Genomic DNA, 51877 nt, shown 5'->3' on the forward strand with positions numbered 1-51877 from the left:
GCAACAAACAACTATATATTTAGCGAGAAACAAATTCCTCACTAAAGTTTTCTTTTCGTAGCCCTTGATTTTCAATGAGGAAAGTAACTTCTTCGCTAGGTCGTCATAATACGCCCCTCGTGAAAGGTATACAACAAGAAATTTTAGTTTATCCGTTGAAATGATACAACGAGAACGAAGCTTCTTCTTGCGCTTTTGCATTAGTGGTTGAAATGGTAGGAATGAAGTCGCCAAATCCTTTTGGCATTGAAAGGTGTAACTTATTATTTATTGATAAAGATCACATATTGCAAGAACAAATTTTTTGGCTGCAAACTTACCATCAACGAGGCACTCGTTTCCTCACTCCAAATAGCACTGATTTTCTATTATTTTTATTTTTTGTGTCGCCATTAAGTGACCTGTAAAATTTCCCACAGTAGAGGAAATACTCTTCATATTCTCATAAGCAACCTATTGCCAATTCAATTTCTTACTGTAACTAGTTTATTTTTATTTTAATGTTTTATGGAATTCATTGCTACTACAAGAATGAAAGGAAGTACTATAAGTTCACTAAAATAAAAAGAATAAATATGGAATGGTTTCTGCATTAGCATAATTTTGTGCAAGAGTTCCTTAATCCTTTTGCTTCTCCTTCAACTCTTGGATAATTTGTGCACCAAGCTCTTCTTTTTGAGTCTCAACAATCAACTTTATAATGTTCTTCTAATTGTTTGTTCAACTGGGGCACAAATTCGCCGAAGAGTTAGATTTTAATGATTGGGAACCATAACCACATCCCTTGATGCGCCCTAACTTGTGCCAAGAACTTCTGAACAAAATTTTATCATATATATGTCATTCTCCTAGTCCTATTTAGAAGCGTTGTTTCATTCCTTATAGCTATCACCTCATCTCTTCCGACAAATTTATGGCGTGTTCATAACCAATTTATTTCCCTCACCCTTTTGTGTAAAGATATCGATGAATTAAAAAAAGTAGCCATCGTTGGAGTATCCAAAGTAGTATTCTTCTTCTCCAAAGGCAGATGGTCTAATTCTTATCCACCATATGGTTCATATCTGTCATGCTGGTAGGTGATCTTCTTTCTTATCCTTCTTCATCTCTATCAAATCTATATGGAGGCCAACGTTCTGAACTGAAGTAAACGAGCGACACTGTAACACTAGTAATACTAGTCTGAACAGCAGGCCTCAAGAAACCTCGAAATTTTACAAGTGAAATATAACACTGAAGCACAATATAATGCTTTCAAATTCAACCGAGCCAAAATAGAATGTGAAGCCAAAAAGTATATCAACTAGATAAAGGAATTCCAAGCCAATTCATACATAAATGCATGCATATATACATGATACATACATGCTCAAACATTTATAAACATACATGTGTATAAGAATGAAGAAATTAAGAGAGAAATGTTGTTTGGAAGCAAACCAATGACATCAAACCAAAGCAAACTAATTACGCAGTCCAGTGGGCGGCAGCTCCGACGGCCCTTGCAGCCCTCCCCTCAGCAACCATGAATATCTCTCCCTTCACGTAATGATCCGTCACATAATCCACCATGAGTAGCTTCCCTTGGTAGGAAAGTGCCGAGAGGCAACAAAACATCTTCAAGTCATCGAGCTCGAAGAGGCTTTGCTCGCAGACATGAACATCTGCTTGTGCGGCAACTCTTGTTGGTATTTGACAGTTTACTAACTCAATACCAAAATATGTGGGTGATAAGTTTACAAACTCTATCACACCTCTTTCACTTTGCACTCTCAAATAAAATTGGACAAAGAAAGAAATAGAGAAAGGAGGGAAGCAACAAGCTTTGGCAAAACACTTGGACTTTGATATATGAAAAGGTTTACAAACTGTTGGAATAAGAAAGCTTACAAGCTTCTTCACAATTGGAAGTGGGATTCGGATGGGATGATTTACAATGCTTGAGAACTTGGGTATTTATAGCAAACCAAATGATTAAACTAAGATTATTTATTACCACACAAAACACATTAATTGCACCTAATAATTTTTATTCAACCATACCTAACATTGCCTAACTTTCCATGCCTAACTTTGACATTGATTTTCAACAATAGCAACCTGTTTTGATTTGAATTTCCAACACACCTCCTCAAATCAAAACGCCTTCATTCCTAGCATTTCACGCAGTAGCCGGAATGTTTCAATTGGCAATGGCTTTATGAAGATGTCTGCCACTTGTTCCTTGGTGTGACAGTAGACAAGTTCAATTGTCTTTTGCTTCACATGATCCCTTAGAAAATGGAACCTGGTATCAATGTGCTTGCTCCTTCCATGTTGAACAGGATTCTTTGCAAGTTTGATTGCAGACACGTTATCTACGTGAATCACAGTCGATTCCACTTGTGGATGACACACTGACTTCAACAGATTTCTTAACCAAATTGCCTCACACACGGTTGAGGCTACAGCAACATACTCGGCTTCACATGATGACAAAGCAACAATTGATTGCTTCTTTGAAGTCCATGAGAAAGCTGTTGATCCTAGAAAAAACACATAGCCAGTTGTGCTTTTCCTTTCATCTTGGTCACCTCCCCAATCACTATCTGAATAACCAAATAATTTTGCATCTTCACCAAAATTATAAAATAGACCATAGTTTAGAGTACCTCTTATGTACCTCAAAATTCTCTTGGCGGCCAGCCAATGAGACTCCCTTGGTGTTTTCATGTATCGACTCACGAGTCCAACACCATAAACTATATCAGGTCTTGTGATTGTAAGGTACCTTAGGCTTCCAACGAGGCTTTTGTACACTGTTGAGTTTACAAACTCACCCTCTCCTCCTTTGGACAGCTTCAATCCAGTTGCGACTGGGGTATTGACAGTGTTGCACTTGTCCATATTGAACTTCTTCAATATGTCTCTCATGTACCTTTGTTGAGAGATGTAGATACCATCACTTTCTTGCTTCACTTCTATGCCAAGAAAGTATGACATTAATCCATTGTCAGTCATCTCGAATTCACTGAACATGGATTGCTTGAACTCATGGAACATTGCCTCATTGTTTCCTGTAAACAATAAATCATCTACATAGAGACAAATAATTAAGAACTCCCCTTTTTCACCATTCTTCATGTAAACTGAATGCTCGTATGGACATTTCTGAAATCCATTTTGGTGAAGGTAGTTGTCGATCCTTGAGTTCCAAGCTCGTGGTGCTTGCTTGAGGCCGTACAAAGCCTTCTTCAAACGATACACCTTATCTTCTTCTCCTTGTACTTGGAAGCCTTCCGGTTGTTCCACGTACACTTCTTCCTCAAGTACTCCATTAAGGAAGGCTGACTTGACATCTAGTTGATAAATTTTCCATTTATGATGTGCGGCAAGAGAGATTAGCAATCTTACCATGTCAAGTCTCGCAACTGGAGCATAGACTTCATCATAGTCCACTCCATACTTCTGTTTGTAGCCCTTTGCTACAAGCCTTGATTTGTATCGATCCACACTCCCATCTGCAGTGCGTTTGATCTTGTAAACCCACTTGACACCAATAGCCTTCTGATTTGGTGGGAGCTTTGTCAGCTCCCAAGTGTCATTCTTCTCGATGGCATGGATCTCTTCTTCCATGGCTTTCTTCCAACAATCTTCTTCCACAGCTTCATTGAATGAGAAAGGCTCGTGGTCTGCATACAAGCAGAAAAAGTTGGTTTCTTCTTCTTCTTCTTGTCCATAAATCTCTGTGAGACTCCTTAACCTCACTGGAGTTGAGGAGCTGCTTTCCTCACTAGATGTAGGACCACTCCTTGCAATTCTGTGCACTGGAGTTGTTGTGATTGTTTGAGCAGGCTGTTGCTCAATCGGTGGTACAACTTATGGTTCTTCAAAATCAGTGGAGACTATCTTCTCTTTACTGACTTCTTTGTTGTTCCACGTCCATGTCTCTTCCTCACTGAAGATGACATCTCTACTAACCACTAGTTTGCCAGTTAGTGGGTTGTAGAGCTTGTATGCCTTGGACTCTTCACTATAGCCCACAAACACACACTTCTCACCTCTATCATCAAGTTTCCTCCTCTTGGCTTATGGAACTTGAGCATATGCAACACACCCAAAAATTCTTAGGTGTGTAACATTCGACTTGTATCCACTCCAAGCCTCTTGTGGTGTCATCCTCTTGACACTCTTTGTTGGACATCGATTCAACAAATAAATCGAACAAGCTATAGCTTCTGCCCATAACTCTTTTGGCAAATTCTTCTCCTTAAGCATGGACCTTGTCATGTCAAGGATGGTTCGATTCTTTCTTTCGGCTATCCCATTTTGCTGTGGGGTATAGGCAGCAGTAAGTTGATGCCTAATTCCTTGCTCCTTGCAGTATGCTTGGAAAGCATTGGAGGTGTACTCTCCACCTCTATCTGATCTCACAGCCACAAGCTTGTGGTTACTTTCTGCCTTTGTGAGTGCCTTGAACTCCTTGAAAATTTTTAGGGCAGCTGACTTCTCCTTGAGAAAATAGACCCAAGTCTTTCTACTGAAATCATCAATGAAGGTAATAAAATACCTATTACCTCCATAAGACATGGGATCCAATGGACCACATATATATGTGTGCACCAACTGCAGTGGTGCCTTTGCTCTCCATGTATCACCAACAGGGAACGATAGTCGTGCTTGCTTGCCAAGCACACAACCTTCACATACTTGGCGTGTGGCTTCAATCTGGGGTAGACCACGAACCATTCCTTCACTTGACAGCAACTTTAGGCCATTGAAATTAAGATGGCCAAATCGAAGATGCCATTTCCATGACTCATCTTCCATTACACCGATGTTGCAGCTTCCAATCTTTGTGTTCAAATTCAACGGAAACATCCGGTTCTTTGACATTCGAACACGTGCAATAAGCTTTCTCCTTGCATTCCTGAGAGTGAGAAGCATGTTCTCCATATATATAATGTACCCTTTCTGGAGCAGTTGACCAATGCTCAGAATGTTGCTCTTCATACCTGGTATGTAGTAGGTATCGGAGATGTATTCTTCTCTTCCATCCTTCTGGATGATCTTGATCTTCCCTTTGCCTTCAACTGGCAACTTTGAGGAGTCACCAAGACTTACAGATCCATAGGCCCCTTTTTTGAGTTCGGCAAAAAACTCCTTCTTTCCACACATGTGATTACTTGCACCAGAGTCCAAATACCAAACATCTTGTTGGCTACTGGAATCATGGTGTGCTAGTAAGACTGTAAGTTCTTCATCAGTATTTCCACTTGATTTTGCCATGTTGACATGCTCACCATTTTTATGTGAACATTCATTGGCATAATGTCCATATTGCTTACAGTTGTGACACTGGATATGCGCCTTTCCTCGAGTAGATCTCCACTCCTGAGACTGACCTTGATTTTGTGCATAGCCTCGACCTCTTCCTCGGGCTCGTCCTCGGCTACGGTTGGATGAGCTCCCACGACGTGAGTTCCACTGCCCACGACCTTTATTTGGTTTGTCAATATTCAACTTTGACTCCAAAGCTTGCTCTAGCGTTGTGGGGCTTGCATTCTTCTGAATGCGTTGCTCGTGAACTAGGAGGGATCCTAGTAGCTCTTCTGCGCTCATCACCTCCAAATCCTTGGATTCCTCAATGGCAGTCACCACATGCTCAAACTTAGATGTGAGTGACCGGAGTATCTTCTCCACAACTCGTACTTCATCGAGTCTCTCGCCATTTCTCCTCATCTGATTTACTATCACAATGAGCCTTGAGTGATAGTCGGAGATGCTCTCCCCTTCATTCATATGAGCAGTTTCAAAATCTGCTCGAAGTGATTGTAACCTCACTTTCTTGACTCGATCTACTCCTTTGTAGATTGTACTGAGTGTATCCCATACTTGCTTGCTCGTTGTTGCTTCTGCAACCTTCTCGAACGTTGAATCTTCCAAACCCTGGTATAGAAGATACAGCGCCTTTTGGTCCTTCTTTCGTAAGTCCTTGAGAGTGTTCCTTTGATCCGCAGTATATACGGCTTCTTGCTCGGCAGTGGGTACAACATACCCACTACTGACAACTTCCCATAGCTCCTGTGATCCAAACAATGCTTTGAATTGGATGCACCATCTTTCATAATTTTCTTTCTTCAATGTGGGAACTTGGAGTTGCACTAAGTTGGACGCCATAACTGCTGCACCTGCCAGAATGGTATTCTGGCTCTGATACCAATTGTTGGTATTTGACAGTTTACTAACTCAATACCAAAATATGTGGGTGATAAGTTTACAAACTCTATCACACCTCTTTCACTTTGCACTCTCAAATAAAATTGGACAAAGAAAGAAATAGAGAAATGAGGGAAGCAACAAGCTTTGGCAAAACACTTGGACTTTGATATATGAAAAGGTTTACAAACTGTTGGAATAAGAAAGCTTACAAGCTTCTTCACAATTGGAAGTGGGATTCGGATGGGATGATTTACAATGCTTGAGAACTTGGGTATTTATAGCAAACCAAATGATTAAACTAAGATTATTTATTACCACACAAAACACATTAATTGCACCTAATAATTTTTATTCAACCATACCTAACATTGCCTAACTTTCCATGCCTAACTTTGACATTGATTTTCAACAATAGCAACCTGTTTTGATTTGAATTTCCAACAACTCTTTCCTCCCGGGTACCTGCATTTACTAGCATTTGAAGTTTGTCTTAGGACCTCTTGAGCAGTCAAAGAGCGGTTGGGAGCTTCCTTTTTTCCATCTGCAAGTGAGAAAATTAATCAAACATTCAAAGCCTACTTCAATTTTGAAACATGCTAGCGGGACATTTTGGCAAACAGATGACAAACATACGGTCACATACATCACATTCAAACAAATATAAACACGCTGTTTGCATCGATGAAAAAGCTACGGAATGAGCACCACAAAGTGTCCCTCAAATAAAATTATTTGAAGGATACCTCAACGGAAGGGGAATGTGTGTATATAGACCATGTTTGACAGTTTCAAATTCGTTATGCAAGGCGAGAGTGAGGGATCTTTGGGAAAAAAAGATAATAATTTTCTGTAAAAAACTATATCTTATAGAGGAGTCTGTAGGAGTTTGAGACCCTCTTGTCTCACATTGGTCAACAATATTTTTTCATTAGCTTTTATATAGGTTTATTCTTTTTTCTCAGTAATTAGAACTTGGACCATTTGAAAATGGATTGAAAACTTGGACCTTATGGTTGTGTGGATAAGGCTTAATTATTATACTATAATAATTAATATTAATTAATCAAGACAAAGGCCTTGGGCCTTGGGGCCAAGGAATTAAAATTAATCCGATCAATTAGTTTTAATTTCGAATTAAGTTTTTAATTAAATTAATTAAAAACGTTTTGATTAATAGACACAACTCTTTAGAAAGAGTTGTATAGCTTCAGATACATCCAAAATGTGTTTGAAGAGGTATGAAAGAGCATATATAACTAGAGTCCTCAGTTCCATCAAAAAACTTTTTTTTCTTCTCCCTTGTCTTCCGTATAATCCAGTGCGGGTTGTAGAATTAGGTAGTTGTATCCTGGTCGAGCAGACGTTGTAGAACCATAAGCACACGAGTGGGACGGAAATACTGTTCGAATGACATAACGTTTGCGCTAGCCTCTACCTTCAATTCATTTAAGTTAATATCATTTTAATTTTTTGTTACTATAACATAAGTGCATTCTGTATTACAAGTATTTTTGAATAATAAAGTATAAGTATTTCAATTATGTATTTATGTTATTTTATTGTTTCTAAATTGTTCTCCAACAGAGACAACGTAAATAACTAACTTACCCACTGTACTTTTGCATCTGCATCCCAGCAATCTTTTATGTTTTCGCGCACAACCTCAAACCGATCAATAGCAGTTGGTTGCTCTTCAGTTTTGGCAGCCAAATACTGTAGGTTTAGATACAGTTGGCTCAATCCTCATATCACGCGCACATACACAAACTTACATTTGTATAATATAGGCCGAAGATCTTCGAAGATCTTTTATGCCTCGAGCTATCAAGCAGGGCGGGCCCAGGCCCAGTAGGGGCAGGACAACCATCCAGGATTCAAAAAAATTTGGAGCATCAAAATTATTAGGATGATGTATTTATATATGTTTTTATAAGAGTATAAATTTATAAAATTTGGTTTGATGACAAAGAAATTTAACTAGAAGTGTTGATTTTGTCATTTGAAAATAATGAAGAGGTTTAGGGTTTAAAACACCACCTGTGCTTATTTACTTTCAATTTTTAGAAATTTCTTTTCATAAGAGTATAAATTTATAAAATTTGGTTAAATGATCAAGAAGTTTAATTAGAAGTAATGGTTTTTATTGTTTAAAATTAACGAGATTTCCTAAGTTCGAAATGCTATATGCGTGTTTATTTTTTTCAATTTTTACGAATATTTGTTTGGTTGTTAATTTATTTTTAGTTACTAGCTAGTAGCAAGTGGGTTGCTATTTTTAAATATTTGTTTGAATTCAAGTCTAATCTTCTATAAAGATTAGTGCCCATTCAAATTTGCAAATCATATGACGTGTCATCAAAAGGTTTAATTTAGTGCCCATTCATTACTTATACATATTAATTAAAGACCCGAAAATATAATTATTTTTTTAGTCTCATTTTGACAAGGTTAGTAAATAAGAAAAAACACCTCACAATTTATACTTAAACACTTTAAAAGTTCAGATGGAAAACAAAACTCATCGTCTATCTACATGTAAGCCTGAAGTTTTTTGGTTTTCTTCTCTGGATACAAAATAAATTAGTCTTTCTGTGTTTCTAAATTATTGAGTTTGAACTGCTTTTCTAAGTATAATTTGATCAATGTCTTATGTGTGAAAATAAATAATTTTCTTATATGAATTTAGGGTACATTTTTTAACTTCGCACCAGACCTCAAAATTTTCCAAATCGACCCTGCTATCAAGTCTATTGCAAGGTCAAGTCTTGGTTATTGAAAAGATAAATTTCATTTCATTAGCATGTGAATTTCACATGTCATTAATTTAGTCTTGCATTAGGACAAATGGTTATTAATGGTTGTTACTAGAGACTTCTACATAAAGGACATGTACTCCTTTTTAGTAGCTGCATGGTGGTAATTGAGGTTTGCTATCAATGTCAGTGCCCACTTTTTGTAATAAACACCAATGAAAATGATGTTCTCTAGCCAAAATTATAATGACACAAATTCGTGAGAATGGGAAGATTTAAAGACTTGTTAGAATTCAATCTTGATATTACCCTAATGACACTTTCTTGGAGGCCAATATGGAAAGATGATTGTCTAACAATGCAGGCACACAATGTTGCTTTTATATAAACGATAGAATAATATACACTACTTCACTTAAACTACGAAAGAAGATTCAAAGATAAGATATCGTGCATAAGAATTAAGACCCTTAATTAATTGAACTACAAATTACTTACTTCAAATGATCTAAGATCCTTAATGTAGATAATATCGATTGTTAAAAAAAAAAAGAAAAAAAAAAAAAAAAGAAAGAAGAGGTAGTGGATACAATCCAACAACATTTCTTTGTAAATTTGTAACCTCTAAATAGCAGATGACGACCAAATAGCAAAACAAAAAGCACTGGAAAGAAAAAGAAAGGGAAAAGAAATGGCTCTGAATCTCATCTTCACCTCACACTCCTCCTCCCCTGTCCTCTCCAAAAACCTCCTCAATTCCCCATCCTCATTTCCAACCCCAAAGTTCCAATCTTTCTCTCTCTTCTCCCCAAACCCTAATCCCAAACTCCCCCCCCTCCGCCTACGCGCCTCTCCCTCCGGCGACACCCCCACCGATGACGACCGCCCCACGAAGATTACTGACGAATGGGGCGAGAAGGCCGACCCTGAGCCGGAGCCCCGGTCCAAACTCTCCGAATCGGACCCTCCGCAGAACGAGGACGAATGGGGAGGCGGAGGAGATGGGGTTGTAGAAGTTGGGAATGGAAATGCGGCCAAAACTGAGGTTGCCATTGAGGAGAAGGTGGATGGTAAGCTCAGTGAGCTCAAGAGGGGTTTGGTGGACACGGTTTATGGGACCGAATTCGGGTTCCGGGCCGGGTCCGAGGTGAGAGCGGAGGCTTTAGAGTTCGTTAGCCAGTTGGAGGCGGCGAATCCCAACCCGGCTCCGACGGAGAATCCGGGCCTTCTTGATGGCAACTGGGTTTTGCTGTAAGTTCAATTTGTGTCTGTATTTATTTATTTATTTTGCTTAGCCAGTGTTATACGATGAGTACACGCACAAAACTAAAATTACAGAGACACAGACGGATTTTAATTTTCAAATGAAAATTTTGAACCCAATAAACATAATCATCTAGAAATGAGATTTCCATTTGACTCATCTAGAGTTCTGCTGTACAAATTCCAAGTCGTTTTAAAAAGATTAGTGAAATATGTTTCACAAAGAAAAGCATTTCCTATGACACAGTGTAGTTTTGCTTACCACTCCTAGGGGTGGTGGTATTAATGGCCGTTAGATGAGTTTAAATTTCGAGATTTGTGTAGTAGACGTAGACCGATTAAATCACCCTCATCTAACGGAAATCAATGTGGTGGTGGTGCTCACCACCAATTTAGGGCGGCGACCAAAAATATTCTATGTTGTCTAACGCAATAGCATAATTCTTTAAACGTGAGATGAAATGTGCATTTTGGAAAAAGTGGCATGATCATGCTCCAAAATTCTTTTTATAAATAACTGTCATTGCTCCTGTGAGGCTTTGGGTTTAAGTAATTTTCTCTTGAAGAAGGCTTTTGATTTTTGCCAATCTCTTCCACTAATTGAGCATTTTAAAATGATGAGATGATGCAACATCTGAAGAGTCCCTTTTATGGTTTGCAAACTGAATTCCAGTTTAACGTTTATCATGTGAGACGTATATATGACATTTGTGTTCAATTCGGTAATTAATTTCTTCTGTATTATGTTAGGTGTTGTGTGGCCATGCACGGGCTTTATCTTTCTGTTCTTGTAAATAATAATTGAAGTTGCATCTTCAGGATTTCGTAACTACCCTTTGAACTTCTATTTTTGTTGTTATGGTTGGCTTTAGTAGCCTTGCATAGCGTAACACATGTGGTAACGACCACATGTATCTCAGACGATATGCTACCATTGACGGAAACCTTTCTTTTTCTGGTTGCTTTTGACCTGGATGCCTTGAAACAAGTTGACGATTGTCCTTGTGAAATGTTTAATAGTTTCTGTTTCTCTTTTAGCCCTCTAGTTATAGAGCAAGTATTTTAGTATACACCAGAGGCTTTCTCTTTCCTTGATCTTGTTTATTTGTTTTCATCTCTATAAATCAGGTACACTGCATCCTCTGAGCTGTTGCCACTACTCGCAGCAGGTGGCACACCATTGTTGAAGGTAAATAAAATAACCCAAGCGATCAACAGCAGCAGCCTGACTATTTTGAACTCCACCACGCTGTCCAGCCCTTTTGCTAGTTTCTCGTTCAGTGCATCTGCTAGCTTTGAAGTTAGAAGTCCATCAAGAATCCAGGTATCACTTGCACTCGAATCAGACTGAATAACATGAAGTTATTACATGGGTAGATGTGCACCAGAACCTTACTAGTTTACTTCTGTACATATTTAGGTGGAATTCAAGGAAGGCAGCTTTCAGCCTCCGGAGATTAAGTCAAGCGTTGATCTCCCTCAAGAAGTGGAAGTCTTTGGGCAGAAAATCAATTTATCGTCCGTCCAGCAAACTCTCAATCCTTTGCAGGATGCTGTTGCAGGTATCTCTAGGACCATTTCTGGTCAGCCACCGCTTAAGGTTCCCGTTCCAGGTGAACGGACCAAGTCTTGGCTTCTTATTACATACCTTGATGAGGATCTTCGGATCTCAAGGGGGGATGGTGGTCTTTTTGTGCTTGCTAGAGAAGGGAGCCCGCTTTTATACCAGTAACGTGTTACGTTCAGTTCGGTTGTGTCATGGATACGAGGTCATATACATATAGTCGAATTCGTATAAGGAAAATGATGGTATATTTATGTTGTGTTCTTGAATATTTTTCAGATATGAAAATGTATCCCTATTTTGTAGCTTCCGCTTCCAGTCTGCATTGCTGAGAGGCCAATGATTAAAATGCAGATTAAGGAATAGGGTTGGTTGAATTGCTATTTTGTAGCTTCCGCTTCCAGTTTGCATTACTGAGAGGCCGTTTGATAACTATTTTATATCTTGTTTTTATCGTGTTAGTTATAGAGGAGAAACGCACTGGAGAGACGAGCGAAACGGAAGAGCGGAGGAATGATGGTGGCAGATATGTAGAACAAATATAGCAGGAAAGACACGTAACATGAAAACTTAAAATAAAAACCAATTGAATTTGTTTTCAATTTCCAAGGTTTTGTTTCAAATATTTCTCCTTTTCCTCTCACATCCATCAGTCGCTCGTCCTCCCCTTATATACTTTTCTTGTGATTCTTAATCATAACATTTAAAAATTAAAACTTAAAAACGAAATGATTATTAAACGAGACATGAAGCCTTCCGTAAGTCTATGAGAACATTCCCCATGTCCTCTCCCTCCCTCCATCCACTCACAATATCATATTAAAATATAATAATCCCTAAAACTAAGAATTAACCTGTACCCTGCCAAATCCAATTATCCAAACCAACCTCCCACCAAAACCAAACAGAAGTGATTGTCCCTCTCTTCATTTCTGGTGCCTTTAAATTCAATATTCAAATTAGAATTAAGAATATATACAACATGAATATGTATTGAAGGAAGAAAAAAAAAGTGCGGAAATCATTTTTCATCAACGATTGCAGCATATTTTGAAGGAGAACCCCAAAACATGATGACTTACATAAAACATATTTATCGCTATTGTGTTATATTTCGATTTAATAATACAATGTTAATGTAAATTTTATTCCACACAACCTTATATTAATGAACAAAAACGTGAAACGTGGAGATGACAGTTAACCCTTCCTCCCAAGTCCCAATCTCAAAGCACACCAACCCAATTCCCAACTTGTTTAAAAAGCGGTTGACAGCAAAGACCGACGTGCGTGGGTGTCGAGTCACACTTTTCGTCACGTAATTTCCGCCTCACTCACCGCATTTTACAAACGCAAAAAGACTTTCTTCATATATTTCTTTATATTTTGATCATATTATTCTGATCTCTGTGTGTTGTGGATGATCATACATCGGAACCGGATCCGATATTTGGGTCAAAGACTCTGAATCGAGATCAGCAATTGATTCCACCCAAAAAGGAGGAGAAAAGGTCCGACATTCAAGGAGATATTGACCCCAATCACATTCGGATCCGGCTTCTTTCTTTTACGAGCGATATTGTACACTAAATTCATCTCAACTAAGGGGGAGGGAGATTCGAACTCGAGCATTTGGTCATGAGCAACAAGCAGCCAGTGAAGCTGGACGACGACCAAATCGCGGACCTGCGGGAAATATTCCGGTCGTTTGATCGAAACAACGACGGAAGCCTAACGCAGCTGGAGCTGGGGTCGCTTCTCCGCTCACTGGGGTTGAAGCCGGGGCCGGAGCAGCTCGATGCCTTGATCCAGAAGGCAGACACAAACAGCAATGGCCTCGTGGAGTTTTCCGAGTTCGTAGGGCTGGTAGCGCCGGAGCTTCTCTCGGCCAAGTCTCCTTACACGGAGGACCAGCTGAGGCAGTTGTTTCGGATGTTCGATAGGGACGGCAATGGATTCATCACGGCAGCTGAGCTGGCGCACTCCATGGCGAAGCTGGGGCACGCCCTTACGGCGGAGGAATTGACAGGGATGATCAAGGAGGCGGATACGGATGGCGATGGAAGAATCAATTTCCAGGAGTTTGCTCACGCCATTACTTCCGCTGCTTTCGATAATTCTTGGTCTTAGACTCTTGGACGTGATCATCATCCTTCATCCATCCATCGATTTTCTTTATTTTCAGGTATATAGTTAATTTGTCTCTTCAGTTTTCGTGTTTTATTATGTTTCGTTTGATTGTTTGCATGCAATGTGATGTGATTTTTGGGGTGTTGTGGATCAGAGAGAGTTGCCTCCATCGATATCGGTTGAACTTCTTGCGTTCTTATTGCTTAATAAGGAAAACTAATGAAAATAGTTTGAAAATTTTGAGTTTTAACGAAAATGATAAAATAAATGATAAATTGAATAGTACTATGATTGATTTTTTTAGTATAAGAGTATGATTTTTCGTTAAAGTGAACAGTACTGAGAGCTTTTCGTTAAACTTCCCTTATTCTTATTGCTTAATTATAATTTTGTAATTAGGTTAGGAGCAGCGAGGGAGCAAGCACGATTTGTAATTGGAAATTTTTAAAAATGTCATATCAACTTCTACAATTTTTTTAAATTTGTCATATGAATTAACATTTTAAGCGATTTGTCATACCAAATTTTCTAAATGATTAACTTCTCATCTTAAAATAACGCTGTTAAGTTTTCTTGCACTTGACTTGTGTATAGAGTCATTTCGAAGATTTCAACATCTCTAGGGTTGCGGTGCTCAGCAGCCTTCAACATTTACAGCTCATATAGAAATGTGTAATCCTTGAGTTGTTTTCTTAATAGAAACAAAAACGACGAAAAGATAAACAGAGATATCAAAGCACTAAATTTCAAAAACCATAACATTATTGAGCCTAAAAATCCTTCTAGTAAGGTAAGTAAAGCTTTCTGAACGGATTGTGGAAAGTACGCAACTGTAGCTCATAAACGTTACATACGATGTGTGGAACATGAGTATTGTACCAAATACATTAGGTGCGATATGATATTTGTGCTAAAACGGGTTTATTATAAAAAAAAATGCTCATTTACTTACTCTACTTTACTTCAACAATTCTTTGCTTCTTAACAAATTTATTCTCTTATGTCACATTTTCATTTTGTTATGAAATGAATATTAATACTCGAAAAATACGTTTGTCTATTTATTACCAAAGAATTAAGACTAGTTGCTTTCTTTATTCAACTTGTCATCTATTCTTTCACTCAATGATATCTAAATGTTTATAATATTCAGGACTACGATGTGCAAGTCCAATTTATGATTTTCGCAATTCTATTGCAATAAATTAGTCAATCAATTAATTTGCAAAAAAAAAAAAAAAAAGTAATAGTTGTGAGAAATAACAACTAGTTATGTGATCGTTGAGATCCAATTTACGTTTTTTGCAATTCTATTGCAATAAATTTGTCAATCAATTAATTTGCAAAAAATAAAAAATAAAAAAAATAATTGTGGGAAATAATAAATAGTTGTGTGATCGTTGAGATTTAAACAATTTATTACAATTTGTTGGTTGCTTTTATTGACACACCCCGACCGAGATCAGGACGTGCTGGCCGTCACACGAAGGTGACGTAACCATGTGCGCGTGCGGAAGCTAATGAGAAGGTAATATAAAAGTACTAATAATTAAAAACCTAATAACATACAAAGTACTAGTGTATGTGAGACACGGTTCAGAGCAAGTCTACAACAGTCCAAAAGGAAAGATACGACATATGTACACCCGAAGGTGACCCTACAATGGTGAATGTCTGTCAGAAATGCCGGGACGCCCTCTGGGATAAACCACCGAACTCGCTAGACCACTAGAACCTGGAGGGGCGCAAAAACAAAAGCGTGAGTGGGCAAAAACAAAGTTCTTTGAAAACTCTTTAGCAAAATACATTCTAACCCCTCGCCGTAAAACCTGTATACTTCCCAGAAAATGAACATATATACGTATGTATAGGTATGCCATTCATGCTCACAATATGCCATTCATGCTCACAATATGCCATTCATGCTTGAGAATATGCCACAACAGAATCTCGTAATCAAATGTAAATGCTCAAGCGTAATTCACATCAATAACATATAAACTGGCAGCCGGGAGTCACCTAACGTGACATGTACCGCTGCCTATAGAGCTCCAATCTCAACTCAACATCTGAATCTGCACACAAGTCGGAGCCACCTAACGTGGTCTGTACGACAAGACTGGGTGTAATATATATACGCTCTAGTGCTACGATCACGTGAAGACTATGCGAATAATCGCAGGTCACCTACGAGTCGGAACCACCTAACGTGGTATGCACGACAAGGCTTGCACCTAACTTGGATCCAAGGCGAGCGTGTGGTGCTGGTAAACATACACGTGAAGGACTCTGCCCCTCTCTGGGCGGGAGCACTAACACCGGGGGTGCAGATTATGAGCTCTCTAAGCATTTCAAACTACTATTGCATAATAAACAGGAATGCATAACCACATGAATACCGCTTACCTGGCACTTACCTGTGCGTCCACAGCACCAAATACACACATATATATATATATGTATATGCCACTACTAATACATGCGATGATGAGTAAACAACATTCATATGATGCATGGCATAAAACAATTAACCTTTTCTATTTAATTTCTGGGAATTAATATGTATATAGGTATATACGGAAAACAAAAGCCCACTCACTGGTAATTGGAAGGGTCGTAGCCCCCCTGCCTCGAGTGTGAACGCTCGTCCTCGGAAAACGAATCACCTAAACGCGACAAAGTTACGAAAACGTTAATTTAAAAGCACCTAAGCAACTTCTCGTAAAAACTTCTCATACATTGCTCAAATTGGACAATTGAATATACCAACGTGACCTACACAACCTCAGGATCACACCCATATTTTTAGAATAATTTTTGGACCACGCACGCGCCCCCACGCACCGGCCAAGGCACGGACCTACGCGCCCCCCACGCGCGGCCACGTGCCAGGCACACTGACGGTGTCAACAGACGCCGTCAGGGATATTCCGTTAACTGACGGAATATTCCGTCAAATCTAACCGGATTCCGTCACTGCCGTTAGGAATATTCCGTTAGACTTAACGGAATATTCCCCTTTCTTCTCCGGCGCCGGAAAACTGGGTAATTTTCAAACTAAGTTTTCTCCTTCGTTTTTCAACCATTTTTCACGATCTTTATACCAAAATGAAGCTTAGGACTAGTAGAATCACGTTAGACTAGTTTTAAGGCCTAAAAATTGCTAGATCATACCTGTCCACAACTTCAAAGTTCGGCCAACTTCGAACCTAGCCTTCCCAACGTCCAAATTCACCCAACGAACCACTCCGAGGCTCCTTGGGACCTCACAAACACATCTACAAGCTTAGAAATTCCAAAAACACACTAGTTTAGGTTTGCATGAACAGTGCAATAATTCGGCCATTGTTGAAACGACGTGAAAACGTTCGAATTCTTACCTGGAATTGGTATGGTTGTGCTCCTCACAACCTCACGAGTTCAATGGTGTAATTGGTTCCTTGATTGGTGCAGGTTTGAGTTGGTTTGTATGTGTGTCCGTGTGTAGAAGGAGAAGAAGAAGATGAACTCGGGGAGGAAGAGAGAGAGAGAGAGAGAGAGAGAAGACAGAGAAGACAGAGTGAGGGAATGAGGGAGGGAATCCCGGGGAAAGTGAGGGTGATGTGTGAGTGTGTGTGTGGTCCTACAACACCACACTACACAACACTTAATGTACACAAACAAATTAGGGTAAAATTGTAATTTCAATGTACGTTTTAAAAATCCCGGGACGGGATGTTACATTTATCATCCCAAATAAAGACTAAATTTAGGAATTCTCATATTTGGTACCTCACATCTGTTAAATACGTTGCTCAAGTAGTTTTAAAGGATAATTCGATTTTCATTTACGATTGACTCGCATCTTCGGCTCTTCCTCATAAGTGTAAAACTCCTTGCATTAAAATTCAACTGCATCCAAGGGATCATTCTCTGAGAAAATAAAAAGTTACTCGTTCTTTCCACCATTATGGCCGAACTGAACATGTTTTTAATTATGGTCATTTTGCTTTTGGCGAGTTACGCACTTCTAACGTTGACACATTTGGATAACTCGTCACGATCGAGTGCCAAAAACATTTCAGCATAAAGTATACATTTGACGTGTACAACTATATTTTCTTAGGGTGGAAGATTGGTGATAACAGTTACCGGGCTCTCGTGGCATTAGGAAGACCGTGCCATAAGATTTTTGCGAGCAATACATTTACATATGGACACTATGGCAACATAATTGCCATTCAAGCGGAGTTGACCAAGTATGTAATAATTGTATTATTGCAACTTCCGTCCCACCTCCTTCTCTCTCTTAAACAGAAATTAAACTTCCCTAGAGCTAATAAATTTGTTAGACATTTAATGAATTAAAATAAATTTGCATAAATTTGCTTTATTACCTTATTGCGACTTCATTTTGTTGCCTTAAGTTAAAAACCATTTATTTTATGCTTAAGGAATGGATAATATTAATTAAACAACTACCATGCCAATTCAAAAAATTTCGTGAAAAAAAAAAAATTATATTTCGTGAAAAAAATTATATTTCACTCATGTCTTACATTTAGTTAAACGATAACGCATATTGATGTGTTATGCTTATTTTTGTAAAAAATTCTATTGCTCGTCTAAATTCAGGCATTTACAGAACCATTGTCGAGTATACGACTACTCGTATGATTGCAATATTCCTTGTAACAGTCATACATGTCTTCTTTGTCGTTTCTAGATCTAAGTTGAGAAAGATGAAAACTTCACTAACTTGCCCAACAGCAACGGAACATTCAACACCGAAACAATTGAGATCTCACTGCCCATTACAGCTAGTTTCATGACATAATATGATTTGAAACATTCCGAAATCACTACCCCCTTCAACATTCATGAAACATTGTGGGTTACCAATTCCACTCCGATCCAAGACACCAAACGAGGCCTTAATGTAAAACGAGCACTTAAATCACCGATAAAAGGGGATAGAAAAGTGAATTAGATATGATGCAGAAAAACAAAACAAGTAAGGTAATCAGTACCTGATCGTTTCAGAAACACTTGGATTTTGCTCCAAAGAAATGAAAAGAAACTAAAAGTGGGGGAAATACTGTCATCAAGCTTTCTTCTTTTTGGATTTTAACATGACATAGCCAATGAAAATGCATAAAAAGCAGAGAAGCACCATGCCAGCAAACACAGGTATTAGTATGGCGTACTCTTGTGGGAGGAAATACCGGTGGATGAAGTGATCGTTGTTTACAAACGGCTGAAACACAAACGACGGTAAATATATCAACAACAGACAACATCAGGTTAATTAAGTGTGGAAAGCAACAAAGCATTTGATTTGAGAAAGAAGTACAACTGACCAGGATTATCACCCAAAATGTGTAATAAGTGAATATCGACAAACTGATGTAGGATAACAGAAATCCAACAGCCTTGTCTGCCAATTCCATTGTGACGATGTTTGTGGCTTCTGTTACCTACAATTCAAAAGACAATGAGGATCGGGTTCTTCCTATGAAGTAGAAAAAACTTTTAACAAACAATTACATCATATTTATATCCGTCAAGGATCAGCACATTCCTTTGAAGTAGAAAACACTTTCAACAAACAATTACGAGTTTGTTTGGAACAACTTTCAAAATGACTGAAAGCGCTCTTAGAGAAAATGTTTTTGGGTTCCAAAAGCTTAAAGTGCTTCCTGCAAAGCACCTACTATGTGCTTCTAGCATGAAGAAATAAAGTGCATGTTTAGGATTCACTTGCCATTTTATTTACAACGGGTTCCAAACCGCTTTCAGCCAATTTAAAAGCACTTCCAAACGAGTCCTACATAATATTTATATCTGTAAAAATTATACAATCTCCATAAGCACTAGTATTTCAGATTAACAAGAGATTAATAATTCCAATTCTAAGAATCCTTGGACCTGATTTTGGTATAACATGTCAGGAAGCTTGCTTAAAATTCTCAGAAAAATTAAGGGGAAAAAAAAGAGTCTGAGAAGTATATCAATTAACAAAAAATTAAAAAATCATATTAAGAAGACAACCAAGGTTCAATCATTCCTGGGGCATACACTCAATTTTAGAATCATCCAAAATTGATTCATGGGATTCTTCAATCCTAAATCCCTAAATTATAGATCAATTGAATCCCTAAATTATAGATTAATTGAATCCTCAATCCCTATATTATACATGAATCAAAAAATACCTTAATTCTTAAATCCCTACATCAGAAGTTCGAAACAGCCCTACAAATTATATTAAATTAGAAAAAATGGAAGATGAAGAAGGAAAAACCAAACCTGTAAATGGGGAGAGGGAGGATATGGCTACTGAGTCGGTCTGAAAGTCTGGAAAAATGGACGACGACTACACCCTCGAGACGCCTGGGAGGCTCTTCACACGTGTGGAATAAGAAGCAGGCCTTTACTAGGCTCACCTAGTTTTTCTTTGGGCCCAAAACTTTGGATCTTCTAACCCAAAATCACAGGATAATGTTATTCATACCATGTTTTTATACCATATTTCTATATCATCTTAGGTGTCATCTGATGTGGACAGCCACACCATTTAAAAAATTTGCAAAACCCAAGGAAATGAAGGAAAAAGACTCATCATATACCACAATCATCATTTAATTTACAAGTTTTTCTTAATTATTAGTTTATTAAATAATGAACTAAATTTAAAAATCTGATTAATTCAAATGATGTGACTGTCCACATCAAATGCCACCTAATGTGACAGCCTATCCCGAAGGTGTATATTATTTTATCCTCGAGAGTAAGGAAATGACTTAATTGCCCTTGGACGTTGAGATGTGTGGTATGTGATATGTTTTTGGTTGTGGTCCAATTCCTAACTTTCCTATACTTTTGGAACTACTTAGGACTTTTTTTTTATTTTCTTTTCTTTTGTTAACTTCTGTTAAGGATTTAACGAAATATTCCTAACTGTCGTTCACTGTTCCGTTAGGGTTGGCCTCGCGTGGGGGCGCATCTGGCCGTGCCTTGGCCAGCGCGTGGGTGGTCGGAAAATTTTTCTATAGATCACGTTGGTATATTCAAACACCTTATTTGAGCAATGTATGAGAAGTTATTAGCTAGTTTCGTTTATGTGCTTTAAATTAACGTTTATATAGTTGTTTTGCATATAGGTGAGACCTATCCTCAGGACGAGCGCAGTCAATCGAGGCTTGGGAGCTACGACCCTTCCACATACCAATGAGTGGGCTTTTGGTTTTCCGTATATACCTATATACTTGAGATTTTTCCCAGAAAATCGATTTAAATGAAATTATATTTAGAAATGCCATGCATATTGATTTATACGTAGATCATTGAATTAATATGGTATGCATAAATGTGATTTGACGCTATGGACGCTCAGATAAGTACCAGGTGAGTTGTAGATTATTTATGTAAATTGATGATTATGTGAGATGTGTTGAGAGCTCATAAACCTGCACCCCGGTGTTAGTGCTCCCGCCCATGGTTAGGGCACAATCATTCATGTGATGTTCACCTCCCGCACCATACGCTCACCTTGGATCCAAGTTAGGTGCACATCCCTGTTGTACAGACCGTTATAAGTGGTTCCGACTTGTAGGTGACCCGTGATCATTCGCATAGTCTTCACGTGATCGTAGCACTTGAGCTTATTTATTTACACCCAGTCCTGTCGTACAGACCATTTTAGGTGGTTCTGACTCGTGTGCAGGTATATTTGTTGAGATGTGGATTTGAACCGTACAGGTCAAGTTAGGTGACTCCGGCTAGATGGATGAGCTCTAGATTCAGCCGTACATGTCACATTAGGTGACTCCGGCTGACATATTATTTGCATTGATTTATATCACCTAGCTTATATATTTTTATGCTGAGATATTCAACATGGCATATTTGTGAATTTTGCTATTCTGAGCATGGTTGTGGTATAGATATGTATTCTATTTTCTGGGAAATTATACAGGTTTTACGGCGAGGGGTTACTACCTTATTGAAATGGTTTTGAAAAGTTTTGTTTTTGCCCACTCACACTTTCTGTTTTGCGCCCCTCCATGTTCTAGTTAGGAGTGCTTTTTGGTGGCTTGCGAAGAATCCACGGCAGCTCTAACAGATTATCACCATTGTAGGATTACCTTTGGTGTTGTGTAATTAGTATTCGTCCAGCTGGACTGCACTTAGGCTACTTATGCTTTGGTTGTGAATTCACACTTATTTCGTCTTGCACCTTATCTTATCTAGTGCTCTAGTTAGTTGGGTTTTTATTTATTCGCATTTCTTATATTAATATTGCTTCCGCACTGTGCACATGGCTATGTCACATTCACGTGATGGCCAACACGCCTTGATTTTAGTCGGGGTGTGTCACCTAAGGTGGTATGAAAATGTGGTACAAAAACATGGTATGAATAGCATTATTCAAAATCACACACACCAACGCAATTTTTTATTATTATTTTAGTTTAATGCCCTACTTAGTTACAAGTCTGCTCTACTAACTTCGTTTAAACCAGTGCAAAGTTGTGGCCCGGAACCGAAAACCCAATCCTAAATCCTGATCCCGAAATTGTCAACTAGTATTTTATGTCTTGATCCTGAACCAAAACTTTTTGGATCCCAAAATTCAAGAATACTAAAATGTGTTTTAGTTTCGGGGCTCAATTTGTTTTGGGTTCTTTCGGGGTGGGGGGAATAGGGTTGGGGTCGAGATTAGGGGTCAGGATTTCAGGACGAAAAAACTCATCCCTAAAATTTGAGATGATGCAACACCATCATTCTAAAAAAATAAATAGTTTTTGTTGAGCTCATATTGTATGAACATCACTAAAATTGATGCACAATAAATAAATATGAGTTCATACCTCACGTGAAGCCTCCAAACAATCAACTTCATGTCTTATTTGTCAAGGTGTGTGATTATTTGCGCCTTTAGTATAAAGTTATCTCACATTGAACATGAGTGTGAACTCAAACAATACTTGTGAGACCTAAAGTCGTTTCATATCAAGACATTCAATGCTAAAATATTGTGGCACACTTGTTCAATAAATTGTGAAGTGTCAATAAAAACAACTCAACAACTAATAAAAATCATCGTGCTTTTTAGTTCTTACCTACAAATCCTAGTCGGTGTTAATTCATTGTTTAGAGCACTTTGTTATGTCAAACGTTAACTTCGCGTGGCATTTGGACATATCGGTTAAAGATGATCGTTGAACGTGAAAAAGTTCAATCTTGTCCATGCCAATCGGATACTAAAAAGGTCAAATCGAGCCATGTCCTGTGTACCAAACTCTACCACTCAATACTAACAAGGGCCAAAAGTAGCATCAAACAACAAACTCCTCCCGGGGAAAGCAAAAATAGCACCAGCTCGGAAGCAATGGAACATTCAACACCGAAACAATTGAGATCTCATTGCTCATTTTCACAGCTAGTTTCATGACATAATATGATATATGAAACATTCCGAAATTACTACCCCCTTCAACATACATGAAACATTGTGGGTTACCGATTCCACTCCGATCCAAGACACCAAACGAGGCCTTAATGTAAAACGAGCACTTAAATCACCAATAAAAGGGGATAGAAAGGTGAATTAGAAATGATCCAGAAAAACGAAACAAGTAAGGTAATCAGTATCTGATCATTTCAGAAACACTTGGATTCGGCTCCAAAGAAATGAAAAGAAACTAAAAGTGGGGGGAAATACTGTCATCAAGCTTTCTTCTTTTTGGATTTTAACATGACATAGCCAATGAAAATGCATAAAAAGCAGAGAAGCACCATGCCAGCAAACACAGGTATTAGTATGGCGTACTCTTGTGGGAGGAAATACCGGTGGATGAAGTGGTCGTTGTTTACAAACGGCTGAAACACAAACGACGGTAAATATATCAACAACAGACGACATCAGGTTAATTAAGTGTGGAAAGCAACAAAGCATTTGATTTGAGAAAGAAGTACAACTGACCAGGATAATCACCCAAAATGTGTAGTAAGTGAATATCGACAAACTGATGTAGGATAAAAGAAATCCGACGGCCTTGTCTGCCAATTCCATTGTGACAATGTTTGTGGCTTCTGTTACCTACAATTCAAAAGACGATGAGGATCGGGTTCTTCCTATGAAGTAGAAAAAACTTACAATTACATCATATTTATATCCGTCAAGGATCAGCACATTCTTGTGAAGTAGAAAACACTTTCAACAAACAATTACGAGTTTGTTTGGAACAACTTTCAAAATGACTGAAAGCGCTTTTAGAGAAAATGTTTTTGGGTTCCAAAAGCTTAAAGTGCTTCTTGCAAAGCACCTACTGCGTGCTTCTAGCATGAAGAAATAAAGTGCATGTTTAGGATTCACTTGCCATTTTATTGACAACAGGTTCCAAACCGCTTTCAGCCAATTTAAAAGTACTTCCAAACAAGCCGCACATAATATTTATATCCGTAAAAATTATACAATCTCCATAAGCACTAGTATTTCAGATTAACAAGAGATTAATAATTCCAATTCCAAGAATCCTTGGACCTGATTTCGGTATAACATGACAGGAAGCTTGCTTAAAATTCTACGAAAAATTAAGAGAAAAAAAAGAAAGTCTGAGAAGCATATCAATTAACAAAAAATAAAAAAATCATATTAAGAAGACAGCCACGGTTCAATCATTCCTGCGGCATACACTCAATTTTAGAATCATCCAACATTGATTCTTGAATCCTAAATCCCTAAATTATAGATCAATTGAATCCCTAAATTATAGATGAATTGAATCCTAAATCCCTATATTATACATGAAACAAAAAATACCTTAATTCTAAAATCCCTACATCAGAAGTTCGAAACGGCCTTACAAATTAAATTAAATTAAATTAGAATAAATGGAAGATGAAGAAGGAAAAACCAAACCTGTACATGGGTAGAGGGAGGATATGGCTACTGAGTCGGTCTGAAAGTCTGGAGAAATGGACGACTACGCCCCCGAGACGCCTGGGAGACTCTTTACACGTGTCGACTAAGAAGCAGGCGTTTACGGCTCACCTAGTTTTTCTTTGGGCCCAAAACTTTGGATCTTCTATCCCAAAATCACGCAATTTTTTGTTATTATTCTAGTTTAATGCCCTGCTTAGTTACAAGTCTGCTTTACTGAAAACTTGCAAAGTTTGGGTTGATAACTACTAACTTCTTCTAAATCAGGGAAAAGTTGTGGGCAGGAACCGAAAACCCAATCCTGAATCCTGATCCCAAAATTGTCAACTGGTATTTTATGTCTCGATCCCAAACCAAAACTTTTTGGATCTCAAAATTCAAGAATACCGAAATGTGTTTTAGTTTCGGGGCGGGGGGAATCGGGTTGGGGTCGAGATTCGAGGTCGAGATTTCAGGACGAAAAACTCAGCCCTAAAATTTGAGATGATGCAACACCGTTATGAAAAAATTACATAGTTTTTGTAGAGCTCATATCGTATGAAAATCACTAAAATTGATGCACAATAAATAAGTATGAGTTCATACCTCATGTGAAGCCTCCAAACAATCGACTTCATGTCTTATTTGTCAAGGTGTGTGATTACTTGCTCTTTTAGTATAAAGTTATCTCACATTGGACATGAGTGTAAACTCAGAAAATTTTCAAAAAAGACTCGTGGGACATAAAGTCGTTTCATATCAAGACATTCAATACTAAAATTTTGTGGCAGACTTGTTCAATAAATTGTGAAGTGTCAATAAAACCACTCAACAACTTACAAAAATCGTCGTGTTTTTTAGTTCTTACCTACAGATCCTAGTAAGTGTTAATTCGTTGTTTGGAGCACTTTGTTATGTCAAACGTTAACTTCGCATGGCATTTGGACATAACGATTAAAGATGCTCGTTAAATGTGAAAAAGTTCAATCTTGTCCATGTCAATCGGATACAAAAAGAGGTCAAATCGAGCCATGTCCTGTGTACCAAACGTACCCTTTTGGAGTTTGGGATTAGGCTTCAGGATTTCAATCCTAAAGCTTAGAGAATAAACTCTAACAAACTCTACCACTCAATACTAACAAGTAACAAGGCCCAAAAGTAGCATTAAACAACAAACTCCTCCCGCGTAAAGCAAAAATAGCATCAGCTCGGAAGCAAAGCAACGCAAATCAACCTCGTTAAACTTCACGGGTTATACTGAAATTCGAACTGGTTAGAAATGCAGCTCCAAAGTTAATCTCCAACCAGCCTCCTTCAATCACCGTCGCCCGTCGGGCCAAATGAAAGAGTGGCGACCGGGGAGGTATTCACTATTTCAGTACACATGAACATGAGAACTTTGCTGACTATGGTCTGAACCAACAATTATGAATTAAAATCTCCTTAATTTAATTACAAAATCATCGTGATCGTGTCCTGTGCTACTATAGCTTCCCAACAATAAACAAAAAGAACAAAGAACAACAACCAAACAATTGTGCTTGTAGTTTGTTCCTGAAAATGAAAAGACAAAACTTATCTGAAAGCAGATTTTGAGAAACAACAGTCAGCTCAACTTCAGAGGAACCGTATCACATCCTCAAAACCTATCACTCCTTAATCCGATCTCAAGATTGTTTGGCTCCTACGAAAACACTAAGGGCAAGTACCTCTGTCCCATCATTTTTGCAGCATCCACTGCATTATATCCTTTCGTATAACTCCCCCAAACCCACCTGTACTGTAGCTCGATCTTAATGGTTGAGGCACGTTCATGCATAAGTGGCGGTAGTGGGTCACATTCCCAGAAGGTTTTCGTGATCTCATCATCATTGTAATTGGAGGCAACGGTTTAGACCACATATTTGTCATTGTTGAAAACAGATGTCTGTCAGAGTCCTGATTTCTGGTTATCTGAGTGCTTCCAGGAGTTTTGAGCTGGGAGGAGTTTACCTGCTTTGTAATTCTCATGCTAGAGTTAGAACCAGTGGGAGGTTTGTCCAGGGGACGCCGAATCTCAGCTTCAGGTTTCATCCGATCAAGCCAGCGCAGGATCCGGTTACCAAGATTTCTACCAACTTCTATGTCTCGTTGCTGAACATTCTTGTGAACCTTGACAGCTACATCAAACACAGCACGTGTTCGCCTTTGAATGAAAGAAAAACACAATGGCTGTAGCAGTTATAAACTAATAGCAAAAATGATAAACAGTCATTGTTTAACGGACAACTATTGCAATATCATAGTGAGCGAGAAAAGAAACGGGACGGTAGCAACAAATAAACATCACTGACCAATGCCCTCAAATCCTACAGCTAATTAAACACCTCATTAATCAAGGCTCTAATGTTATATATCTACTGGTAAGCAGTGTATTCGTGCTAAATATTCAAATTAACCGTCCAGGATACTAAATGCTTATCAAATCTTTTTGTTTTTTGGGTCGAAAAATGATGATCATATCCCGCCAGGCCAAACTACATGAAGTTTAAACAACCAAGAATTATCCCATTAAGAAAGGGTCAGCTGTATGAATCCTAGAATGCCACTGCACTCGGTTTTGCGCCAAGTCTTCCTTTAGCTCCAAGTACTCCATGTCTTTTCTAAGTTTTCTTAAAGTCTTTTTCCAGGTCTTCCTAGGCCTTCTTCTACCCCTTTTGCCCTAAGTCTCTATCTAATAATTGCATTTTCTAACCGGAGCATTAAAGATGTTAGCAACCTTAAAGTGTTCAATGCAACGAAACTAATGTGGATGGCGGAATGCCCCCATATCCTATTATTCGGTTTATAAACTAATTCGGCGTAATCTAGGCAATGCTTCACTAACTTGCCCAACAGCAATGGAACATTCAACAATGAAACAATAGAGAGATAAATCACTGCACATTCACAGCTAATTTCATGACGTAATAAGATCTACGACACATTCCGAAATCATATAACACAATCAAAACAATTCCGAAGCTTAAAACAAACACAAATCTGCCTACATTTCGGTGAGAAACTAACGAAATCACATACAACTTTTTTAAATCAAATAATACACAAATTACATGGAATACAAGGTTTTCTTATCAGTTCTAATGGTTTGATTAATTCACGCATCAAACTCTAGAGAAATCAAAATATTTCAAATAAAATCCTAAAAAAAGAGAGAAAAAGAAAAAGAAATACCTGTGAGCAAATTCCCGAATCTTTGGGTGGTTAGGGCCGATGAGGCGGCGCTGAATCTTGAGGGCTAGTCTGTACGTGCGGCGGAGCCCCAAGAAATAGGCGGTGCCTAATGCGATCTCCCAAAACACCATTCTTTTGAATGTTTGATCGATTTTTTGTCGCAGTCTCTGAGTTTTTCTCTGGTTTTATTTCTAGGTTTTCGTTTCTCTCAAGTTTTCCCTCTGCCTCGCGTCACCGAATAAAGCGTCATCGCGTACGTGGGGATGCTCAATATCTCATTTGATCTCAACCGTTCGTTTCATCGAATCGGTTTGGTTCGGTTGATGGGCTTTTTTTATGCGTAAAGCCCCAAAAGAGTGATTAAAATTTCAGGCCCACATTCAGCCCTCCAACTACTTATTTCTTGAGTGAGTGATTCTATTGACACCCAATGAGAGTCTTAGGCCACCCATGTTATACTCAATTTGAGAGTAAAATTGCATGTACGGGTGGGGAAAAAACCGGGAAACCGAAAAATCAAGTGAAAAGAATTGGTTCACCCAAACTTCTCAAGCAAGGACTAGAAATCGAACCTAACCAGTTCAAGTCGGTTTGGTTCTCGATTTTTTTTTTCCTCAAATAACACGTAATCTACCATCCTATGATAGGTATGACAACGAAAGGCTTTAAACCATTTGCTAAACAAAGTGAATGCTTTTCAAGATCACTAACCTAGTGCGTTGATGTACCCATATTGTGGATGCAAATTTCCGTTAGAAAGCTTGGCGAATTATTTAGGCCTTGGGCCTGATAGTTGTGGACTTTAGGCTGGTCTGCTCAACCCATTAGGGTTGAGATGAAGGAATAATTTTGTTTATTTGAAGATCATTTGAGTAACACGTGCATGAAATTTAACTTTAATGGTAGAAACTAGATTAAATTGACTAAAAAAATCCAATCATCCAATCATTGCCCATTATTATTATTATTATTTTTTAAAGGATAACTGCCCACCCCTTTCGGGGGCCGAGAAGACTTACAGAGGCATTTCAACCTCCTCATAGCCACAAGTCTGACTTTCCTACCAATAACAGGTTTCTAACCCAAGACCTCCAGTTTGAAGGAAGCCTCGTAATCCGTCATTTACCACTGAGTCACAAGCTCGTGGTTCATTGCCCATGATATTCAAGGCCTGATGTGTGGTTGTGTTCAATATAATCACCGAGTTCGAAAAGAATCAAACTTCTGAATCTCCAAATCAAGGAGAGATGTGCTTGTTTAGGTTCTGTTAAGCCTTTTGGACCCAATAACTCTACTCAGTTAGACTCTATAATTTATTTTGACAAATGATAAGCGATGTATTCGAACTCAAGTAAAAATGATGAAACACACTGCTTTAAGGCTGTCTCCAAACTGCCCGAGGGGTGGGGGTGGGAAAAAATCCCCAAATGAGCCGAGACCCTCCCAAGCTGCAGCAGCATGTGATAGGAGGAAGGGGGGGTGGGGTGGGGGAGGGGTAGGCCTGTACGAGTGGAGGGGCTGAGCTGACAACTAAGGCTGAGATGCGGACATTGTTGTCATCCATGATCCATCGGCTATCACACCTTTAAGCTTATGATTGAGTGAGGCGCGCCCAACTACATTCATTTCCAAGTACTGCGTTGTGCGGTTCAGATTTATTGACAGTAGCAATCTAATAGTCATTTTTGAAAAGAAAAAAAAATCAACGGTTACTTTTTAAATTCAACGGTTCAAATCTAATTTGATCAATTTTAAAGATAATGAAAATGACCCAACGACTTCAACTTGAATCAAAAGTTCAAAAATAATATTATTAGTTCATCCAAATCAGTTCCAACATTGAAACACCAAAAAATTTAAAGGATTAAGCATGTAGGACATCTAAACAGATAGTTCTCAATATGTCAGAAATAATTATGATATCTATTGGTATCCAACTCAAAAATATCTCAACAACTTCTTTTTTGAAATTTGATTTTTTTTTCCACTTAAAAAGTTTGTAAAAATAAAACAAGATAAATTATACAAAAAATATTTCTAAATTGTTAGCAAAAAAATTCAAAAGAGTACAAAAATTAAACAAAATTATAAATTTGTGGTGAGAATTATATGTCTCTTATTCTTAGGAAAAATTTACTTACCTCATACATATAATAAGTATTTAAAAATATGAAGCTATTAGTTAAAATATGAAGCTATCAGTTAGTACTCGATGCAGTGATATTCTTCTTTACTTGTAAGTGAGAAATCTTAAATTTAATTTTTGACAAAGACGAATTTAAGACACATTCTTATAGAGAACAAAATTTTATCCATAATTCTCTTTTTATTTTGTTTTTTAAAAAGCGACGAATCGAAACAAAAAGAAAAAGAAAGTTCTTATTTAAAAATCCCGCATTAGAGCATCGGACACACAACAGCTCACTAATAATTTCTTATCTTTCGCTTTCTCTTCTCTCTCTCTGTCTTTCTCTCTGTCCGTGAGTCTGTGACCATGCAAAGACAGTCACTGGGCGGTTCGCCGTCGAAGCTCCACCAGGCCCACGGCGGACCCAAGGACCAGACTCTCACCGTCGATGACTCCCCCAACCGCATTAAGGATGTTTTAGCCTTTTCCACCACCGCCTCCTCCTCCTCCTCTTCAATCTCTGCAGCCTACGAAGACGACGAGGACCACAAAGCATCGAAGCCTCACCGTCTTTCATCACCGCCGTCCATTGCACCGCACAAATCCATCCACGTCATCCCCGTCCTCACCCTCCTCTGCTTCCTCATCCTTTTCCTCTTCTCCCACGTCCCCTCCCAATCAGGTACACTTTTAATTAATCAAAGGCTCTTCGCTCATCTCTTCCTCATTTGAATCCCAATCCTGACCGTCCCTTTTGTTCCGTTTCAGATTTGGCTCAGTTCAATGGCTTCACTAAACTGCCTGGATCGGCGAAGCGCGTAGGTACGCAATGCGGATGAAATCATTCACAATCTCTCAATCCTGACCGTCGGTTTTTCATTTCTTAATTTTGTTTTTTTGCTTTTTTATTGTTTTTGTTTTGTAGTTTCTGCCGACAGCGAAATCGACGGCATCGGGCGATTTATTGACATCCGGAAGAGCGATGTTTTGGCGATCCGCAGCCTGAGGAATTTGCAGGACACCCAAACCCAAAAACTCGTCCCCAGATCTCGCTCTCACCGAAAAATCGCCGATTTTTAATCCGCATTCCCTGGTACTCTTCTCTGCTGTAATCTCCACGCCACTACTGTGCTCCACTAGCTAGCTCTTCGTCGGTGTTTACCTCGGATGAACTCGCACGCGCGTCACCGTCAGCCTCTGTTCGCACGTGCGTCTTGCAGAACAGAGGCTTTCTTTTTCTTTTATTTCTTTTTTTTTTAATTTGTTTTTTTAATTATTTTGGTGTAAAAATATAACATAAGCGCTTGAGTCGCTTAATTAATTTATAGAAAGATTTCGAATAGAAGAATGACGTAATTTTTTTACTTTTGTGAATTACCCAAGTCTGTGTTGTACGGAAGAGAGGCGTAAATTAGATAAAAGAACATAAACGTGCGCCTGGTGGGATACAGCTGGATGTTCGTAGTCGACCGTTGCTGCACCTCGGGTTTTGGTGACCCCAGCTGGACACTTGTACTAATGTGTTGGGTGGTGGGGTGAGAATCAGGTGCGTACAGTTACAGGGACAACAAATAGTTAAATGCGTTTATCTTGTGGGACCCACCCCCCGGGTGAAAAGATAGATTTACCGTGACATTGGCATAATCTTTAAATGCCGCAACTATTAAACTATTATTTTCTGAATAATTCTTGCACGAGCAAATGTATAAATTTCATGATTTGTAAATGTATACATATTCCATGATTTGTTAATAACGTATCTTCGTAACATAAACTTTATAAGCGCCATTTGAAGTCATTCATTCCTGTATATAAATAAAAAAAAAACATTCGGATCAAATGTCATGCATTTATATGTATAGAACAAATTGATGGTAAAAGAGATCAGTAACATATTCATACTAAATTATATATTTATTTGATACATTTGAATAATTAAACATTACTCTTTGATTTGAATGAATTTTTTTTATGAATGATCTTCAAATGAAACTTAAGAAATTAAATAATTCGAATTATAAAATTTATATAACAAAAATACATTATTTGCAAATAGTAAAATATAAGAAGAATGCGAGTGTTATTTTTATTTAATTATCCAAACTAGTTTTGTCGGACAAAGGCTCCGGTGGTTACCAAGTTAAACTGGTTGATTATTCCACACCGTTGGATACTTTCCACCATTATCTAACCGTTCATTTTTTCCAGTGTAAAGTCAATTTGGGATGGAGTATACTTTTCATGCTTTGTAATTATAAAACTAGTCTTGAATAGAAAACGGTCGGATAATCAAGAAAACAAATGTTGTGCATGAGAGTTACCCAAAGTGGATTGTCTCGGTGGATATGTTCAAGTGACTCACTCATTCGGGTCAGTAATCTCTACTAATTAATAAAATATTCGTTGTCAATTAAAATTTTATAAAATTATCAGTTTAACTCTCTAATTAAAACATAAAATGAGTAATAAATATGAGACATAAATGTAATTTTACATAACCAAATTTTTTTTTTCCTTCAAAGCCTCGTCTACATGTAATTCTAACCTATCTCTAATTAAAAATAATAAAAAAATTCCCACTCCCATGTTCTCTATCATTCCCTTCCTCTCTCCTTCTATTTCAAAAACAAAAATAAAAAAATTTCTCACACACTTTGTATGTGCCCATATGCTAATATATTATTAACGATATTGTTTCATTTTAATCACTTGCATAGTCTAAGAGACATTGAGTTTTATCACAAAAAACTACTGGGTTATTCTTGTAAAACTACTCATTCTATACATAGTATTATAATCTATCAGGTTTTCTCTATGAGATTGCGTTCTCCAACATTATTGTGCACGTGTTTTTCCAACACCCATTCAAATTACGTTGCAGAGTTCAAATCAACAATTTAATTGAATGCAGAAAGATTATATCGTACCACACTCATCTTTTTATTAATATCATTATTTTCATCTACACAAAGAAAGAGATGAAATTGTTTAAACTCGGAACGTAGCGAATTGAACACAAAGACAATCTACCTCTAATGATTTATCTTAGACAACTGTAAGCCTTTTATTTTCCTTTATTTGTGATTATGTGAAGATAAAATGCTTTATAACAAGACACTTGAAGGGTTACCTATATGGAAGGGAGAATGATTCTTTCCCCTCCTAATCCCTCTTATCTTCATTCTCCTCCTATTTGAACGGTTACGGTTTAGTAACGTTAACATCTTATATATTTTTTTTATAAAGATAATAAGACAAAAAATAATATGTGAGAGGAGAAGAGGGAAGGGGATAAGAATAGGAGAGGAGATAATCCTACTCCATATAAAAGCATGAAGTCTTGTGCGAGAAAATCATATAATATATAATATTGTGTGTGTGTGTGTATAGAGGAACCCTTTAAAGGAAGGGATCTCCATTTTTTTTTATAAAAATGAGGATTAGTTGTAGGATTTACACCACATCGAACTTTAACGATCCAAACCGTCTATTTTTCAAGTTACACCTTATAGATCATCGTTGCAAAATATTAGCCAAATCACAAATGTTTAAGACATTTAATTAAGTTCAAAGAAATTAACGAATACTTTGTTGTATAAGAAACAATGAAATTTTATCTTAATAATTAAATAGGCAAATGGATTCGGATTGAATTGAATTTTTACAAAGATAATTTATGAATCGAGACTTACAAAATAAACTGTATCGTTAAAGTTCGATACGATTAGATTCCCACACCTAATCTTTATTTATTTATTTTTTAAATGGAGATTCTTTCGCATAAAAGGCCTGTATATATAATATATGCGTATGTGTGTGTACATCCAATGGCGGAATATATCTTATGCATTTGAGTGCCGTATGGTCTAACTGTTCCTCATACTAGCAGTTTTTTTATATTATATTTGTTGTTGTTACTTTTTAAATAATAGATCAGGGATGCAGCAGAATGAGGTGTCCTCGACAATAAATAGTATGTGACAAACATTATTTGGAACGGTAAAGCGTCGCCTTCAAATTAGTTTGGATTTTTTCTTTTGGCCAGTAGCTCTTGTTATTGTTGATTACAATTCTACCGATAATTAGTGGATTGTCTTGATGGATATTACATTTTCGATGAAATGCATCTTTGATAAAATTTGGCAAGTTTTGGTTAAACGCTTTGACAAGTTTTTACACTAGAATCCTAAGAGGTAGAATCATGCATCCGTCATTGGTCTCCCTCCTCTTACTCGAGCTTAGAATATTGATATCACATATAATACATTAATAAATAAATAAATAAATAAATAAAATGTCAATTTATGAGAATGATTGATCATTTTTGTGGGTTCCATTAATCGCATATATTAGGGGATGCATAAAGGGTCTAAACCCTAAGGAAAAAAAGATGTGTGGTAGGTTTATGATATGTACAAGTTTGTCCTTGGCGGTACTCTCCTTCTATGAGTTAGACTCGGACTCAATATATAGCGTGTTTGAAACTTAACTATTACCGGTTCAAAAGAAATCAATTTTGTTTAAAAAATATAGTGCACCGTCCAACTTGAGTGTATCTGAATTACCTAACGCTGAGTAAATTTGAAGTGTTTTTATTTTGAATAGTATGTTAAGTTGGTCTTTGTAGAATTGTAGGTGCTCTACCTACCAAGTGGATATGTTAAGCTAGTCAGCATAAATTGTAGTCGGAGAAGAGTGAGGTCGGCTACAAAAATATAAGTTAATCACCATAATTGGTTTTGATATTTGTTAATTAATATTGGTCACCATTTACTTACGAAAAAAATAAAGTAAAATATGGTCCCAAATATTGAATAAAAATGGTGGTCCCTGCGATAAGGAGTGGGGCTGAAAGATATAATGGTTACAGGCTGTTGTTTTATTTGGTGGAGCCTCCTCTTCTATTATAGGTTTTTTTTTTTTTTTTTTTTTAAACAAACGATATTATCTATACTGAGGAAAAATAAGTGGTCTTAGACTCATAATGGGTTAGCAATAATGTGGTTCAAATTCGCTTTGGGGGAGAATTGAACCTAAGAACTCTCACTTACAAATGAAAAGAAATATCACTAGACCGTAGTACTCAATGACACTTCTTTTATAGTTATAGTTGTGCCATAAATGATGAGTATGCACAACCTAAAACTCTAAACTTAAACCAAATTATCCACGCAAAAAATCTAAATTATCCAAAACCTTCATTAACAAGCTTTCTCTTTTTTCCCATTTTACTTTCTTTCTTTCCTATTTTCTTTTTGGGTGTAAATTGTCCAAAAGGAAGGAGGATTCTCTCCTTTCTTTCTTTTTTCCTTTCATTCTCTTTCCTTCTACTTGAACGGTTACAATTAAGCTTGAACTTGAAAAGTTATGTCACCCCGATACTCTGACATTTCCAACATAAGATCCTCGTGATGACCGTGAAGACACCTCAAGACTGGTCTCCTCTACCTCATAAGTTTATTCTTAGACTTCCTTACAAAGTCTTCGCTCTGCATTTTCCTAGTCTATATGGATGCATATGAATGATAAACTTGCTTAACTGCTTCACGCGCTTCTTCAACATGCATCATCCTGATTTTGATACTAAGATTAGACACAACTTGAAACAATTCAATAATCAAATTTTAATACACAACATTACACTTGCAAACTCTCTATTTTTGGGTCAATTATAAGATCCAATTAAGGATTTGTCTAGCTTGCTTAATGCCACATTCTCAAGCAAGTGGCTATCATTTACTTTCCTACTCTCTGTTTTAGACTAGTGGGTACATAACTGCAACTCTCATAATTACGATCTATAGGCATTTGTGCATATTATTTTGGGTAAATTATCAATTTAGTCCTTGAATTATGATCTGAGTGAAAATTAGGTCTCTAAAATATTTTTTAGAAGAATTAGTCTTTGAATTATAAAAATCTGCCAATTACATCGCTAATATTAGATTTGAATCTACTATATTCATTTTTCGTCAATTTAAGTCATGTTACTTACATGTGATACACATTGGAGGATAGATAGATAATTTTTTTTAAAAAGAAATAGTGTATGGAGTTAACTTTGAAGGGTAAATTAGATGTTAGATTCGCAACCTATATGAAATGTTAAAGGCTTATAAGTGAGAAAATGATGATATTATTCTAAAGTGTGTCAAATGACTTAAGTTGATGAAAAAATGGATAAAATAGCTTCGAACATAATAGTAGGGATGAAATTAGCAATTTTTAATGAATTTAGAGACTTATTTTACCGAAAAAATAATTCAGGGACCTAATTTTCATGAAGATGATAGTTTACAGACTAAATCAACACTTCACCCTATTATTTTTGCCAAAAACATGAGGACTACACTCTCAGCCGTTTGATTTGTTTTAATGGATCATTGGGACGGACTAATGAGGACCATAGGATTTAAAATAAGTGGTCCAGATTTTTCGATTTGTCGGTCCGGACATAGGAATTCAAAGAAGACTTCAATTCAATATTGGGAACATGATTGTACTTTTGTAAAATTTTCAACAGTACGGAGTCAATTAGTTAAATTTCATTTCAACGACTGTCCGTCCTAAGAACAAGGACATGATTAAATAAATCGATTATTAAAGGGTATTGAATCTGTCACTAACACAATGATCTAGTGTTATTCTTTGTACTTGTTAGAGGTTATATTTCTAATAATAACGAGGAGGACAAATAAATCGTATACACTTCAATATCATGCACATTTCTAAAGGGGGCAGAAAATCTCAGAAATTAAGTTTTCGTTTTATGAGCTGAACACAACTTTAAGATCTATTACAAGTGAAGAGAAATACCACTAGACCATAGTACTCAATTCATTTCTTTTATAGTTATAGTTGTGGCATAAATGATGAGTATGCACAACCTAAAACTCTAAACTTAAACTAAATTGTCCAAAACCTTCATTAACACAAACTTTCCCTTTTTTCCATTTACTTTCTTTCTTTCCTTTTTTCTTTGCAGGTGAGGATTATCTCCTCTCTTTTTTTCCTTTGCCTTCTCTCTCCTTCTATTTGTACGGTTACAATTAAGATCCTCTTGACCACCGTGAAGACACCTCAAGACTAATCTCGTCTGCCTCATAAGTTAATTCTCGGACTTCCTCACAAAGTCTTCGCTCAACATTTTCCTAGTCTATATGGATAAATATGAATGATAAACTTGCTTAAGTGCTTCACACGCTTCTTTAACATGCATTGTCCTAAGTTTGATACTAAAACTAGACACAACTCGAAACAATTCAATAATTAAATTTTAATACATAAAATCACACTTGCAAACTCTCTTGGTTTTTGGGTCAATTATAAGATCAAATAAAGGATTTGTCTAGCTTGCTTTGTGCTACTTTCTCAAGCAAGTGGCTATCATTTACTTTCCTACTCTCATTTTTAGACTAGTGGGTACAAAACTGCAACTTTCATAATACGATCTACAGGCATTTGTGCACATTATTTTTGCCAAAAACATGAGGACTATACTCGGCCGTTTGATCTGTTTTAATGGATCAGTGGACGGACTAACCAGGATCATAGGATTTAAAATAAGTGGTCTAAATTTTCGAATTTGTTGGTCTCAGACACAAAAATCTAAAGAAGACCTCAATTCAATATTGGGAACATAGTTGCACTTTGCAAAATTTTCAACAGTAGGGAGTCAATTAGTTAAATTTCGTTTCAATGAGTGTCTGTCCTTAAGAACAAGGACATGATTAAATAAATCAATTATTAAAGCTATATTAAATCTATCACTAATACAATGATCTAGTGTTATTCTTCATTTCGATTTCTAATAATAACGAGGAGGACAAGGAAATCGTATACACTTCAATCTCATGCACATTTCTAAAGGGGGCAAAAAATCTTAGGAAGTAAGTTTTCGTTTTATGAATTGAACACAACTTTAAGATCCATTACAAGCATCGATCTATTTCCGATTTTTTATTTAGAGATGATGCAAAATCACGCAATAGATTTTGATAGATATGCACATTCAATATTGTTATTCGATATAACGAAAGGATAGAGCTATTCACACTCATTTTTATCTCCTATACACTTTTCTTAATTTCTTGTTGTCAATCTTATTTAATTTATTCGATATGAAGACCTGAAATCAAGAGAAATGGGTGAGAATTAAAAATAAGTGCATGTTCCTTGAATTTTGAGAAGGTAGTTGTTACTTGCTATCGGTGCTTCTGAGTCGTGACATAAACTTCTCTCCACGCGACATCCAAACCTCCAATTTTCAAAAATCAAGGACACTGATAGATTGGTACATAATTTCATGAGGTTGACATCTACGAAATATTCGATAGCATTATCATATGCCGTTAAATTATTGTTATTATTTTGGGTTTTTACTATAAAATTAAATACAAATTATGTTCTCTTACACGTGGTGGTGACGTGGAAACCACATAAGTGGGTCCCCCACATACTACATTAGCATTTTTAACAGAAAAATTAACGGACTTAACGGCAGATGGTAATGTGGGACACAAAAATATAATTCCGCGAGCAATTTGTTAAAAGAGAGCAAGTTGGGAGTTGGGACAAAGCAACTTTCAGATGGCAAAACCAGGAACCAGAATGATAAATAGAAAAACTGAAACAGAAGAAAGCAAATCAAATATACTTGAAAAAAGTTTGGTTTACCGGCATATCATGTAAGAAAAACAACGACGATAGTTGCACATGCTAAACAAATTTGAGGCATTCCGTCCTACATTCACCACTTTCATGCTAGAATAAAGCAAGAAATCAAACGAGAACGGCATCCAATAGTTTAATTGTATTTACAGAACTCGAAACTCAAAGGATCAAACCTTTAACGGGTTCAGGCTTGGAGGGATCGTGCTGGGTTGCTGCTGACGCTTTGGGAGAATCCGATAGAACTTGAGCATAGTCGTCCTCTATTTTTCTATGTTTCTCTTCTTCAACCTTTCCAACTTTCTCTTTTGTTTTCTGACCAACCTCTTCAGCTGCTTTTGCAACCTTATTAAAAGCACCTGTAACCCATTGAGCGCTAGTAAACACGTACCGGTTCTTCATTATAGCAGATCCAGCGCTACTGACCGTCTGCTCAGCAGCTGCAAAAGCTGATTTGGTTTTCTCTGAGACCTGAAATTTCTGATCCACTTCGCGAACTTTGCCACCGACCGCAGAAGTACCAGCACTTATTTTCTCGCTGAGACCAATCTTTTGGTCAAAAGATGCAACTTTTTCTGAAGCCGTTGAGGTCAACTGGTGTTTCTCATCAAAGCCCCTTGCCTTGTTGACTGCATCTTTGCCCAAGAGAAAGCCCTTAGCGAGCATGCCACTAACAACATCCTCTGCCTTCCCGAATGCAGATTCAACCCCACCAGGAGTTTTATTTTCTGTTACCTGCAAAGAACGGAGCAATTCAAAGGTCGATGAAATTGCATGGGTAAAATATGATGCAGAAGCTCTGTGCAAAACTCTTACATTTGGTGCTATAGCATCAGGTGGCAACTCGTAATCTGGAGCCAGAGTTATGGTGACAGACATATCCACTATTGTAGCTCCCTGACATAACAAAAAAGATTTTAAAGAGTAACATACTCAAAGTTTGCAAGTTACATCACCAATTAAAGTCACACTAATGTTATTGTTAAGCCTGTGGACCATAGTGGCTGTTATTCCCATTTTACTTTCGATTATAGTCACATTAGGGCGTGGTGTCATTGACCAATTTGAGTCGAGACTATCCCAGCATGCCTGCAATTGAAATCTCTATCACCAGACATTATACAACAACATTACAATCTCTTCGGACATGCCTAGTAAGTAAAATCAAGAATGAACTTTAAAAAGCCTGGGAGAAAAACATGTACTAGAACACTTTAATATAAGTACACCTCCAGCATTAAAGCTTCCTTACATTATCTATTGAACTCCAATATGGTAATGAACTGCTATCCAATGTCTAGAAACACCAGAAAGCAAGGAAAGAAATGCAATCCAAGGTCGTTTGTTGGCACTTGGCATCATAAACTATGAGGAGTACCTATACTCCAATAAAACCTAAAGCACCAACTACTTAAAGCTTAAAACATGACTTCTATTTTGACCTGTTAGCTCAACAAAGGGCCATATTCCCCCGTAGAAAGTTTTCCATCTGGCCTGTAGGCTGTAGTCAACACACAACCCACTTTATTCTCTCATAAAAATTCTACATTGAATCTTGGGTAATATTAGAAGTCCTATTGAGCCAAGCAAAAGCGTGAAATTAAATCAAGCAGTGCATAGCCCCGTGCATAGCTACTACAGTTCTTTATTTCATTAAGAAAAAGATTTCTTAGATGGCCCAGTGCACAGCCAATATAACTGAAACTTAGTTGCTCTATTTGCTGGTAACCGACACGAATCAACTTCTTGTTCCTTACAGCTATATCCATTGATTTTTCTTGCACGCAATGCAATAATCCATAATCCTACCTATCCAGCAAGCAATATCCAGGTTCTATACTATGAATATGTTACTAATCCAATACAGTTTTTCTACTCATCAGCACCAACCACAAATTGGCTACATCAATCCCAAATGCATTTTGTACCTTTTCTGCCCCTATTTTTGCAAAGAAACATAACTAATATACCTGTCACATACTGGATGAGTATCAGATCACTAAATGACAAAGGTTTGGAGGACTGCATTTATCTTTAATTGTGCAAAGTCCCAGTAAAAATGGTTATTACAAGATCATGAGAGAAAGAAAATAAATAGAGAGAATGATGAGGTGATATATTATGGTCGAAGAAATTGCATTACCGAAAGGAGAACTGCAGTCTCAGCTCCTTGTACATCCTTGAAGGTAACATATGCAATTTGGGACCGCTCAGTATCACTACATGAGCATTGGATAAGATAGATTCAGACACAGATAAACAAATAATATAAATCCATCAAACTAAATAAACATCAAACCTCATCATTTCGACATAAGCAATATCACCAGAAAAAGAAAAGAACTCCTTTATGTCTCTCTCACTTGCACCCAAGGAAAGATTGCTGACCTTGATGGTTGTTACCTGCAACAGAATGGCCAATACAAAAAAAATAAAATAGCAATACAACATAAAATATTTGGATAGAACCAGATATCAGGAAATATGGCACTCCTTGGGAAAAAAAAAAAGTATAGGGCTCCTCCAGCCTAACATAACTATAACAAAACTAGCACATCGGGAAATAAGCATCAGATCTTTGACAAATTTCTCAAGCTGTGGCAGGAACTATATTTACAAGACTGCAACTGAAACATAACTTTAACAAAACTAGCATATCAAGAATCCTGAACCGCTTTTCCTAAATGAGAAGCCGATTAAATGTAGAAAACAAGCCTATGAATCCAAAAATAAAATTTCGCTCAAGGATGGATTATTTCCGTTCACTCAATCTTCGTTTCTCCACCTCGAAAACAAACCAAACCCAGCAGATCATTTTGCAAACAAACCAAACAGAGGAGATCATTTTGCATTGAGGCACAGAAAAGCAAGTACTAAACAGTCAAACAAACAGTAAATCTGAGAGAGAAATACATACATTTGCAGTTTTTTGCCTGTAAATACCAATCTATTTCAATCAACAGAACAAAATCCTCTCCTCATATAAACCTCAAAACAGATCTAATTAGGGTGTCCCAAATCACTGATTTAGTCAATGAGCATACTTATTCATTAAGCTACCACCCCAAATCCACACAAAAACTACTTAACTCATTCATATTAACACTTCAAGAACCTAAAACTCAATTCAATTTGTAATCTAAACAATAAATTCATAAATATGTACATAATTACATGCAAGAACAGAGAAAGAAATCGAGAGGGGCAGAGAGAGAGCACTGACCGACATGGCTAGGCGCTGCTAAAAGAGATCGAGGTGAGACGGTGAAGATCTACGGCGATGGCGGCGGAGACGGACCGGAGAGTTGCCGGAGAAACTGAGAGACTTGTAACAAAGTCTTCTGAGAGTGAAGGGATGGAGATTTTTTTTTTTTAATTTTATACCGGCGCAAGCGCCAAGGATGGATTTAGGGGGCACGTGTCTGGAGCCTGGCACGTGAGGTGGAGTCGGGTCATCGTTGTTGACAACCTTGAAACGTGCGAGTGTGTTAATTGCTACTTCCCATACGCGGTCGGGCTTTCTACCACATTATGTTTTTGGCATAATTTTCGTATCAATATTATAAAGTATTATGTAAACAGTATGAGGTGGTGAATAATTCATTTTTTTAAAAAATCGTTTTAACATTTCTCAAAACCAAAATATCCAAGCCCAACCCTAAAAAATTCGAAATTGAAAATCTCAAAATGTTGGGTAACTGATACAAAAATACGCCGATAATTTGGTACATGAATAGCAGTAGCATAGCCAAGTACATGGTTATGGTGAGCTATAGCATAAAGAGGGTTTGAGCTCTTTAACATTAAAAATACTAATTAGTTGGGCTACTATATAATTTTAAATTTTTATTGTCCTAACTCATCCTACTAATAAAAAGTGAATCCTAAGTTTGCTTTTATACAATACAAAATAATTAAAAATATTTTAAATGCTAAAAACTGATTACTTTAACCAAAAATAAAAATTTATTGAAATTTTTTTTTTAAAGGGAAACAACTAGTGGCAAGCCAAGGTTATCCACCCCTTCTGGAGGTCGGGAAGACTCACAGATGCATTTCAGCCTCCCCCTAGCTAACAAGTCTGGGGGAGGCTGAAATATTTCAATGTCATTACTACCATACACGGCTCTTAGTAGAAGATAGTCTTTCATCGCTCAATGCATTCACTCACGACTCATGAAAGCTGCTTATCAATCTCAGACAGAATTACAGACCAAACTAGACATTTTTAAGTCTAAAAAGCAGTAACCTACGTATCATCTCACAACTTCATCCAAAGTAAACAAATACTAGCAACATGAGATCGTTTCAAAATTCTCTCCCATTAAAATTTGCCTAAAAACCTTGAACTTCTTCAATACGATCTTCCAATATAACTATATAAGTGTCAAAACTTCTCCCAACTGCTCTCAAGTTCAAATTTGTCTTCTGTTACATTAGTCCTAAATATAAAGAGATACAAACAACGATTATATGATATACAAATTTATGATTTCAAGCTAAAAACAACACATAAATTTAAAAAAAAAAAAGGATTAAATGTAAAAAATAGAAAGCTAAAATAAATAAAATAAAATAATTGAATATCATGCAACGCCAATCATCATCCGCCACCGACAACTCTCAATATCAGTTGTAAATTTTGAGAATTTATTCAATCATGGTGTGAACAGAGACTGTTTTTAAATTCATTAAAACTATATACAGTTGTTTTTGGGCTCAATAGATGGGCTTGTAGAGTGAGCCCAATAAAAAATGAGAAGATTAAGATATCGGGCCATAAGCCAGCCCAAGGAATCCAGATGACATAAATGTTGAAGTACACCGAAAATTAATTGACGTCGCAACACGTAATTGGTTATTTGTGACAACCTAATGTTGAGACACCGAAAACAAAGGAAAATGAGAATATTCGTCAATCGAGTATGTGACCCAATAGCAGATTAGGAAAATTTGTTGTTGATTAGGATGAGTGCAAAGAATATCTTAAGTTGTAGGGATGAGATGTTGGGTTGTGAACTACTTTGGTAAACTCCGTAAACTGGTAAAGTGACGTAACCATATATAATCCAATTTACATGCATGGTTAGGGAACTTCGGATTCCATTTAATCTTATTAAATTAATCCATGTGATCTAGGCTAATCGACGTGATTGTGTTCATGTAAAACAATTTTAAGAACAAGCGCATACACTTAAATTTAGTATTTTAACAATTAGATTTCATATGAAGAAGAATTCGTTGTTGAGGCTCCCAAGTGTTAGCTCTCTACTAGTATCCAAATGAATGAATCCTTGGTTGGTGAAGCAAGAGCTTTTAGAGATCTGATTCTTCACTGATTTATTTGCCTTCGTCTGAAAATCACGATCCCACATATAAAATTACAATTTTGCTCACACCTTTTTCACGTGTTGTCTACCTAATTAAGGAGAGAATTTTCGGTGCACCAAGGAGTATGAGTGGTTCGGTATGGAATCCCAAATAGAAAATGGAATCCTGAATCCCAAACCGAAAATTTTCAAGGTGGGAATTTGAAGACCAATCCTAAACCAAAATTTCTGTATTCCCAATTTCCAGGATTCTCAAAATATTTTTTGTATTTCGGGATGGTTCAGTATTCCCGAATTTCATACAAATTGAAGTACCAATCATTCATCCCAAGTCAAATTAACATGCAACCAAAATAAAATAAGTTTAGTAACAAATCCAAAAGGAAAAAGATAAGTTACAAACCTAATATGTTCGAAAACTAACAATACAATTTTTGGATTTCGTGTTGAAGAGATAGACACATTTGGTTGAGAAGCAGCAGTGCAAGGTGAGCGTGTGGGAGGTTCGTACATGCAGTTGTGGCGATAAAGGGCTATGGTTACTACTTTTAAACTAAATGGCAAAGTTAAAATTATGAAAATCCAAGAGTTGAATGGCAACGTTGAACAAATGAAGTAAAGGGCTATGGTTACTACCTGTAGACCACACCAATTATATTGCTACTAGTGGTTTGCAACAATTCAAATGTCCTCTTTTCAATACTTAAATTCAACATTCAACTTCAACATGCATGCAACCAAAATAAAAAAAGTTGAGTAACAAAACCAAAAGCAAAAAAATAAGTTACAAACTATAGTTCCAAACTAAACGAAAAAAAAGCTTGAATATAATATATATATATATATATATATATATAATATTTATTTTTGATTTGGTATGGAATTACCGAAACATTAAGAAGACAATACCGATTCTCGTTCCAAAATTTGAGGATCGGTTTGGTATACCATCCTAAAAATGTCAGGTGCGGTTTGAGATTGAAAATTTTTTTGATTTGGTTTGGGATTTTCGGGATTTTTTTCCAACCCTACCAAGGAGCATTGAAAATTTAATTTTCTCCTGACCAAAATGGATGAAAAATTGGAAAATTTGATGGCAATAGAGAATTTAACTGATATAAAAGTTCAAGGATTGCTACGTACTACATTTTAGTAATATTCCTTTTTACTTATAAATGACATTTAAATTTGAATCTTGAAAATGATGAGTTTGCAACTAATATTCATCACCCCTCAATATAAAATATTTCATTGTATAAAAATATACACATATTGGCTAAAACAATTGAAGAGAGATTAGAAATCGGCGAATGCCTCTTTTGTCTAGCTCCTCTCACAAAGATTGGACCAAGTGTGTTAGTCGACCATACCTCTATTAGAAAGATAATACAAAATAATAGTATAATAGATAGTAAGTGTAGCAGTAAAAATATCTCGGCCGTAAAATACCTAAAAGGGAAAGAAAAAAAAAACAAAAAACATAAATGGTATCATGGTGGTGGGGGCACTACTTCTCACAAAGTCACAATCTCATGCTAGAACAAAGCAAGAAATCAAATGAGAAGGGCATCCAACAGTTCCAACTGTATTTACAGAACTCGAAACTCAAAGGATCAAACCTTTAACAGGTTCAGGCTTGGAGGGATCGTGCTGGGTTGCTGCAGAAGCTTTAGGAGAATCCGATAGAACTTGAGCATAGTCGTCCTCTATTTTTCTATGTTTCTCTTCTTCAACCATTCCAACTTTCTCTTGTGTTTTCTGACCAACCTCTTCAGCTGCTTTTGCAACCTTATTAAAAGCACCTGTAACCCATGCAGCGCTGGTAAACACATACCGGTTCTTCATTATAGCAGATCCAGCGCTACTGACTGTCTGCTCAGCAGCTGCAAAAGCTGATTTGGTTTTCTCTGAGACCTGAAATTTCTGATCCACTTCACGAACTTTGCCACTGACCGCAGAAGTACCAGCACTTATTTTCTCGCTGAGACCAATCTTTTGGTCAAAAGACGCAACTTTTTCTGAAGCCGTTGAGGTCAACTGGTGTTTCTCATCAAAGCCCTTTGCCTTGTTGACTGCATCTTTGCCCAAGAGAAAGCCCTTAGCAAGCATGCCACTAACAACATCCTCTGCCTTGCGGAATGCAGATTCACCCCCACCAGGAGTTTTATTCTCTGTTACCTGCAAAGAACAGAGCAATCCAAAGGTCATTGAAATTGCATGGGTAAAATTTGATGCAGAAGCTCTGTGCAAGACTCTTACATTTGGTGTTATAGCATCAGGTGGCAACTCATAATCTGGAGCCAGAGTTATGGTGACAGACATATCCACTATTGTAGCTCCCTGACATAACAAAAAAGATTTTAAAGAGCAACATACTCAAATTTTGCAAGTTACATCACCAATTAAAATCACACTAATGTTATTGCTCAGCCTGTAGACCATAGTGGCTGTTATTCCCATTTTACTTTCGATTATAGTTACATTAGGGCGTGGTGTCATTGACCAGTTTGAGTCAAGACTATCCCAGCATGCCTGCAATTGAAATCTTTATCACCAGACATTATACAACATTACAATCTCTTCGGACATGCCTAGTAAGTAAAAATCAAGAATGAACTCTAACTCAAGCTGGGAGATAAACATGTACTTGACGGACTTTAATATAAGTACACCTCCAGCATTAAAGCTTCCTTCCATTATCTACTGAACTCTAACATACTAACGCACTACTATCCTATGTTTAAAAACACCAGAAAGCAAGGAAAGAGATGCAATCCTAGGTCGCCTGTTGGCACTTGGCATCATAACTATGAGGAGTACGTATACTCCAATAAAACCTAAAGCACCAACTACTTAAAGCTTAAAAAATGACTTCTATTTTGACCTGTTAGCTCAACAAAGGGCCATATTCCCCCTGTAGAACTGGCCTGTAGTCTGTAGTCAACACCACAACCCACTCTAGTCTCCCCATAAAAATTCTACACTGAATCTTGGGCAGTATTAGAAGTCCTATAGAGCCAAGCAAAAGGGTGAAATAAATCAAGCAGTGCATAGCCCTGTGCAAACCTACTACGGTTCTTTATTCTTTGAGAAAAATATTTCTGAGAGAATCATCCAAAATCCTATCTCGTCCAGCAAGCGACATCCAGATCCTATAATATGAATATGTTACTAATCCAGTACAATTTTTTTTTACTCATCAGCACCAACTACAAATTGGCTACAACAATCCCAAATGCATTTTGTACCTTTTCTGCCCCTATTTTTGCAACAAAACATAACTAATATACATGGCATATAAAGTGAAGTTGCACATTGAATGAGTATTAGGACACTAAATCACAGAGTTTTGGAGGACTACATTTATCTTTTATTATATAAACTCCCAGTAAAAATGGTTATTACAAGATCATGAGAGTAAGAAAATAAATGGACAGAGGTGATACATTATGGTCAAAGAAATTGTATTACCGAAAGGAGAACTGCAGTCTCAGCTCCTTGTACATCCTTGAAGGTAACATATGCAATTTGGGACCGCTCAGTATCACTACATGAGCATTCAATAAGAGAGATTCAGACAAAGATAATGGAAGACTATAAGTCCATTAAACTAAATCAATCAGCAAACCTCATCATTTCGACATAAGCAATATCACCAGAAAAAGAAAAGAACTCCTTTATGTCTCTCTCACTTGCACCCAACGAAAGATTGCTGACCTTGATGGTTGTTACCTGCAAGAGAATGGCCACCATAGATAATACGATTACTGGCAAGATACAAAAAAAAAAATAATAAAATAGCAATACAACATAAACTATTTGGATAGAACCAGATATCAGAAAATATGGCACTCCTTGGAAAAGAAAGTATAGGGTTCCTCCAGCCTAAAATAAGCATCAGATCTATGACAAATTTCTCAAGCAGAGGCGGAACTATATTTACAAGACTGCAACTTAAACATAGCTATAACAAAACTAGCACATCAAGAATCCTGAACCGCTTTTCCTTAATGAGAAGCCGGTTTAATGTAGAAAACAAGCCTACGAATCCAAAAATAAAATTTCGCCTCTCCGCCTCGAAAAGAACCCAAACCCAGCAGATCATTTTGCAAACAAACCAAACAGAGGAGATTATTTTGCAGTTCTTTGCCTGTAAATACTAAACAGTCAAACAAACAGTACATCTGAGAGATATATATACATTTGCAGTTCTTTGCCTGTAAATACCAATCTTTTACAATCAATAGAACATAATCTTCTCCTCATATAAACCTCAAAACAGATCTAATTAGGGTGTCCCAAATCTCTGATTTAGTCAATGAGCACACTTATTCACTAAGCAACCACCCCAAATCCACACAAGAACGACTTAACTCTCTCAAATAAACGCTTCAAGAACCTAGAACTCAATTCAATTTGTAATCTAAACAATAAATTCATACATACATACATAATTACATGCAAGAACAGAGAAAGAAATCGAGAGGGACAGAGAGAGAGCACTGACCGACATGACTAGGCGCTGCTGAAGGAGATCGAGGTGAGATGGTGAAGATCAACGGCGACGGAGGCGGAGGCGGAGGCGGAGGCGGAGACGGACCGGAGAGTTGCCGGAGAAACTGAGAGACTTGTAACTAAGTCTTCTTCGTGTTCAAAGAGAAAGAAATTCGAGCAATTTTTGGGTAAGAGCGAAGGAATGAAGATATTTTTTTCTCAATTTTATGCCGGCGCAAGCCCGAAGGATGGGTTTCGGGGGCACGTGTCTGGAGCCTGGCACGTGGGGTAGCGTCAGTTCATCGTTGTTGACAACTTTGAAACGTGCGAGGGTGTTATTTGCTACTTTATGGACTGGTGGGCCCTTTAAGACATGTTCCTATACGCGGTTTGAAATTTGGATTCCATTCCCATTTTCTTTGTGATCCTCATATTTTATCTATTCATTATACATTGTGCGACCAGAAATCATTTTGAATATTTTTATTTTAAAATTAAACACAAACAGTAATTCACAAAAGTTAATCATACAATATACAATAAATGTATAGCATGTAAGGATTCCTAGGATCCTCATAAAGAGGATCTGAAGAGAATCCTCATCCTGCAATTAGAGTAGGGCGGAAAGAAACGTTAAGGAGGGTCTCTTAAAAGTAGGATTATCCGTGAACTTTCCGTCTCCTTATGTTTTTGTTTATATAAAAAAACATAAGATGACAATAGTACATAAAAAAATTCACTTTTAAAAGAGTTTTCATAGAACCTCTCAAAAAACTCGAAATTGGATGTTTGGTAATTGATACATAAAAAATCCCGATAATTTGGTACGTGGATTGTACTGGCGAAGCCAAGAACATGGTTGTGGTGAGCTATAGGCTATAGCATTAATTAAGAGGGTTTGAGCACTTTTGTTGGACTACTATATAATTTTCTTTGTCCTAACTCATCCAACTAATGAAAAGGTTGAATCCTATGTTTGCTTTTATACGATGTAAAATAATAAAAATATTTTAAATTCTAAAAGACCGATCTTTTTTTTTCACCACAACCACCGCCATCACCATCATTATCACCATTGTTACACCATTACCGCCATCGCCACCACCATCACCACCATTACCACAACCACCTCCATTGCCACCATAACCACAATTGCCACTATCGCCATCATTGCCGCCACCGCCACTACCAAGATAATTGCAACTAATACCACTACCATCATAACCACAATTGCCACTATCGGTGCTACCACTACCCTACCACCATTGTTACATCTCCACCCCAACCAACACATCCCACTATTAGCATCACCACCACACCTCCATCGCAACCACCACCACCATTACTACCATTATTGTCCTCACCTCCACTCCAACTACTATGTCTATTTGTTAGTGTATACAATTATATCACTATTACATTAAATTTTACCAAACGCTTTTACGCTGCTTTTTATACTCACAACACTTTTAAAATTCAGTTGACCAATATCAGCTTTATTTTACAGCTGATTATTCTTAAAGCATAGTAGAAGCAGTTTTTTTTAAAAAAGCACATCAACCCCAAACTAACCCTAAATGGCAGAAGACTGATCACTTTAACCAACACTAAACACTAAAAATTTATAGTATTAAATTAGTGTGACATCCCACATCACCCAGGGGAGTGATCCTTATATGTATATTCTCATCCCTACGTAGGACGAGGCCTTTTGGGAGCTCACTGGCTTCGGGTTCCATGGGAACTCCGAAGTTAAGCGAGTAGCGCTCAAGAGCACTCCCAAGATGGGTGACCCATCGGGAAGTTCTCGTGTGAGTTCTCAGAAACAAAATCGTGAGGGTGTGGTCGGGGCCCAAAGCGGACAATATCGTGCTACGGTGGTGGAGCGGGGCCGGGAAGTGATCCTTATATGTATATTCTCATCTCTACCTAGCACGAGGCCTTTTGGGAGCTCACTGGCTTCGGGTTCCATGGGAACTCCGAAGTTAAGTGAGTAGCGCGCGAGAGCACTCCCAGGATGGGTGACCCATCAGGAAGTTCTCGTGTGAGTTCCCATAAACAAAACCGTGAGGGAATGGTAAGCCCAAAGCGGACAATATCGTGCTACGGTGGTGGAGCGGGCTCGGGAAGTGATCTGCCCCGGGCCGGGATGTGACAATTTGGTATCAGAGCCTAACCCTGGCCGTGGGGGTGGATTGTAACATCCCACATCACCCAGGGGAGTGATCCTTATATGTATATTCTCATCCCTACCTAGCACGAGGCCTTTTGGGAGCTCACTGGTTTCGGGTTCCATGGGAACTCCGAAGTTAAGCGAGTAGTGCGCGAGAGCACTCCCAGGATGGGTGACCCATCGGGAAGTTCTCGTGTGAGTTCCTAGAAACAAAACCGTGAGGGCGTGGTCGGGGCCCAAAGCGGATAATATCGTGCTACGGTGCAGGCCTGGGAAGTGGTTCCCCCCAGGCTGGGATGTGACAATTAGAAACTTCAATTTAATTACCATACACGACTCTTAGTAAAATGTGGCATTTCACCACTCAATGCAGTTAATCATAACTCATGAAAGTTGCTTGTCAATCCCATATAGAATTACAGACCAAACTAGACATTTTTTAAGCCTAAAAAATAGTAGCCTACGTATCATCTAAGAACCTCAATCAAAGTTAAAAAATACCAGCAACATAAGTTCGCTTCAAAATTATCTCCCATTAAAGTTTGCCCAAAAATCCTTTAACTTCTTCAATACGATCTCCCAATGTAAATGTCAAAACTTCTTCCAACTGCTATCAAGTTCAAATTTATCCTGTGTTTCATTGGTCCTAAATATAAGGAGATACAAACGTATAAATAAGTATAAATAAAGATTATATAATATACAAATTTATTCAACCTAAAAACAACACAAACAAATTTAAAAAAAAAAAGATTAAACGTAAAAAATAGAAAGCTAAAATAAATAAAAGAAAATAACTGAATATCAATTGCAACGCCAATCGTCCTTTGCGAGCCTCCGCCACCGATAACTCCCAATATCAATGGCAAATTTATTCTTTAAAAAAAAAATTGTAAATTCTGAGAATTGATTCAGTACTAATTTGGTACTGAGATGGTTTTATAAAAATTTGGTATAAAAAAAAAAAAACTGAGTTGAAAAAGGTGTTTGGTAAACACTTTAAAATAGCTTATTTTCACAGTTTTGAGTAAAAAAAAAAAAACTGAAAACGT

At 37.3% G+C, this 51877-nt stretch overlaps 8 protein-coding genes across 13 annotated transcripts; 3 read left to right on the forward strand and 5 right to left on the reverse strand.

Moving 5' to 3' along the window:
* The first annotated feature begins 9558 nt into the window (after positions 1-9558).
* LOC137711150 (Plastid-lipid associated protein PAP / fibrillin family protein) lies at positions 9559-12158 on the forward strand. Its single transcript, XM_068450358.2, has 3 exons — positions 9559-10205; positions 11346-11541; positions 11638-12158. The coding sequence occupies exons 1-3, from the start codon at positions 9646-9648 to the stop codon at positions 11947-11949; spliced, it is 1068 nt and encodes a 355-aa protein (XP_068306459.2). The 5' UTR covers positions 9559-9645; the 3' UTR covers positions 11950-12158.
* Positions 12159-13026: 868 nt separating this feature from the next.
* Positions 13027-14862, forward strand: LOC137711717 (putative calcium-binding protein CML11). Of its 2 annotated transcripts, none has more exons than XM_088696040.1 (2): positions 13027-13966; positions 14311-14862. In XM_088696040.1, the coding sequence occupies exon 1, from the start codon at positions 13420-13422 to the stop codon at positions 13909-13911; it is 492 nt and encodes a 163-aa protein (XP_088552166.1). In that variant the 5' UTR covers positions 13027-13419; the 3' UTR covers positions 13912-13966; positions 14311-14862. The 2 variants fall into 2 exon arrangements, with proteins under 2 accessions (XP_088552166.1, XP_088552167.1); XM_088696041.1 differs by having other exon boundaries at positions 14506-14862.
* A 3994-nt stretch (positions 14863-18856) lies between these two features.
* On the reverse strand, positions 18857-20357 carry LOC137710698 (dolichol-phosphate mannose synthase subunit 2-like). 3 transcript variants are annotated; one of them, XM_068449799.2, is made up of 3 exons: positions 20200-20357; positions 19251-19367; positions 18857-19147 (listed from the first exon to the last, which is right to left on the reverse strand). In XM_068449799.2, exons 2-3 carry the CDS (start codon positions 19338-19340, stop codon positions 18995-18997), a joined length of 243 nt encoding a protein of 80 aa, XP_068305900.1. In that variant the 5' UTR covers positions 19341-19367; positions 20200-20357; the 3' UTR covers positions 18857-18994. The 3 variants fall into 3 exon arrangements, with proteins under 3 accessions (XP_068305900.1, XP_088552169.1, XP_088552168.1); XM_088696043.1 differs by having other exon boundaries at positions 19251-19402; positions 20200-20292; XM_088696042.1 differs by lacking the exon at positions 20200-20357 and adding an exon at positions 19655-19740.
* A 2935-nt stretch (positions 20358-23292) lies between these two features.
* LOC137710697 (dolichol-phosphate mannose synthase subunit 2) lies at positions 23293-24967 on the reverse strand. Of its 2 annotated transcripts, none has more exons than XM_068449798.2 (3): positions 24818-24967; positions 23879-23995; positions 23293-23775 (listed from the first exon to the last, which is right to left on the reverse strand). In XM_068449798.2, the coding sequence occupies exons 2-3, from the start codon at positions 23966-23968 to the stop codon at positions 23623-23625; spliced, it is 243 nt and encodes an 80-aa protein (XP_068305899.2). In that variant the 5' UTR covers positions 23969-23995; positions 24818-24967; the 3' UTR covers positions 23293-23622. The 2 variants fall into 2 exon arrangements, with proteins under 2 accessions (XP_068305899.2, XP_088552170.1); XM_088696044.1 differs by lacking the exon at positions 24818-24967 and adding an exon at positions 24719-24806.
* A 1257-nt stretch (positions 24968-26224) lies between these two features.
* Positions 26225-28263, reverse strand: LOC137711318 (uncharacterized). Its single transcript, XM_068450547.2, has 2 exons — positions 28031-28263; positions 26225-27002 (listed from the first exon to the last, which is right to left on the reverse strand). Exons 1-2 carry the CDS (start codon positions 28159-28161, stop codon positions 26537-26539), a joined length of 597 nt encoding a protein of 198 aa, XP_068306648.2. The 5' UTR covers positions 28162-28263; the 3' UTR covers positions 26225-26536.
* A 2163-nt stretch (positions 28264-30426) lies between these two features.
* LOC137711570 (ribosome maturation factor) lies at positions 30427-31506 on the forward strand. Its single transcript, XM_068450822.2, has 3 exons — positions 30427-30840; positions 30927-30980; positions 31084-31506. Exons 1-3 carry the CDS (start codon positions 30525-30527, stop codon positions 31236-31238), a joined length of 525 nt encoding a protein of 174 aa, XP_068306923.2. The 5' UTR covers positions 30427-30524; the 3' UTR covers positions 31239-31506.
* Positions 31507-38785: 7279 nt separating this feature from the next.
* Positions 38786-48791, reverse strand: LOC137709856 (binding partner of ACD11 1). Of its 2 annotated transcripts, none has more exons than XM_088696045.1 (5): positions 48666-48791; positions 41128-41231; positions 40972-41047; positions 39645-39725; positions 38786-39563 (listed from the first exon to the last, which is right to left on the reverse strand). In XM_088696045.1, exons 1-5 carry the CDS (start codon positions 48669-48671, stop codon positions 38991-38993), a joined length of 840 nt encoding a protein of 279 aa, XP_088552171.1. In that variant the 5' UTR covers positions 48672-48791; the 3' UTR covers positions 38786-38990. The 2 variants fall into 2 exon arrangements, with proteins under 2 accessions (XP_088552171.1, XP_068304937.1); XM_068448836.2 differs by lacking the exon at positions 48666-48791 and adding an exon at positions 42052-42210.
* LOC137709855 (binding partner of ACD11 1) lies at positions 45543-48810 on the reverse strand. Its single transcript, XM_068448835.2, has 5 exons — positions 48666-48810; positions 47787-47890; positions 47630-47705; positions 46418-46498; positions 45543-46336 (listed from the first exon to the last, which is right to left on the reverse strand). Exons 1-5 carry the CDS (start codon positions 48669-48671, stop codon positions 45764-45766), a joined length of 840 nt encoding a protein of 279 aa, XP_068304936.1. The 5' UTR covers positions 48672-48810; the 3' UTR covers positions 45543-45763.
* Positions 48811-51877: the final 3067 nt, after the last annotated feature.

Source organism: Pyrus communis, chromosome 6 (genome assembly GCF_041283825.1).
Source record: "Pyrus communis isolate YQ-2024b chromosome 6, ASM4128382v1, whole genome shotgun sequence".
NCBI classification, from domain to species: Eukaryota; Viridiplantae; Streptophyta; class Magnoliopsida; order Rosales; family Rosaceae; genus Pyrus; species Pyrus communis.

Excerpts from the sequence above, each read along its gene's own strand:
- LOC137711150 (XM_068450358.2), top strand. The coding sequence starts at position 9,646 with ATGGCTCTGAATCTCATCTTCACCTCACACTCCTCCTCCCCTGTCCTC. Across the intron at positions 10,206-11,345 it reads GATGGCAACTGGGTTTTGCT|GTACACTGCATCCTCTGAGC; the intron begins GTAAGTTCAATT and ends TCTATAAATCAG. Across the intron at positions 11,542-11,637 it reads GAAGTCCATCAAGAATCCAG|GTGGAATTCAAGGAAGGCAG; the intron begins GTATCACTTGCA and ends GTACATATTTAG.
- LOC137711717 (XM_088696040.1), top strand. The coding sequence starts at position 13,420 with ATGAGCAACAAGCAGCCAGTGAAGCTGGACGACGACCAAATCGCGGAC.
- LOC137710698 (XM_088696042.1), bottom strand. Across the intron at positions 19,148-19,250 it reads CATTTTGGGTGATAATCCTG|CCGTTTGTAAACAACGATCA; the intron begins GTCAGTTGTACT and ends TTTGTGTTTCAG.
- LOC137710697 (XM_068449798.2), bottom strand. The coding sequence starts at position 23,968 with ATGGAATTGGCAGACAAGGCCGTCGGATTTCTTTTATCCTACATCAGT. Across the intron at positions 23,776-23,878 it reads CATTTTGGGTGATTATCCTG|CCGTTTGTAAACAACGACCA; the intron begins GTCAGTTGTACT and ends TTTGTGTTTCAG.
- LOC137711318 (XM_068450547.2), bottom strand. The coding sequence starts at position 28,161 with ATGGTGTTTTGGGAGATCGCATTAGGCACCGCCTATTTCTTGGGGCTC. Across the intron at positions 27,003-28,030 it reads ATTCGGGAATTTGCTCACAG|GCGAACACGTGCTGTGTTTG; the intron begins GTATTTCTTTTT and ends TTTCATTCAAAG.
- LOC137711570 (XM_068450822.2), top strand. The coding sequence starts at position 30,525 with ATGCAAAGACAGTCACTGGGCGGTTCGCCGTCGAAGCTCCACCAGGCC. Across the intron at positions 30,841-30,926 it reads CCACGTCCCCTCCCAATCAG|ATTTGGCTCAGTTCAATGGC; the intron begins GTACACTTTTAA and ends GTTCCGTTTCAG. Across the intron at positions 30,981-31,083 it reads TGGATCGGCGAAGCGCGTAG|TTTCTGCCGACAGCGAAATC; the intron begins GTACGCAATGCG and ends TTTGTTTTGTAG.
- LOC137709855 (XM_068448835.2), bottom strand. Across the intron at positions 46,499-47,629 it reads AGACTGCAGTTCTCCTTTCG|GGAGCTACAATAGTGGATAT; the intron begins GTAATACAATTT and ends TTGTTATGTCAG. Across the intron at positions 46,337-46,417 it reads CTGATGCTATAACACCAAAT|GTAACAGAGAATAAAACTCC; the intron begins GTAAGAGTCTTG and ends TGTTCTTTGCAG.
- LOC137709856 (XM_088696045.1), bottom strand. Across the intron at positions 39,726-40,971 it reads AGACTGCAGTTCTCCTTTCG|GGAGCTACAATAGTGGATAT; the intron begins GTAATGCAATTT and ends TTGTTATGTCAG. Across the intron at positions 39,564-39,644 it reads CTGATGCTATAGCACCAAAT|GTAACAGAAAATAAAACTCC; the intron begins GTAAGAGTTTTG and ends CGTTCTTTGCAG.